Source organism: Molothrus ater, chromosome 11, assembly GCF_012460135.2.
Source record: "Molothrus ater isolate BHLD 08-10-18 breed brown headed cowbird chromosome 11, BPBGC_Mater_1.1, whole genome shotgun sequence".
Taxonomy (NCBI): Eukaryota; Metazoa; Chordata; class Aves; order Passeriformes; family Icteridae; genus Molothrus; species Molothrus ater.
In genome coordinates this window covers 1-70,191 of record NC_050488.2, presented here as the reverse complement: position 1 = coordinate 70,191, position 70,191 = coordinate 1, and the positions used below count along the sequence as shown (strand labels likewise).

The following is a 70,191-nucleotide window of genomic DNA, read 5'->3' as shown; positions in this document are numbered from 1 at the left end:
GGGGGCTTTGGCTGCACTTCTGGACACGCCATGCCCGGCACAGCGGGAAGGGATCCATGGCAGCCTGGCTGTCCCGCTGCTGCTTCCACGCCCTGCAGGGCTGTTTCCCAGCCTGGCCTGGCTGCAGCTTCTCCCCAGCCTCCTCAGGAAGGCATTGGGCATCAGCTCACAGGCAGCCCAAACTGCACCATGGGCCATACATGCCCTGAGATCCCCTGCAATTGCCTGGACCATGGGGAGATCAGGAATGACAGTAGTTTGTAGAAGGGAGTACCCTGGCCAATCCCAAAAGTTTTTATGATTTCCTGCTCCTTATCTATCAGTTTGACCAGTATTGCATCCTGAAGATGCCACCTCCCAGAAAGGGGAACATCTCCATCTAATCCAGCTGTCCCTTTTTCTTTCTGCAGAGATGAACCGAAAGGCTGTGCTGAAAGCAGCACTTCCTGGAGGAAGCAGTGGCTCATTGTCAGCCTCTGCTGCAGAAAGGGAGGCGATGCCAGGCACAGTCCCAGGAGGTAATTGCTGTGCCTCTGGGCCTGAGCCCTGCTGAGGCTTGAGCTGCCATCTTGGCTGTGCATCAGTGCCGGCCCTCCAGGGATGTTAGACAGGCCCTGCAAAGAAAGTGGAGAGTGACCAGGAGCCAGCCCAGAGCTCCCCAGGCCCCTGTGCAGCTTTGGCCTTGTCCATTCACATCTGGCTCCCACAGCCTTACCCGACCCCCTTGCAGTGCCCAGCTCCCAAAGGCTGAGGGGGATCCCAGCACACCATGGAAATGGGTCTGATGTGTGCTCCCTTCTAGATGAGAGTGCTGGGATGGCTTGGGCAGCAGCTGGGATGGAAGGTGGTTTGGAACCCTTGGCAGCTTCTGCAGCTAAGTTCTCAGAGAAAAATCATTGACAACCTGGCAGGAACCAGGTGACAGAAGCTTCTCTGGCTCTTGAGTTACAGGAGTGTCTGCAGGGAGAGTCTTCCCAGGTCCTTTGGTGGATGTTGCACACAAGCCCAGCTCTGATGGCAGGGGTGAGTAGTGTGTCCCTGCTGACCCCACGGGCTGAGCCCTGCTTCTGTGGGATTTATTCCTGGTAAAATGGAAATACTTTCCCTTAAGGTCCTCTGAGAGGGAAGAAAAAACCTACAAAACAGAATAAGTCCCTGGAGGAATCCAAACAACTGGACCAAATCCTGATTGACCTGGAGAGGCGCCGTGGTGGGTGCATTTCCCTCAGCCTTGTCCCGGGGCTCAGCAGCCGGGGGCTTTGGCTGCACATCTGGACACGCCGTGCCCCAAACAGCGGGAAGGGATCCATGGCAGCCTGGCTGCCCCGCTGCTGCTTCCACGCCCTGCAGGGCTGTTTCCCAGCCTGGCCTGGCTGAAGCTTCTCCCCAGCCTCTGCAGGAAGGCATTGGGCATCAGCTGACAGGCAGACCAAACAGCACCACGGGCTTGAGATCCCCTGGGATTTCCCGGTTTCTGGGTAGATGCAGAGAGGCAGCTGTTTGCAGGAGGAAGGGCCCTCGAGCAGCTCCAAAATCCTGGACATTTTCCGTGTCCTTATCCATGCCTTTGACAAGTATTGCCTTGAGCAGAAGGGCACAGCATAGAGGAATTATGGCATGCAGGCTCAGGGCTTCGGGTACTGAGCAGTCCTGTGCCAAGGGGCAGCAAGGTGCCTGCAGGCCCCAGCTCGGGGGGAAACAGGGAGCGAGAACATCCTGGCCGTATCCACCGTGCTGCCAGCTCAGCAGTGCAGCACAGCACGGGCTCACGCTCCCCATTGCTCCCACAGGTGCAGCCGGCACCTCAACACCTGCTGATAACACCCGGAGAATTTTCTGCTGGGGAACAGCTTGTTTGATCAAGTTGATGGCCCTTGTGGCTGATGCAGCACTTTGCCTGTTAATTTGCTGTGCAGGAATCTTGTATTGCTGGAAGAGAAAATGGTGAGTGTTTTGCAGATCTCTACCTCAAATAGCCTCTTTTAATGGCTGCTCTTCGGCAGAGAACATTCCCAGTGAGGCTGCTGTGGAGTTGTTGCCGGTCCATGGTTGTCCAAAGAACTCTGCTGAGGGTTCTGCTGCTGCCCAGAGCTTTCATTGGCCTCTTAATTGCTGGGCCTTGTCCTGGGGGGCCCGCTGGGGCTGCAGCCAGTGCTGGCTCCCACTGAGGCAGTCTGGCCCAGAGCAGCCCCAGGGGCACAGGGCAAAGGCAGAGCAACGTGGGGAGGAGACAGAGCAGGGACGAGATTGCCCTTGAAAGGCAGAGGCGCTCTGGGGCCCGCTCCTGGCCAGGGAGCCTGCCCAGAGCCGTCCCCTGCTGGCCGGGGCCTTGAGGGACAGCTGTGCAGCTGGGCCAAGCTGCGCCAGCAGCTCCAGCCGTGCTGGGGAGCCTTGCCAGCTCTGGGCCCTGCTGTGCACGAGGCTCCCTGTGTGCCACTGGCAGCTGGGGCCTCAGCCACCTCCTCTCTCCACAGGTGCAGCCATGCATCTTCAGAAGAGGAGCCTAAAAACTCGTACAAAGACAACTTGACCCATTATCCCAGCTCTGCAATTCTGCCTCTATCTGCTGTGCCGTGGCTGCAGCACCTTCACGAGTCATTCCCAAAATCCACGCCTCCAAAAGGAGACCCTTTGCCCCTAAGGCCCCTGATCCTGTTCCCGATCCAGGAGTGAAGGTGGGCAGCCCCTGTCTTCCAGGGCAGGGCTTCCCCACATTTCATGTTTCAATAAAGAAATGGAGTTGTCACAGCTCTGTCCAGGTGGTAGCATCAGCAAAGCCCACCCGGCAGCAGCACAGGCTGAGCTCCATGCCCAGGAGCAGCCGTGGATGGCCACGGTGTGGACAGGTAGGAGGCAGGCAGGGGCTGCTGTGAGCAGCGGCGGGGCCCCGAGGGCTGGGGGAGCCCATGCTGAGCGTGCCTGGGCTGAGGGCACATTTCCTTCCCTGGGGTCATCTGGGCCTGGAGCTCATGAGACACACAGGGATATTTTGGGGTCCCTGCTGAGGGGTGCAGGGATCCCTCAGGAAGCACAAAGGAGTATTGATGGTCTCTCCTAAGGTGTGTAGGGATCCCTCATGAGGTGTGCAGCGGGGTTCCATTTGAGGGGGTGTTTTACTCTTCTCAGCACAGCAAAGGGTCACTTGGCCGAGGTTTTGCAAAGCTGGCACAAAGCCTCTTGCAAAGCCTTGGGCCTGGTCTGTGGGCACAGTGGGCGGGCGGAGCCCATCCCCTGGGGCCAGGCCGGGCTGCTCAGGCCGGGCCGGGCTGGGCCAGGCTCGGCCCCGGCAGGGAAGGGCCGAGGCCCTGGGCTCTGATGAGGCTGCTGAGCTCCGCCCTGGCCCTGTGCTGCAGCCCAGCACATTTACAGCCAGGGCCGTGCCCTGGCCCACAGGAGGCACCCGGGGCTGCAACTGAGGCCACGCCTTCTCCCACTCAAGGGGGCTGGCTCTGTTCTGTTATAAATAAGAAGCTTGACTAGGCCAATATTCCAGCAGCAATCAATTTATTAATTATTATGGTAAAGTATGAGCAATACAGCACTGGGTACTGTGGGGGAAGTTTTCCCTCCCACTGCACACCAATAGTTGAGGCTTACAGGTATTTATAGGGATACTCAATAAGCTTTCTCAGCAGTTTCTATTCCAATTTATACTCATCAGGAGTCTCTAGTCCCAAGTTTTATGTCACAATTCTATTGTGATTTAGTTTTTCTCAGGATGTATCCCAAAAAGGAGTATCCCCAGATGGTGGTGGTCTGCTTTCCAAAAGAAGAAAGACGAATCCCATCTGGTGAGGTCCAGCTCTCCAGATGCAGGTCCACCTTTTAATTACAAGGACTATAAATCTCATAACAGTGATGTCCAACTTCCTAAAATGCCCAGGCCAGCAGGCGAGCACCGCCAGCAGATCAGGGGGCACTACTCTTTGAAGCCGTGCTTCAGAGCAGCACCTAAGGAGAGCACCCTGCACCGTAGCAGCTGTGCTTCCTTGTGATCAGATGTGGCTGCTTCTAGCTGTGTCCGGCAGGAAATAGAGGACTCTTCAGCTGGGGCAAGTCTGGGTTTAATGTAGATCCCAGGGAATCCAGCAACAGAAGAGTGCCGAGGGAGGGGCAAAAGTAACTTATAAAGGGAAGGGGATGTGGAGGAGGAGCAAGTCCTTGGACGAATGGGGTTACAACAGGGAGTGGGATGATACAGACTGACATAAGAAACCAACCTCTAGGAACAAATCAAGGGAGGGGCCACGGCCCCAAGGCCAATCACCCTGCGCCCTGACCAGAAGGTTCTGGAGAAAGAGGAGGGGGCGCAGAGTGACTGGCAGGGCACCAAGGAGGAGTTCAAAGAAAAGATACATTGGTTGCTGTGGCAAGCGGGGAGGGAACTAGAAAGAGATACAGTGGTTACTAAGCAACTAGGGATAATGGGCAGAATGAGGGAGGGGAGAAGAACCAGGGCAGAACCATTAAAACATAGAGGGAACAGAGCAAACCAACATAATACAATGTAGGGGGAACAGAACAGAACAATTGAACACAACACTACATATCCCCGTTTTCTGTTTAAAAAGGAAAAATAAAGGAACGTCTGAAAAGTCTGAAGTTTAAAATGAGGTGAGTTGCTCTTGGTTATAAAATTCTGAACTAGAGTAGAGGTCTCCGAACCAGGGGAGGCTCAACGAAGATGGAGCTGGTTGATCTTCTTCAGCATCTAGCTCGTCGTCAGACTGCCCATCATTTGATTGTTCATCAGTTGGGGCCTCCATCTGGTTGATACTTGAGGGGTAAACAACTTAACTAACAGTCTCTTGATTAATCTCCAAATAATAGAAAAGGCAATTGAAACTATCAACACAATTAATATGACAAGAATTACTGTTTTCAAAATCGATCCCACCCAACCAGAAAGGCCCCAACCACTGAAAATGTCCCCCAGTCAGTCTGACGTCTCCTGCTTGATGTTACGGATCGTATCTTGCATTTTCTGGATGGTCTTCCTCGCGTCCTCGGCCTTTGAAGATAAATTGAGGCAGCAGAGGCCTTCGAACTCCTCACATTGATGGTGATGCAGGAGGAGCAGGAAATCAGTCGCCGCTCTGTTTTGAAGTGTCGCGTTCCTTGTAATCTCCTCGCCTGATAGGAGGTCCGATAGAGCGGCTGATGTAAAATTTGCTTGTTTAGCCACCCAACACTCCGGCGGGCCAATTCACCTAGAGAATTGGCTACTGACACCCAAGGCAAAAACAAGGTGACTGCCACTATTTTTGGCTTGGACCAATGAATAATTTTGGAGTCACACCCTGAGTCAAGGTCTTTGATATCTCTTTTAGTACGGGCCGAATGCAGTGTGACATTTCTCATTTTCCAATTGTTAATTTGGGTTTGGTTGGGGGTAAACAGCAACAGACGCCCAAAGGTACAGGGACCTCCAATAAGGCGAGAGGGGATGCCTGCCCATGCTTGGTCTCCGCAAATTAAAAACATACCTCGGGGTAGGGACAAGGGCTTGCCTCCAAGGGTGGACACAGTGTTTATGTGGATGATTGTTTCGCACCACAGACCAGCCCATGTATTCTTTTCTGAATTGTCTCACCACTTGGAAGCGCTTGTCCCCTGGGACTGGGGTAAACACAAATTGAAAACAAAATGAAGCATTGGCGGAGCCGAGTAATTCAACGGGTTCGGAATCTAGGGATGGTAGGCTTTTGATTCCGTCCCTCCAACATACATGAGGATCAAAACCAGGGGAGGTGATTTTCTTAGAAATTAAGGGAGCGAAGGAGGCGATAAAGGAGGAAGGGAACTCATTCGGAGGGGCAGGGATCCCCACAAGGCAAGACGACATCGGATCCTCTGCTGCTGCAGTGTTAAGACAGATATGATCCTGGCCGAGGGCTTGAGCGAGGGTCCGGCAGACGTTTGCTTTTGGCTGGAGAACGATCCATGGGTCTGTCGGTTGGAACAGGGACCACAGTGCAGCCACCAGGATGATAGTGAGGGCTTGAGTGGGAGCCATCCGGTTGGGGTCACTACAATCAAAGAGAACGAAATTAAGAAAACGAACATAAGACTGGTTCTGCCCTAGAGGAGGTCAAAATCTAGGGAAAATGGTTTGCGCCTCCTCCTCCAGCAAGCCTCTTCAACTTGTGCCACTACCCCGACCTTTTCTACCTCTTGGAACGGAAGGGCCGGACCCACTTCGACGGTATCCACCTGAGTCCCGAGGGAGCGGACACGCAAGCGTATCCCCTCCCCCAGGTGACCAGGTCGAATGGCCCTTCTGTCTTCCAGGTCTCCGGACCCTTAACCAGGACCGGAGGCCTGGCTTTCAGGTGCAGCTGATCATGATGCCCAAAGTGCCTGGCTATGGAGGGATTTAAGTTGTCAAACGAGCACTTCAGGAAATTGATGGTAAAAAGGGCTTTGGACAACTGGACGTGAGGGGACTCCACCTTCACAGCCATTCGCTGTTTTCTAGAATTCTTTTCAGGCTCTGGTGGGTCCTCTCAACCACGGCTTGGCCTGTTGGGGAATAGGGGATGCCGGTTTTGTGCTCAATTCCCTATTGCTGCAGGAAGCTCCTGAGCTCCCTGGATTTGTACGCTGGGCCATTGTCTGTTTTGAGAACCTTGGGATGCCCAGGACAGCAAATGCCTGAACCAAATGCTTTTCAACATCCACGGCCCTTTCACCTGTGTGTGCAGAAGCATAGACACCAGCGGAGAAAGTATCCAGAGATGTGAACAAAACTCAGCCGGCCAAAGGATGGGACATGGGTCATGTCCACCTGCCACACCTCACAGCTGGACAACCCCCAGGGACTGGTGCCAGAGCTAACGGATGGTAACTGATGAGCTTGGCACTGGGGACATGTAGCCACAATCGCCTTGGCCTGTTCACGCGTGAGGTGGAACTGCCGAACAAGGCCAGGGGCGTTTTGGTGGAACTGCTGGTCGCTGATCTTAGCCTGGCTGAACGCATCTGGGAGTGGGGCCATCTGAACTGGAGCGGCTAAGGCGTCGGCTCTCCGATTGCCTTCTGCGATGAACCCCCGCAGGTCGGTGTGTGACCTGACACGCATCACATAGAAGGGTTGCTCTCGGTGGGAGACCAGTGTAACTAATCTGGAGAGCAAATTAAACAGGGAGATGTTGGACATCTCCTGGAGAACTGCATCCTCTGCTGTGGACACTACACCTGCTACGATGAATCTGTGACTAAATGGTTCAGCAGAGAACTTCTCAAATGCCCTGACAACTACGTCTAACTCAGCTACTTGAGGTGAACCCTCAACTTTGGTAACTTCAGCCTCCCACCGCTGAGTTTGAGGATCCTTCCAAGTCATTACTGACTTGTGGGATGCTCCAGACAGGTCTGTGAAAACAGCGCATTTAAAGGAGTTCTGCTCTGAACTCTTTTCATTGACAATTTGCATTCCTGATTAAATAATTTGTGGGCCGGCCCATTAACTGCAATTTGGCCGGTGTAACTATCCAGAGTGAATTGTAGCATTTTGTTTTCCTGGAGCAGTTAATTGAAAATTTTCATTTTAAATTGGCCCAATTTTAATTTGATAGGAATGTGAATGCATGCAAAGTCACAACCTGCAAGCTCCGTGATCTGCGATCTTGCCTTGCGGATCACTTCAGCTACCAGCTCCTGTGGCTGTGTAATTCTTTTGGACTGGTGGTGACTGAGAAAAACCCACTCTATAATCAAGAGGGAGTCTCCCGAGTCCTGGTCCTTTCCCTTCGATGGTTTGTCCCATTGGAAAATCATGCCATGGAGGTGTGGCAGCTTTCCCAGAATGATAAACTTAAAAGGCAGGCCCGGCTGATACCAGTGGGCCTCCCTGGCGGAGATGGAATGCTGGATTTTCTCCAATGCTGTCTGTGCCTCTGGGGTAAGCGACCTAGGAGAACTAAGCTCCTCTCCCCCTTTCAATAACTGAAAAGAGGGGCTAGGTTGTTGGTTGGAATACCTAGCCAAGGCCTTACCCTGTTCAAAGACCCACACAGCAGGTGGATATCTGCCAAGGTCTTGATATTAGTTTTCTTATCGCCAAGTTTTGCGGCACAATGGTCCGCTTGGTAATTTCCAGACCCAGGTACTTCCAGGGTGGCATCCTTTGAATTTTATCTTGCTGGAGCTCAAACCCTGCAACTACCAATGCACTGATTGTCAGGTCAAGCACGTGGGCAAGCATGTCATCGTTGGGGCCACAAACGAGGATGTCATCCTGGGTAAATGTTGAATTATTGTATGCTGTGCTGTGTTGAGAAAAGTGGGCACTTTGAGAGATAGGCCCTTTCCCAGTGATTTTGTGTAGTTCTTCCCCCACATTGTAGTAATTTGAGTCTTGGATTGTATAGTGGTGTTTGTGGAGATTTTAAGATTTTCTTTGCAACAAGTGTAGCATTTTACACAGAAGAACTATGGTATGGTGATTTATGTTTAACTGTGGTAAAGCGAATTAAAGGAATTCCAATAATTCCCCCCCCCCCCCCAGCAATTCAAGCCCTGGCTCTAGTGAATTTGAGATAAGAGGTGTGTGTTTGTGTGTCTGTGTTTGTAGGCATATCAGAGTTTTTGCTGGAACGAGCACAGCCTTTTGCAAGGCAGGAAAGTGAGTGTCAGTAGAAACAATGCTTTAATTAGATTATGTAAGTAGGGAACTAGAAAAGACTAAGATTTTGTAAAACAGAGTTTAGATAGAAGAGATGAATGAGTTTATGGGACTTCAGTGGGTAATATAGTAAGTTTAGACTGAGAACAACCTGCCGTAGAGGTTAAGTGATAAACGCCAAAGTGATAAAGGGGATAGCCTGCAGGCAATTCCCATGAGTTTTTGGTGCTTTGAGAGGCTGGCACCTTATATGCAATGTAGAGTTTGTGAGAGGCACTAGTATTATTGTTCTGTGTCTTAAGTGTAAATTAAAGTTTGCTGATCAAGCCAATTCAGAACCTGAGATCTTAAAGCTTATGTGTGAGAATCACATCTGATACCTGCCACCTGGAGGTCTGTGTGTGAAGAAAAACTGAGAAAAGACACTGTGAGGCTTGGGTAGAAACAAGATAGTATAGGGAGAAGGCTACCAGTAGGGGCAGCTCAGAAAATAAAAAGATTTATAATACCTTATTGCAGTTAATGCTGTTTTAAAATGAGAAGGTAAATGAGATAAAGTCCCGTATGCTGATGTGTTTTTTGCTTTAAAAAATCACCCAGAATAGCAGAGTAACTGTGGGTTCAGAGCTCCCTCTGACCTACTAGTGTAGCTCTTAGGAAAAAAAAAAAAACAAAGCAAAGAGAAGGCAAATCAAACGTGTTGTTCAGCATGCAGCGTAAGATAGCAATGTATGAAGTCAGACAAAGATTATCATGCTGAAACACAAAGCAATTACAATTTGCAAATTGAGTACATATGATTCGTTAAAGGCTCCTCCTAAGGTAAGGGAGGAAGGATAAAGACAACCTCCCCAAAAGGGAAGAGGACTCAGGTCCAAAGGTATGCCCACTCACAGCCATCCCCCTCCTGGCCGTTCAATTTCATCCAGAACTAGGAGGTAACAGACCCCTCTGCAAGAGGCAGTGAGACCAGAAGAAAAGAAAAGGATGGAATTTTAGTTGATACAGAGGCCATATATTCAGTTTTAAATAAAGCTTTAGTACCTGTGGAGAATGTTTATGTTGTAGTGTGGGGAACAATTGGCCAGACTGAGAAGGCATACTTTTGCAAACCTTTAAAGTAACATGTGTACTTAGAAGCTTTTGTATATGACCAATTTGCTAAACATTCTCAAATAGAGAGGTTACTCTGGAGGCAAATGATATACAGATGTTAAGCTTAACATTAACAGCAATTGAAATTAAAAAAGACATTAGTAAAGAGATATTAGAATAAGTAAATAAGTATTTTTGGGGGTATAGGCCTCTGCTGTACCAGGGAAGGTGAAAAATGCCCCCCCATAGTAATCAAGCTTAAAGAAAGAAGTCAACCAGTGAGAATTAAGTAGTATCCCCTCAAAAAGAAGATAGGGAAGAAATCAGCCCAATAATTGATAGTACTAGATTGAGAGCTGTCCATAAGATAACAAAGAATTTATACCCTGTAGTAGCAAATCCATACACTTTCCTAACTTGTTTAACACCTGAGCTAACCTGTTTTAGACCTGAGAGATGCCTTCTTTTGCCTCCACGAAGCCAGCCAGAAAATTTCTGCAATCAAATGAGAAAGCCCTAAAAGCAGTGCAAAACCCTGCTCACATGGCCCATGTGCCTGAAGGCTTCAAAATATTTCCCCACTCCGATTAGAGAACAACTTGCAAAGATCCAGAGTCCTGGGAAGCTCCACAGGAAGAAGGGAGGCTGTTGCAGTACATGGATGATCTTCTAGTAGCCACTCGGATGAGAGAAGCATGACTGGCCTGGACAGTAGGCCTTTTGAATTTCCTAAGATTCCAAAGATACAGAGTATCAGAGAAAAAGGCACAGGCAGTGAAAGAGCAAGTCATCTACCTGGGTTACGAGGTGAGTGCTGGGCAACGGACTTTAGGGCAGGCTCGCAAGGAAGCCATATACCAAACCCCAAAACCCCAGACAATAAAGGAACTCCGAACCTTCTTAGGCATGGCAGGGTGGTGCCGGCTGTGGGTTTATAATTATGCACTGCTCGTCAGACCCCTCTATGCTCTTATTGCCGATAGAAACAGAGATCTCCAGTGGACAAAGGAACGCACACGGGCCTTTCAGCAGCTAAAGAGTGCCCTCATGTCAGCTCCAGCTTTGGGACTTCCAGATGTAAGTGAACCATTCTTTCTGTTTTCCCGTGAAAGACAGGGAATTGCCCTGGGAATATTGGCTCAGGACTTGGGTCCATACCGGAGGGCAGTTGCTGACTTCTCCCAGCAACTAGATGCAACAGCCAAAGGATGGCCAGGTTGCCTCAGGGCTGTAGCAGCAGTCGTGCTGAATATTCCAGAGGCCCGCAAGTTTACCCTGGGACAGAAATGACTGTGCTAGTGTCCCACACAGTGTCCACAGTACTGGAAGTAAAGGGTGGCCTCTGGCTTTCACCACAGAAGTTCCTGAAATACCAGGCCATCATGGTAGAGCAAGATGATGTAGAGATAGTGGTGACTAATATTGTCAACCCAGCTTCTTTTCTCGGTGGAAATCAAGGAGAAGCAGTACACCACAATTGCCTGGAGACCATTGAAGCTACTTACTCCAGATGCCCAGACTTGAAAGACACTCCTCTGGACGATGCAGAGACCGGGTTCACTGAAGGGAGGAGCCACGTTGCCAGTGGAAAGCGACATGCTGGATACACAGTGACTACCTGCAGAGAGGTAATAGAGTCTGGACCCTTACCAACAGGTACCTCTGCACAGAAGGCCGAGATAAATGCACTGACCCATGCCTTAGAAACAGCAAAAGGAAAAGAAAATAAGCATCTATACAGACTCAAGGTGTGCATTCAGAGTCGTGCATGCACATGGAGCCATCTAGAAAGAGAGGGGACTGCTAACCTCACAGAAAAAGAAGAGACAATCCAGCTGCTGGAAGCAGTTCAGCTGCCTGAAAAGGCATATTAAGGCACACCAGAGAGTGAGCTCAGAATTGGTAGAAGGAAATGAGCTAGTGCATGGAGAGGCAAAGAAAGCAGCAAAAAGTGGAGTAATTATGGACAGATTTCCCTCAAAAGTAAGCCAAAATATAATAATACTAATCAAAAGAGACATGCAGCCACAAGGGGTGGGCTGCCATTGAAAGAGAGCCAGTAATCCCTTCCCATTTTTGTGATCACTAGTGAAAGAAAGAAGAGCACCAGAAAACACACTGGGGCCTAACTACTTAAAAGCTTTTATAAAGTGTGGCTCCTTTCCCAGAATGACCAAGGCTGCCAGTGATACAGAGTGCATCAAAATAAAGTGTTGACTTTTAAGTAGTAGTTTCCACAGGCTTTCTGAAATGCATATCTGATTGAAAGAATCAGTGCCAAGAATTTATATGCCACTATTACTCAGGTAAACAAACAGTGAGATCCTTGCCTCCAGACTAACCCCAAAAATACCGCCAGGCCGAAACTCGGTTGTCCTGGGTTGACTATATGGTGCTTTATTCCCAATCGTCTCATTCTGTTTATGTTGAATAATAAGTTTTGCACCTTTAAGAGTGTTCCAGAGAGTGAAGGGGGGGGAGAGAAGAAGCGGAGTTTTTTTCAGACACTGCCCTCACTCCTCCACATTCCTGCTCCTGGACTGTTGTTGTCTGCAGATGGACAGACAGTGGGACAGAGCTCTCTTTTGCTTTTAGTTAGTTTTAGCTAGCTGAGGCAAAGAAGTTCCCTGGACTTTTGGTTTCTTCCCTTTTCCTTGGACCTCTTGAAACCTGCTCTGGACTTCTGGACTGAACACCCAGGGGAGCACCGGCAGCTGCATCTGTGGCCCACCGGGCCGGGCCTGGCCTGCGACATTTCCAGCACTGAGGGACTGATCAGAGCCTGAGTGAGCTGAGCTGCAACCCGGGGAGGGACTTTCTCAGTTTGTCATCTCTTTTGGAGTGGCAAGGGATTTTATTGTTTGATATTGTTTAGGTTTTATTGTTTAATAAACAGGTTTTTTCCACCTTTCTCCAAGGAGGTATTTTCTTCCCGGACCAGTTGGGGGGAGGGGCCGATTGGATCTGCTTTCCTACCGGAGCTCCTTTGGGGGATTCTCTCCCAAATTTGCTCTAAACCTGGACAGTGGTCAAATTAAGAGAGGCCATGGGCCTGGACAGCAGTGGCAAATTAACTTTTCAGAACTCCCAAGGAAAGGGGGGTATCTGTACTTATTAGTATTGACAGATACATTTTCTGGGTAGCCAGAAGCATTCCCCACCAGAACTGTCAAAGCTCGAGAGGTGACCAGGGTATTATTACAAGAAATAATAGCATGCTTCAGAGCTCTAGCCACAATATCCTCAGATAGAGGATCACATTTCATTTCCAAAATAGTGCAACAGTTTACTAGCCACCTGGGCATAGATTCATAGATCGAGAACTTCACACTCCATACCGCCCCCAATCAAGCAGCCAGGTGGAGAAAATTAATCATTTGATTAAGCAGCAGATTGTAAGACTGGGGAAGGAAGTTAATCTACCCTGGCCCCAAGCTCTTCCACTGGCACTATTGCGAATTCAAACTAAAACTCGAGCTAAAGAAAAGCTGAGTCCTTTTGAAATGCTCTATGGAAGACCATATGGAATACAAAAGAGAATGTCCACACACATTGGAGAGATAACACTGGGCACCTACATGGTGGCTTTAAGCAAACAGCTCAGAGAAATTGAGAAACACGTGGCTAGAACTCGGAGCAAAGAGCTAGATAGACCAGTACATAACATACAGCCTGGAGATCATGTACATGTTAAGCCTCTTGCAGAAAAGACTTTGGAACCACAGTGAGAGAGACCACTGCAAGTGCTTCTCACCACCTTCACTGCACTCAAGATCAAGGAGCAGAATGCCTGGATCCATCACTCTCGAGTGAAGAAAGCCCCAGAAGCCCCTTAGAGAGTGTCATCAAGAAACAATGAACTGAGATTAAAACTTACTCAGGCAAAATGAGTATATTGCAGCCAGGGGTAGTTTGTAATTTCATTTACAGAATTGTTTTGTATATAATTATAACTAGAGTCTTAGAATTAGAGAGTACCTCTATTCAAAGCGATGCTGAATGGCTTTGGTCCCAAGCTTTTAATCTGTATACTAAATCCATGAGAGAACTTTCTGAGATAGAAGAGCTAAACCTATCCACTGTAGTAATTCATGAAGATCAGGTGTATGAGGTGCAAGAGTGGCAAGAATGAGAACTGTAGACACTTCAAGAGATCAAGAGAGAAGAAATCAAAAGCGAGTGCTAGGTAGTCAATGGGATGGCTTATGAGAGACCAGATGAAATTAGTGTCTCAACCTCCCCGTATACAGGCACCAAGAAGTTTGTGATAGCCTAAGTGAATCAGACTGTTGGTGTAATTTCACCTTGATACAGCCTGTAGAAGTGACCTGCCTTTAAGCTCGAGATGCTATCAAGCTCTCATTTAAATTTTGAATAGACACTGCACTTTTTACAACAGCAGGACCTTATACAGCCCACACTTGTAATCAAATAGTTCAGACCCAACCCAAACTTGAACCTGAAGTGTATGAAATAGGCCCCTACACAGTGAAGAATGTAAGTGAAAACAACTGTTGTTCAATCCAGAATGGTCTCTCAAACGTGTTGAGTTGCTAATGCAAATTAACATCTCAAAAATCCAACCAGCCGGCTCCTGTTTCCTGAGAACATCCTTTGAGGGCTGGACAACGTGGTTACAAAGACAGGTATACCTCAGGAGCAGAATAAGAAAAGATCTAACTGAGATATTAAGGAAAGGATTGAGAGTTTTAAATGGAATTGATTCAGAAATACTGATGAATAAGCTGGCCACTGCAGCAGGTGGCCTAGCAAAATTGAAGCAGCCTTTACAGCCATCTCTATTGGCATTAGGAACTAGCCAGTGGCAGATTTCAAAAGTACTGCCAAAGTGAGAAAAGACCAGGGACATAGACCACAAGTTAATAGTAGAAGCACTTAGTACAGTTCAAGATAATGTGTCTTTAGCTTTCCATTGTATACAAGCACAGTTATAGATACAGGCAACAGCAGCTCTGATCATACGGGAAGGGGGTGAAGGTAATTTTCCAGCTGAAATACGGAACGTTGTCTGGGATAATGTGATTGATTTTGAAAGGAAGTTTCAATCCTGGTGGACTATGCTAAATGTCACCTATGATCCTGCTTCTAATGTGGCCACTGCCTTTGTGCTTACCATACATAATGCCACCGTTTATGTCATCCACCCCACCATTGCACTAGGATTAAATCATGAAAAAACAGTGCTCTACCCTTCAGAACATGGGGTGTGGGCACGAAAGGTGAATGAAAAGTGTCAAACAGTAAACTTAGAATCCTGCATTACTAGGGAACAACTAGGATTCATTTGTGAAAGCAATACTATTAATGCCCAAGATGTGTGTCTAGACACTGAACAGAGTATTTGCCACTTTGAGATTCATCCAGTCACTGATCAGAAAACTGTGCTCGTATATACTGGTAAAGGTTGTGTGTGCTTGAGAACTGCTTGTGCTGCTGTAAAAATTAATAACAACAATGTTATTTTGTCTAGCAGAAATAATTTAAATTTTTGTATATGTAATGTTGTTAAGATTATCGGGTGTGATTTTTCGTACGTGGCCCCAGTGACATCCCACCAGTTGATTAAAACCAATTACACAATGTAACACAGACTATCACCTACTCCTACTGGGATGGACCTTACATTGGTAAAACAATTATTAAGCACCAAGACCTACTGGAGATCTTGAAGGAAATTCCAGAAAGCAGAGAAAACCTTAATTACTGTCCAACATGATACAAAAGAAATAACCAGAATTCTGCAAAGAATAAAAGAAAATGCAGATCATCACTGGTGGGATGTGATCTTTGGGTGGTCACCAACTGCAATAATCCTTAATAAGTTGTGTCATCCCACTGTAGTTTTGTTAATATTAGTTGGAATAAGTTTAGGGTTATCCATTACATTGCTAATTTGAAATTGGAGAATACTACAGCAAACGGCTGGGTTAACTTCCTTATCAAACATACATGGTAAAGCATTAAAAGACACTTATTGTCGTAGGGATGTGCATTAAGTAAAAGAATTTACTTATTTTCTAGGAAAGGGGGGAAAAGAGACAGAGTAGAAATTTTCCAGAGTAGAAATCCATTTTGATTTAGGTGAAATGTACATCTTTGAGTTAAGTCTGTAGTTTGAAAACATAGCTGTTTAGTCTGACTGCCTGTTCTGGTAAAAAGCCTAGGATCAGAGAAACTGCTTCAGTGAAGGACAGAGATAAGGGGGGGACAGAGAGACAGAGGAACTGCTATGAGAACAGGCCAACCTGACCTAGGAATTCTTTCTGATAAAGATTAACTAGCGGTAAATGTCACACCAAATTTGTAAAAATGAATACTTATGAACCTATTGTGAAATTGGATGCATATGTATTTGAGAGTGGGATAAAAAAGGATCTGGAGTTCCCAGAGGCACGTGTGACTTTTAAGGAGATGAATCTCCACACGCATCCAGCACTGTAATAAACATACCGGCTTTACAACTTTCACAAAGTTGTGGAGTTTCCTTTATCTCCGCAAAACAGGCCCCAGTTGCAGCTGGCACACAGAAACCCTCCTGCACAGCAGGAAATTCCCTCTGTGCTCAAAGTTTGCCTCTGAAGACTGAGAGATGAGCTTGTCAGAAATCCCGGAAAATATCAGGGAAAGGGTTTTAAGTCCGTTGTTGTCACTAGGTAGAAATCTCCAGAGGGAAATGAGCCTCTCCAGTAGGCTGGGTGTCTTGTGATGACTTAGTTCTTCTAAGAGTAAAGATTACCAATTAAATGCAGTTTTATTTTTTATTCGGCAAGTGTAAAAGTGTTCCAAATTTTCAGAATTCTAAAACTACTTTAAAAAATCCTAAACTACAATGGGAAAAGGGAAGAAATATTTGGGGATATTTTTCTACAAAAAATGTTTCTGAATATTTCTAAAATCTTCTGCTGTGTATAAATGGAAAACGAAGACAAAATGGGGTTGCTTTTACTCAGGAGCCCCGTGCCCAGCTGCTGCCTGCCCAGCCCTGGCTGTGCCCAGACAAGCAACTCCGCCAGCACTGGTGGTAGCACAGAGACACCTGAGATGAAGGCTAAAAATGTTTTTGGACTCAGGCCCTTCCCTGGCAGGAGGGCTGCACATCCTGGCCTGGCTGGACACCAGGGCCACCATCATTTGGAACGAAGGATCCTGCTCTGGGTGGTGATACCAACAAGCGGTCCCTAGCAATGAGCTGGTAATGCAGCCGTGGAAGGGACAATGGACACGGGCACGGAGATGCAAGATGACAGGTCCAGTTCCCCCTGGCTGAGTTATTTGGCCCATCTTGTGAAGCGACAGAGACGCTCCTGTGGAGAGAGGAGGTGGCTGAGGCCCCAGCTGCCAGAGGCACACAGGGAGCCTCGTGCACAGCAGGGCCCAGAGCTGGCAAGGCTCCCCAGCACGGCTGGAGCTGCTGGCGCAGCTTGGCCCAGCTGCACAGCTGTCCCTCAAGGCCCCGGCCAGCAGGGGACGGCTCTGGGCAGGCTCCCTGGCCAGGAGCGGGCCCCAGAGCGCCTCTGCCTTTCAAGGGCAATCTCGTCCCTGCTCTTTCTCCTCCCCACCGTGCATTGCCTCTGCCCTGTGCTGTCAGGGCTGCTCTGGGTCAGGCAGCCTCAGTGGGAGCCAGCACTGGCTGCAGCCCCAGCGGGCCCCCCAGAACAAGGCCCAGCAATTAGGAGGCCAATGAAAGCTCTGGGCAGCAGCAGAACCCTCAGCAGAGTTCTTTTGACAACCATGGACTGGCAACAAATCCACAACAGCCTCTCTGGGAATGTTTCCTGTCTACATTATTAGACTTTTAAAAGAAGCTGTTTGAGGGAAAGATGAACAAAACACTCACCTTTTTCTCTTCCAATAAGTCCAAATTCGGACACAGCATAAGATGAAGATAAGCTCCAAAATAAGCAGGCCTGCCATTAACCCTAGCCAGCAGCCTGTTCCCTTACAGAAACCCCTTCCAAGGCCCTTCTGGGAATCAGGAACATGTGCTGTGGTTGCATCTGCACCTGTGGGAGCAAAGGGGAGCGTGAGCCTGTGCTGTGCTGCACTGCTGAGCGGGCAGCACGGTGCATGCGGGCAGGACCTTCTCCGATTCCCCCAGAGCTGGGGCCTGCAGGCACCTTGCCGCCCCTTGGCACAGGCTGTGCCACCCAACAAAGCCCAGCAGGCCGGGAGGGGAGCCCGGGGGCAGCACCGCTGCTTGGGCAGTCGCTGCTTGGAGGGACACGGGCCAAACCCATCCCTGAGCAGCCAGTGCCAGCCCTGGCCCTCCCTGCCCCGTGGCAGCTCCCCCAGCCCCAGGGCACAGAGTCAGGCCCTGTCAGGACCCAGTGCAGCCCCTGCCCAGTCGGGAGCCAAGGCTGGCTCTGGCCCTGGGCTCGCGGCAGGGCTCCCGCTCGGGGCTGCTCCTGTGCCTTGGGCCTCTGGGCACTCAGGGCCGGCTCCGGAGCAGCTGCAGCGGGAGGGACGTTGGTGCACGAGTCCCCTTTCCCCGGGGCTGTGAACGAGCTCCAGAGGCCTCCAAGCCTCCAGAGGCGCCTCCAGCTTTGGCTGCTGCTGGGCCGTGCAAGGGCAGGCCCTGGCGGAAGAACTGCTGCCACACAGCCCTGCCAAGGGCTGAGAATGGCACAGCAATTACCTCCTGTACCTGTGCCCATGTCTGGCATCTCCTTTCCTGCAGCAGGGGCTGCCAATCGGCCTCTGCTTCCTTGGGGAAACACCTCCTTCTGTCCTCCCTTTTGCTCCATCACTTGTGAAAGGAAAAAGGACAGCTGGATCAGATGGAACAATTCCTGATTTCTTTTGGTGGCATCTTCAGGACATCATGCTTATCAAAAATGTGGATAAGATTCAAAATCCATCTGGCCTTTTGGGGCTGGGCCAGGACCCATCCTCCTCCACATAGCTGCCAGGCCTGAGCTGAAGGTGTGAGGGGATCGCGCAGGCCGAGGGAACACACGTGCATGGCTCTGTCCTGGCACCTGCAGCCATGCCCCCCTGGCCGAGCTTTGGGCTCTGAGCTGGCAGCTCTCAAAGGGAGAAAGGCCTTGACCTACCCTCACCATGTCCCAGAGGCTCAATCCTGAACGTGGGTTGGGAATTCAGATCACCTTCACCCACAGGTTCAGCTGCAAAGAAAGGCAGGACAGAAGAGCTCCCTTGGCACTGCAGCAGATCCTGAGGCTGCAGGCAAGGCTCAGCCCTGGGGCACAGCCCCGGGGCTCGGCCCCTTCCCTCTCTGCTCTTCTCTGTGGCTGCACAGAGCACACAGAAGGACACACTGCCATTGCCCACGGGAGGAAGATGGACAGCTAAATGCTCCTTCCTCCTACTGACAGCAATCCTGTGGGATCCTTCAGGGATTCAGAAGGGAGTAGGGAAAGGTTTCCAGAACTGATCAACCTTCAGAGGAACTTAAATGAAATGCCACATGAGTGAGCTCTTGCCACATAGACACTGATTATTCTGTCAGGAAGGGTACATTGAGAACTTGTCTCCAGCATCTGGCAAGGTCTTCAAACCACCATTTACCAGCATTTCCAAATAATCCAAGTCATGATCCCAATTGAGAAGGGAGCACAGATCCTACAGAACCATTTCCATGGTGTGCTGGGATCCCCTTCTGCCTTGGGGTATTGGGAACTGCAAGGGGGTGGGTAAGGCTGTGGGAGCCTGTGGCTCCTGATCATTCTCCAGACACTTTGCAGTCCCTGTGCAACATCCCTGGAGGGGGCAGCTGGAGCAGCCCAGAGCCCTGGGGCTCTCTCACTGCCACACAGGAAACCCTCACTAAATGCTTGGGGAAATCTGCAGTGCCACAGCTATTGCTCCCAATCTCTGTCCCTCCCTCCTGCTTGCCCACCTGCCCACTGGAACAGCTCCCACAGCCAAGGGCACATAGCCAGACCCTCTCAGGACCCACTGGAGCCTTGCTCTCCCCCTCTGCCCTTTCCCCACCATGGGCACCCCGTGCAGCCGCTCCCAGGTTTTGGGACGTGTCTCCCACGGCAGGAGCCCAGCAGGACAGCTCAGTACCCGAGTGCCCTGAGCCTGCTCAGGATAATTCCTCTGGGCTGTGCCCGTCTTGTCCGGGCTGTGCCCGCAGTGCCAAGCAGCAGAGAGGGCAGCTCAAGCCTCAGCAGGGCTCAGGCCCAGAGGCGCAGCAATTACCTCCTGGGACTGGGCCTGGCATCGCCTCCCTTCCAGCAGGAAATGCTTCCTTCCATAGAGCCCCTCTGTCCATCCCTTGAGAAAGGAAGAGGCTCAGTGGGATCAGATGGAATTATTGCACATCCAGGACGTGGCCTTTCAGGAGGCAATACTTGTCCACGACATGGATAAGGATCAGGGAAATCCTGATCCCCCAAGCCCTTGGGGCTGCCTGTGGCCCTCCCTCCTCCAAGCAGCCACACCTCAGGATGTGCCTGGGGACCAGGAAATTGCAGGGGATCCCTGGTGCAGTTTGGGCTGCCTGTGAGCTGATGCCCAATGCCTTCCTGCAGAGGCTGGGGAGAAGCTGCAGCCAGGCCAGGCTGGGAAACAGCCCCACAGGGCATGGAAGGAGCAGCGGGGCAGCCAGGCTGCCATGGATCCCTTCCCGCTGTTTGGGGCACGGCGTGTCCAGATGTGCAGCCAAAGGCCCCGGCTGCTGAGCCCCAGGACAAGGCTGAGGGAAATGCTCTCACCATTCCCTTTCTGCAGTTCCGTCACCATTTGTTTCAGGATGTTCTTTGGCTCATGGGGTTTCTTGTGTCCTGGGGCTTTGTTCTTCCCTCTCAGAGGACCTTAACAGAAAGTGGTTCCCTTTCCCATGAATAGATGCCACAAAAGCAGGACTCAGCCTGTGGGGTCAGCAGGGACACACTGCTCACCCCTGCGATGGGAGCCAGGCATCTGTGTAGGAATCAGTAAAGGGACAGGAAAAGTCCTCCCTGCAGACACATCTGTAACACAACAGCCACAGAAGCTTCTGTTACCAGGTTCCTGCCAGGTTGTCAACAATTATTCCGTGGTGGGACAGTGAGAACATACCTGCAGGAGGCTCCAACGGCTTCAAAACTATATTCAACCAATCTAATGGAGAAGCCTTTGCAGCAAGCTCATCTAGAACAGAGCACAGATGAGAACAATTTCAGGGTGTGCTGGGATCCCCTTCTGCCTCTGGGAAATGAGCACTGCAAGGGGGTCGGGTAAGGCTGTGGGAGCCAGATGTCAATGGACAAGGCCAAAGCTGCACAGGGGCCTGGGGAGCTCTGGGCTGGCTCCTGGCCACTCTCCACCCTCTTTCCATGCCCTGTGTGACATCCCTGGTTGGGGGAGCTGACGTTGCCCAGAACCCTGGGTGCTCTCACTCCCACAGCTGCAACTCTTGCTATAGCACCGGGGAAAACTGCAGCAGGCAGTGCCACAGCTATCCCCCTGTCCCTCTGACCCTCCTGCCCTTTCTCCCCCCTTGCCTACCTTCTTCTATCTCTGCATCCCTCTTTGCCCTGGCACAAATCCCCCCACCCAAGGGCACATAGCCAGATCCTCTCAGGACCCACTGGAGCCTTGATCTCCCCCTCTGCCCTTTCCCCACCGTGGGCACCCCGTGCAGCCGCTCCCAGGTTTTGGGACGTGTCTCCCATGGCGGGAGCCCAGCAGGACAGCTCAGTACCCGAGTGCCCTGAGCCCGATCGGGATAATTCCTCTGGGCTGTGCCCGTCTTGTCCAGGCTGTGCCCGCAGTTCCAAGCAGCAGAGAGGGCAGCTCAAGCCTCAGCAGGGCTCAGGCCCAGAGGCACAGCAATTACCTCCTGGGACTGGGCCTGGCATCGCCTCCCTTCTTGCAGCAGATGCTGTCAATGAGCCACTGCTTCCTCTGGGAAATACTTCCTTCTGCACAGCCTCTCTTTCCATCTCTGCAGAAAGGAAAAGGGGCAGCTGGATCAGGTGGGGCTGATCCCCGCTGGGGATGTGGCAGCTTCACGAGTCAATGCTTGTCAAAGACATGGTTAAGAATCAGGAAATCCCTATCAACATTTTGGGTAGGCCAGGGCCCTCGGTACTCCAAACAGCTGCCCCTTCTGATTTGCCTGCGGACAGGGAAACCGCAGGGGATCTGAGGCCCGTGCTGAAGTTTGGACTCCCTGTGAGCTGATGCCCAATGCCTTCCTGCAGAGGCTGGGGAGAAGCTGCAGCCAGGCCAGGCTGGGAAACAGCCCTGCAGGGCGTGGAAGCAGCAGCGGGGCAGCCAGGCTGCCATGGATCCCTTCCTGCTGTGCCGGGCATGGCGTGTCCAGAAGTGCAGCCAAAGCCCCTGGCTGCTGAGGCCCAGGGGAAAGCTGAGGGAATGCACCCACCACGCTGGCTGTCCACATCACTCCATTTTTGTTCCAGATGTTGGGATTCCTTCAGGGACTTACTACCTCCTCCAGGTTTGTTCTTCCTTCTCAGGGAACCTTAAGAGAAATATTTCCATTTCCCATGAATGGATCTCACAAAAGCAGGGCTCAGCCTGTGGGGTCAGCAGGGACACACTACTCACCCCTGCGATGGGAGACTGGCTTCTCTGTCGGAATCAGCAAAGGAGCAGGAAAAGTCCTCCCTGCAGACACCCCTGTAACTCAACAGCCACAGAAGCTTCTGCCATCTCTGCTCAGCTGCACGGGCACCATTGAGCCGCAGGAGCGGTGAGGGGATCGCGCAGGACGAGGGCACACACGTGCATGGCTCTGTCCTGGCACCTGCAGCCATGCCCCCCTGGCCCAGCTTAGGGCTCTGAGCTGGCAGCTCTCAAAGGGAGAAAGGCCTTGACCTACCCTCACCATCTCCCAGAGGCTCAGTCCTGGACGTGGGTTGGGAAGCTGCACCACCTTCACCAACAGGTTCAGCTGCAAAGAAAGGCAGGACAAAACAGCTCCTGTGGTACTGCAGGAGATCCTGAGGCTGCAGACAAGGCTCAGCCCCAGAGCACAGCTCTGGGTCTGGCCCCTTCCCTCTCTGCTCTTCTCCATGGCTGCAGAGAGCACACGGAAGGACACACTGGCATTGCACAAGGGAGGAGGAGGGACAGCTAAATGCTCCTTCCTCCCACTGACAGCGATCCTGTGGGATCACTCGGGGCTTCAAAAGGGAGCAGAGCAAGATTTTCAGAATTCTTCAGTCCTGACTTAACCTTAAGGAAAATGGCAGATGAGTGAGCTCTTGCCACTTGGACACTGATTATTATGTCAATAAAAAGGGAAATTCCGAACTTGCCTCCAGAATTCTTCAAGACATTCAAAGTATCATTCAACAAGACTTCCAAATCATCAAAGTCATGATCCAAATCTAGAAGGGAGCAAAGACCCAAGCTATTACCATGATGCGCTGGCATCCCCTTCTGCCTCTGGGAAATGGGCCCTGCAAGGGGGTTGGGAAGGCCATGGGAGCCAGATGTGAATGGACAAGGCCAAAGCCTCCACAGAGGCCTGGGGAGCTCTGGGCTGGCTCCTGGCCACTCTCCACCCTCTTTGCAGGCCCTGTGACACATCCCTGGAGAGGAAACAGGGCCAGCCCCAGGCCCATGGGGGCTCTCTCCCTCCCCCAGATGAAAACCCTCCCTAAAGGCCTGGGGAAAACCATCCCCAGCGCTTCCCGGGGAGCAGGGAGCGCTGTCCCGGCAAAGGGGAGCCAGGCTGCCGGCTCACCTGCTCCCCGCGCTTGCAGCGGAGCAGCCTGGGCAGCCCTGGCAGGCAGGGCCACGGCCAGGAGGAGCAGGAGGAAGAGGCGCAGAGCAAGGGCCATGGTGCCTTGCCCTCTGCCAGTCCCGCAGCTCTTGCTGCCACCGCTGTCCTGACACCGCTGTTCCAATGCCAGCACCACTGCTGCCACCGCCGCTGCTGCCGCAACAGTTGTGCTCAAGGACTGACTGCTCGCTCCTCGTGCTGCTGTGCAACCACGGGGCTCTGGCACCTCTGTGACCTCAGAGCCAACTGTGACCTCAGCCTGCTGTGACCCCTGAGCCTTCTGTGACCTCATGGCCTCAGCTGTTTCCCAAGAGTGTACCCCCATCTGAACAAATGTGACTGACCTGATATTTTGCTTCATCAAAGAGCCACTTCTCAGTAAAACCTTTGTTTTGCCTGCTGGCATTGCTGGTCAGTCTATGTCCCTGGAGATGCTCTTGATGGCTTCCCTCTTTTCCTGGGCATGCCACTGGAGGAGCTCCAGGCCCAGATGAGGCCAGGGAAGGAAATGTGCCCTCAGCCCAGGCATGCTCAGCATGGGCTCCCCCAGCCCTCGGGGCCCCACCGCTGCTCACAGCAGCCCCTGCCTGGCTCCTGCCTGCCCACACCGTGGCCATCCACGGCTGCTCCTGGGCATGGAGCTCATCCTGTGCTGCTGCCAGGGGGGCTTTGCTGCTGCTACCACCAGGACACTGGGCTGACAGCTCCATCTCTTTATTGCAACAGAAGAGCTGGCAATGCTCTGGAATGGAGATGGGAGGTGGCAGAGGGAAGCACCTTCAGTGTCATTTGGAGGACAGGTCAGATGATTTTGGGAGGAGTGGGACGTGGTGGACTCAGCTGGGTATGGAAGGTGCTGAACTGGTTTTAGGGTCAGGGCACAGGTTAGGATGGACTGGGAGGGGGTGGAGTCATATTGAAGATCTCACTGGGGAGCGGAGGAGGCTCAGGGATTCCTGCAGGGATTGGAGGTGTCACTGGGATTTCCACAGGCTGTTTCCTCCTAGATGGCAGCTGTTCTGTGGTTGTCCTCTGAGGGATTCTGATGGAGCTACCCAGGTTCTCATCACTGCTCGAGGAGCTGTTCAAGTTGTCTGGGTGTGAGCTCCTGCCACTGTCCTTCAGCTGCTTTCCAGAGGTGCAGCAGCGCTCCTGTGGAGAGAGGAGGTGGCTGAGGCCCCAGCTGCCAGTGGCACACAGGGAGCCTCGTGCACAGCAGGGCCCAGAGCTGGCAAGGCTCCCCAGCACAGCTGGAGCTGCTGGCGCAGCTTGGCCCAGCTGCACAGCTGTCCCTCAAGGCCCCGGCCAGCAGGGGACGGCTCTGGGCAGGCTCCCTGGCCAGGAGCGGGCCCCAGAGCGCCTCTGCCTTTCAAGGGCAATCTCGTCCCTGCTCTTTCTCCTCCCCACCGTGCTTTGCCTCTGCCCTGTGCCCCTGGGGCTGCTCTGGGCCAGGCAGCCTCAGTGGGAGCCAGCACTGGCTGCAGCCCCAGCGGGCCCCCCAGGACAAGGCCCAGCAATTAAGAGGCCAATGAAAGCTCTGGGCAGCAGCAGAACCCTCAGCAGAGTTCTCTGGACAATCACAGACTGGCAACAACTCCACTGCAGCTTCTCTGGGAACATTTTCTGTCTACAACATTAGACTTTTAAAAGAAGCTGTTTGAAGGAAAGATGAACAAAACACTCACCCTTTTCTCTTCCAGTACGTCCAAATTTGGACACAGCATAAGATGAAGATAAGCTCCAAAACAAGCAGGCCCTCAATTAATCCTATCCAGCAGCCTCTTCCGTTATAGAAACCCTTTCCAGGGCCCTTCTGGGAATCAGGAACATGTGTGGTGGGGCCGGCTGCACCTGTGGGAGCAATGGGGAGCGTGAGCCCGTGCTGAGCTGCACTGCTGAGCTGGCAGCACGGTGCATGCAGGCAGGACGTTCTCCCTTTCTCCCAGAGCTGGGGCCTGCAGGCACCTTGCCGCCCCTTGGCACAGGCTGTGCCACCCAACAAAGCCCAGCAGGCCAGGAGGGGAGCCTGGGGGCAGCACCGCTGCTTGGGCAGTCGCTGCTTGGAGGGACACGGGCCAAACCCATCCCTGAGCAGCCAGTGCCAGCCCTGGCCCTCCCTGCCCCGTGACAGCTCCCCCAGCCCCAGGGCACAGAGTCAGGCCCTGTCAGGACACACTGGAGCGATCACCTCCTGTGCCAGTGCCTGGAACTGCCTGCCCTCCTGCAGTAGAGCCACTCCTTCTTCCTGGAACAGCCACCTTCTGTACAGACTTTTGGTTCATCGCTTAAGAAAGAAAAGCCACAGCTGCATCAGATGGGACTGTTCCCCATCGCTGGCCAGGGGCTATGTAGAAATTATGAACAGGACGGGACTGCTAGCAATGTGTCTTGAGCTGTTTTATTTTCCAGCATCAGCCTCATTACATGGTTATGACAATGGGAAGATGCCATCATTGCATATTCCAGGCTGCTGAGAAAGAACTTAATGTTACAACTTATGTGCTCCAGCAATTTATATACAGACATGAATGGATGGGGCTACTGTGACAAGTGTCTTGAGCTCTTTATTTTTCAGCATCAGTCTCATTACATGGTTATGGCAATGGAGTGGTGCTAACAGCTCACTGTTCAGGCAGCAGGCCAAAAAATCTTAGTGTTACAACATACAATATAGCCGTCTTAGCCAATTCCATAGAGCAAAAGCATTCTGACAAGTAGTTCTATCTAATCATCTTAAACACACGTAGCTTTGGTTAAAACAATGGTTGCTTATTCTCGAATACAATGCTTGTTTATAAGAGACAACTCATAGAGTGCCATTCATAAACTTAACCTTCTTAATATCCATTAGATAAACTTTTTGCAACTTAGAAAGCCAAACTACACACCTCTTTTGTTCTATTTCTCATGTCTTCTCTACAGCTTAGATATTTTTTCTGCTCTTTTAGCACTGTTGACAATTCCACTGTATCTGAGGCCTGTCTTTTTATCACCTTCCTGAAACCCTCTGATTTTATGGATTCCCACAAACTTACTTTAAAAGCTTTTTGACCAATCACACAAAGCAAAAGCTGACAGTAGTTCCATCCAGCCACTATAAGCACACGTACCTTTGGTTAAAACAATACTTGCTTATTTCAAATGCAATACCCACTTGTAAGCCTGAAAACACAATGAACAGAGCTCCATTATGATGCTTAGAACTTCATACTATTTCGTTAGATATACTTTTCAGCATCTTAGGGAGTTATTCTAGACAAGCGTTAATACACAAACCATTGTTCTATTTGTCCTTACTTTTCTACTTTACATAATTTTTCTGCTGAACAATCTTATGGCTACTGCTTAGCTCTAATCACAGTTCTGCTGTCTCTGAGGCCTGCCTTTTGCAGCTTTCCCAAAACCTTCGAATTTAGTGGATTTCCGCTTTCCTCATCAGGGAGGTGCCACCTTCAGAAGCTAATACTGGTGAAAATCATGGACAAGGATCAGGAAATCGGATGAGCTTTTGGGATTGGCCAGTCCCCTCCCTTCTCCAAACCGCCACCACTCCTGATCTACCCAGAGAAAATTGCAGGGGATCTCAGGCCCATGGTGCAGTTTGGGCTCTCTGTCAGCTGATGCCCAATGCCTTCCTGCAGAGGCCTGGGAGAAGCTGCAGCCAGGCCAGGCTGGGAAACAGCCCTGCAGGGCGTGGAAGCAGCAGTGGGGCAGCCAGGCTGCCATGGATCCCTTCCCGCTGTTTGGGGCACGGCGTGTCCAGATGTGCAGCCAAAGCCCCCGGCTGCTGAGCCCCAGGACAAGGCTGAGGGAAATGCACCCACCACGGCGCCTCTCCAGGTCACTCAGCATCCTGTCCATGGGTTTGGCTGCCTCCAAAGATTTCTTGTCTTCTGTGACTTCCTTCTAGGTGTGCTAGTCTGTCTGAATTTTCCCTCATCTGCCTCATGATCGTCATTTGGGACCACTGAAGAGAAGACCCCCCCCTTGTCTAGCGGTGTAGGAGAAAGTCACATGCCAAAGGCCCTGAGACCTGAGAGCACAGTGCTAAGTTATTGTTTTGACAGGTGGTGTTTGCTGTATGCTACACTGAGCCCAAAGAAGGGGGCACCGTGCCCTTTTTGCAACAATAGCTTTGGAAGCTCTCCCACCTCTTGGCCTGGCTGGACTTCTCCTGAGTTTCAGGTGGTCCCCCCACAGAAGACCCTCACCTGTTTTACAACCACCGTGACAGACAGACTGAGATGTAAGAAGCCTCTCCATCAAGGACTGAGACATGAAACTCCTATGTGAAAAGTCCCCTCTCCTCCTTCCAAGGACTGGGACAGAAACCCCCAGTCTCGGGGAGGTGTGTGGGGGAGGAAAGCTGACCAAAGCAAGATGTTTGCCTGCAGGTTGTGACCACTGGACCACGAAAACAATGGTTCTCGTTTAGTGCTGAGAACATGGACTACCTGTTACATCTTCTCCTTATTGTATTTGTTCCCCCCCGCCTCACAATTTTCAATAGAATTATCATAATAAAAACCTCTGAGTTAGCTAGAGATTCCCCAAAGTAACAGGCGGATCCTTGACTGCACTGGACCAAAGGACTTTGTCTCTAGGTTTGGTAGCTATATATCCTCCTCTTTCTCTCTCTTTTTTCTCTCTCTTTCTCTATATTTTTCTCTCCCTTAACCCCTCTATCGCATTTTGCTGCGGTCACTCAATAAAGGTGCATTTGTTTTGATTACTACTGCAAACCCCCTGTGCCATGTCGGTTTTTTGCACCCTGAGATCAAATCCACGAACCATTACAAACCCCGTTTGTAAGGATGGATTGTGACATTTAAATTGGCGTCACGGACAGGATTCTGGTAGGTAGAGGAGTTTGCAGGTGTTGTGCAGTCTGTATCAGGGGAGAGTTCCTCTCACTCTGCAAGGGGTGTGATTCAAATTTCCCGCAAACTGCACACGCCTAGGTAAAGGCAACCCCCCATACTCAGTTGAGGGCTCTGTATCTGCAATTTCACAAAAGAGCTCTCGGTGCAAAAGGGGGAGGCTGTTCTGTTGTGTTTGTCTGTATCTGCACTGTCTGGGAAGGTAGGGGCAACTTGATGTAATAAATAAGGGCCTCCCAGGCAGATTAGTCCCTTCATCTACCCAGGGAAGTGAGGAAAAACAGAGCAAGAGCTGTGTGGTTGTTTAAATCAGTATTTCCCTGTCGTAGGTTTTGTTTCCCTCACAAAATAACTGTTTTGTGTGTGTGTGAGTGTGTATCTGGACTGTCGGGGAAGGAAGAGACACTCCTGAAGTAACCAAGTAGAGCCTCCCAGGCAGATTCTGTCTCTTAACTACCCAGGGAAGTGAAGGGGAACACAGGAAAGGCTGTGTCATTTGTGTAACTTAAATTTGCAAGTAATTCCCTGGCGTAGCTTTGGTCCCTTCACAAAATGACTAAAAAACTCAGTGTAAAACGTAAAGATGAATTTTATGCTCTGCTTGCTGAATACAATGCCACACCTTCTCCAGGAGGAGAAGAATGGGCAAACTGCAATTGGTTTAACTTAGAAAATGTTATTGATAGAATATCTTCTTTGCAACATGAAACAAAATTCAAACTGGGCACAAATAAAACCATCCTCTGCTCAGTCTTGGGAGCTTGCCTCACAGCAGCCATAGAAACTCACTTGAAGCGAAAAAGTGAGGAAAATGCTGTAATAGACTCCCTCCAAAACCTAGTTGAAGTTTTGCAAAAACAGTTAAAAGAAGAAAGAAATGTAAATAATTTGTTATGGGCTGCCTTGAGAGAGGAACATGTTAAAAATTCACATAATGCTGACTCCTCAAAAGAGGCAGAGGAGAAGGAAACTCCTCACATTAATCAAAATTACTCTCCAACGGAATCAACTCTGATGAAAAATTGCAGGAAACACTCCTGTAATAGCATAAAACCTCTAATTAAAACAGAATGCAACTATATCAATAATGAAGATCTTGACCGACACAAAACCACTAAAGAAATCCCGTACACTGCTACTGAATTAACAAAACTTGCAAAGCAGTACGGGCTTCTCCCCCACAAATCTGAAACAGAACACATATGTCAAGTGTCTCTCACCAGGGAGATCAGATTCTTTTGTCAGAACAAGAAGCCGGTGGGTGCTGGGGACACGGGGTGTTCTTAACAACGGGAGACAGATGCATCCCATGGTCCCTGACTCAGCACACAGCTCACTGGGCAGAGTGGCTTAACCCCTTGGAAAGGAGAGATCCTTTGGTCAGTATCCCCAACCAACTCCGGGAAAACATTCACAAAGCCAGCTGCCTGCAAACAATCCATGAAAAGAAATTAATTCCTGGTTTTGAGTCATCAAGCAATCGCCTGTAAAGCCTGAAATTATGACCCCTTCAATTCAAGGGCTTCCAAGAACACTTAAACCTACAGCAATTTTCCTTCAGAAAACCACAGTAGCTATGTCTCCTATAGAAAGACCAGATAAACTTCTTAGTAACCAGAATGACCCTTTTGTTCCCCTTTATGACTTGCTGAGAAAAAGAATAAAATGGGATTGGACTTCTTCTCAGGAGGAAACATTGCAATTGCTGATTTTTGAAGTGACAGCACACCAACCACTGGACCCCATCCATCCTACAGATCTCTTTCAGATGGAGTGGGGATTTGCCTCCTCAGGACTATCAGTACACATTTGGCAGCAGGGTCCTGAGGGTCTGACAAAGCCTGTTGGTTTTTATTCCTGTGGCTTCAAAGATGCTGAAAAAAGGTACATTACCTGGGAAGGGGGGGCTGTTTGTGGTTGGCTTGGCTTTCAGGGAGGTGGAGGAGAACTTGGCCATGCAAGAAACTGGGAGCTTGGGTAGCAGCCAAAATAAACCTGCCTCTGTGACTAAAGCAACCCCTCCTCTCTCCCGCACTTCTGCTAACAGAGAGGGAGAAGATGCTCAGGTTGAGGAACTGTTACCTGTTTGGAGTATTTTCCAAAGTGAGAGACAAAATTATTTTCTTGTCTGTATTAAGACCAAGTCCTATGCTATGTTTATATTTGGGTTGGTCCAGGCCAATGCTTTTAAAAGAGCTACAGGAGATAATACTGTTAAAGCAATGCAGGGATTGTTTGGGATTTTCCTAAAACCACAGGAAATTCAATCTGATAATGTTTCTCACTTTACTGTCAAAAGTGTGCAGGATTGGGCAAAAGGTGAAAAGATTAAATGGACTTCTCACACCTCTTACTATAGATGGGGGGTAAATGGGTGTTCCAAAATCACTGCTTTTTGCCCAACAGCTCCAAGCATAATTCCTTCACTACAGGGACCAGATGATTTCAAGAACCCAGCACATTACCCTGGACAACCTGTTTTGGTGGACACCCTGCTCCTGTAGGGGAAGTACCACTTGTGTTCAAAACCTCTCTGCAATTCCATGGTTCTAACTTTTTCTGCCTCTTCGTGGCAGAGTCTGTTGTGTTTACTTTTACAGAAGAACTCCAAGGGACTTGAAGACCTGATCAACCACGGTAACACTAGTGAGGGACAACAGAAATAATGTTTTCCCTTCCCTTTATGGTAACACCAGGTGATGATATTACACATAACATGTAAATCAACTGAACTTGAATAAATTGGCTGCCACAACTAGAGATCTGACCAAATTACAGCAACCACTGCAGTCATTCTTATTGGCTTTTGTGAACACACCAGTGGCTGCTATCAAACATATTACCAAATTAGGAGAGAATAAATGTAAATGATCACAAATTGATAATTGATGCACTTGGTGCTACACAAAACAATGTTTCTTTGGCTCTCAGCTGTATCCAAGCACAACTGTAGGTGCAGTCAGTTGCTGCCTCAATTATAAGAGAAGGTGAAGAAGGCACTTTTCCCACTGAAATTCGGAAAATAATTTGGGACAGTGCCACTGACTTTGAAAGAGAATTCCAATCCTGGTGGAACCTAGTGAATTTTACCTATGACCCCATTTCAAATACAACCACAGTTTTTGTGTTAACCATACACAATGCCTCAGATCATTTGATTTTCCCTGTTATAACATTAAGACTGAATTATGACGGAGCTGTTCTCTGTCTTTCTGAACATAGAGAATGGGCCCATCAAATTAGTAAGAAATGGCAAAATGTTAATTTAGAACCTTATATTGCCCAAGAACAACAAGGGTTCATCTGTGAAAGCGATGCAAAAATAGCTCAAGATATTTGTTTAGACACAGAGCAAAATATCTGTCATTTTGAAATTTGTCCGAACGAGACTTCTGAAACAGTTCTTATATACAGAGGCAATAGATGTGCATGCTTTAGAACCATTTCTGATTTTGTATTCATAGAAAATGTTGTCATAGATACTAAAAATCATTCAAATTTTTGTGCTTGTAACTTTACTAAGATTACAGGAGGTGATTTCTCTTATAAAGCTCCAGTTACCTCTCACTACCTCTCACTACCTATTGCAATCTAACTACACACTGATTCACAAACTGATGCCTACTCATTTTGGGATGAATCTCACTTTGGTAAGACAACTGCTGCTCCATCGAGACTTAGTTGAAATCCTTGAGAAGATTAAGAAAAACGAACAGAAAACCCTGGTGACTGTTCATCATAATGTGAGACAGATACACCATGTCATGGAAAGAGTGCAGAAAGATGCTGAGCACAAGTGGTGGGATACTCTTTTTGGATGGTCACCTACTGCTACGAGTGTCTTGAACAGTGTGTGTCATCCAATTGTTACCTTTTTGATTCTAATTCTGATTGATTTTATTTTATCAGCAGTCCTATTCGTTATGAATTAGAGAATGATGAAATGGCTGATAAGATTGATGTCTATAGTTAATGCATACAACTTGGCTGATGTCCTATGCACTGTGGACATCCCCAAGCCATTTGACACAAAGCAATTATGAATTAAGCATATGTGTTTTAGAGTAATCCTGGATTTTCATTTGTGATTTTGTGAAAATTATTTTCAACTTTTAGTGAATTATTTGAGAAATTTTTTTTTAAATTAATACTTATATTATGCTTTGTTTATTGCTTTTGCTTTTGATTATCAGTGATTTGTTTCAACCATTTGAAAATTGTTACAAAATAATACTATTTTAATTATTAACCATTTGAAAACTGTTATAAAATAATACTGTTGTAATCAATATTAAATTATGTTTGTTTATTGTCTCCCTTTTCCCCTCTTTTTCCTATCCTTTTTTTCCTCCTTTTTCCCTCCGTCTCTTTTCTCTCTCTGTCATTCTGTCTCTACCTTTCAGGGTTATACTACCAACGTACGGCCAGCAATGAAGACCTCTCAGCAACACTCCAGAGCCCTGCTGATGAAGATCCCTTCAAGACAATCATGAGTCATGGGGTTGTGTGAGAGTCTGTCTGAATTTTCCCTGATCTGCCTCACGATCGTCATTTGAGGACCACTGAAGAGAAGACCCCCCCCTTGTCTAGCGGTGTAGGAGAAAGTCACATGCCAAAGGCCCTGAGACCTGAGAGCACAGTGCTAAGTTATTGTTTTGACAGGTGGTGTTTGCTGTATGCTACACTGAGCCCAAAGAAGGGGGCACCGTGCCCTTTTTGCAACAATAGCTTTGGAAGCTCTCCCACCTCTTGGCCTGGCTGGACTTCTCCTGAGTTTCAGGTGGTCCCCCCACAGAAGACCCTCACCTGTTTTACAACCACCGTGACAGACAGACTGAGATGTAAGAAGCCTCTCCATCAAGGACTGAGACATGAAACTCCTATGTGAAAAGTCCCCTCTCCTCCTTCCAAGGACTGGGACAGAAACCCCCAGTCTCGGGGAGGTGTGTGGGGGAGGAAAGCTGACCAAAGCAAGATGTTTGCCTGCAGGTTGTGACCACTGGACCACGAAAACAATGGTTCTCGTTTAGTGCTGAGAACATGGACTACCTGTTACATCTTCTCCTTATTGTATTTGTTCCCCCCCGCCTCACAATTTTCAATAGAATTATCATAATAAAAACCTCTGAGTTAGCTAGAGATTCCCCAAAGTAACAGGCGGATCCTTGACTGCACTGGACCAAAGGACTTTGTCTCTAGGTTTGGTAGCTATATATCCTCCTCTTTCTCTCTCTTTTTTCTCTCTCTCTCTCTATATTTTTCTCTCCCTTAACCCCTCTATCGCATTTTACTGCGGTCACTCAATAAAGATGCATTTGTTTTGATTACTACTGCAAACCCCCTGTGCCATGTCGGTTTTTTGCTTCCTGAGATCAAATCCACGAACCATGACGAGCCCCGTTCGTAAGGACAGATCGTGACACTAAGCTCTTAGAGGACCTTAAAGCAAGGTAGTTCTCTTCATGAGACTGGTTCAGATAAGACCGTTGGGGCCAGATGTGAATGGATAAGGCCAAAGCTGCACAGGGGCCTGGAGAGCTCTGGGCTGGCTCCTGACCACTCTCCACCCTCTTTGCAGGCCCTGTGACACATCCCTGGAGAGGAAACAGGGCCAGCCCCAGGCCCATGGGGGCTCTCTCCCTCCCCCAGATGAAAACCCTCCCTAAAGGCCTGGGGAAAACCATCCCCAGCGCTTCCCGGGGAGCAGGGAGCGCTGTCCCGGCAAAGGGGAGCCAGGCTGCCGGCTGACCTGCTCCCCGCGCTTGCAGCGGAGCAGCCTGGGCAGCCCTGGCAGGCAGGGCCACGGCCAAGAGGAGCAGGAGGAAGAGGCGCAGAGCAAGGGCCATGGTGCCTTGCCCTCTGCCAGTCCCGCAGCTCTTGCTGCCACCGCTGTCCTGACACCGTTGTCCCAATGTCCACAAGAGTGCTTAAGGACTGAAGCCTGGACATTGTGATGCTGTAGAACCACAGGGCTCTGTGACCCCAGAGCCTCCTTTGACCTCACAATCCTGCTGTGACCCCAGAGCTTGCTATGACCTCACAATCCTGCTGTGACCTCATGGCTGGAATTTTCCTTCTTGGGGAGGGAGCTCGTCTTGCCTGGTAGTTATGTCCAAGGGCTGGGCCTTCCTCCCCAAGTTGAGCTCACTGCTCTGTGTTCTGGGCACTGGCACAGGAGATCACATCCAAGGATTTCTGAGCTCCTCAGGCACTGTCAGCCACAGCCCAGGATGCTGAGGAGTGAGTGATCTCTGGCTGGAGACAAGTGCCACATTCCCTCCTGTCAGCAGCTTCCCAGCTGGAAGTTTGGCACCTTGGAGAGGCCATGGCTAACACAGGCCTTTGGTTTCATAGGAAAGGTGAAGCCTTTACTTCACCATTTGCTCTTCATGTGCAATTTAAGGCTCTGCTTCCTCTTGTCATCCTCAAAGGACACAGTCAATAAAACAGGGGGAAAAGCCACCCAACTTCTTCAATGCTTGGATATGCCCAAGGAAACCTTGAGGAGCACAGGGTGGGTCTGTGCTGCCTGACCAAGCCAGAGGCCTTCCATGATGGAGAGGCTGCCTCAGTGACGCAGTGCCAGAGTTCTTCAGCCTGGGCTGCTCCCAGCACTGTCACAAGGAGGGGGCGGCCCCCAAAAAGCCACACAATTTGGGGTGCGGCTGTAGGGCACAACTGCTCTATGGCACAGGTGGAATGCATCGAGGGTAGGGACAAGGAACAAGGAGAGGTCTTCTGTATGACTCCCAAAGGTGTTTATGCCCAGGAAGGTCAGGGACAGAAAGACACAAGTCCAGGCTCTAGAAGGGGTTTTACAACAAGGGGAGGTTCAAGGGGAGAGTACAGAACTTGAACCAATTGGGAGAAACCTGGGGAGAAGCATAAGGCAGGGAATACAATGTTTAAACCAATTGGGAATTACAGGGGAGGGGAACAGTTTAAACCAACCAATGAGACCTTGTGGGATACAAAAATGACAGGAAAGTTTTTGTAGAAAGGGGCAGGTATGAGGAGGGACTGACATTGTTCCTCCTAGGAGGAGGAACAGGGAACGTTCAGGAACAAAGGGCAGGTCTTTGGAAAGATGGAAAACCAGGGCAAAACCAACAAGAGAGGTGCAAAGGAACAATCCATTAAGGATAAAATATGCTATAACAATACAAAAGATGGGGGGGGGGGGATTATAGAACTGACTATTGAAACTGAATTGCAATTGAAAACACAATAGAAACACACTGCAACACCCCAGTGTGGTAGTCTGTTATTTTACAGTTTGTTCTTCTGTAGTGAGTTTTAAATATTCCTTGTTATAAGTTTGTAATGGTTCATTCCTTGTATCCCATTTGGTTTCTCTGATGGTTCAGTCCTGAGTTGTTTACCTGCCAAGTGTATGTCAATCCCCCTATCTATCAAAGACAGCACAGCCTTTTGTTCTGGTGTGTACCCTATTGTTCATCCCTTCCTCGAAGCAAGATTGGATTTCAAGGTTTGCTCCTTCCCCTTGTTGGTTTCTATTGGATAGAATAGATATTGCCCTGCACTCCTGCCCTAATGCCTTCCCCTTGGTAAAAAGTTGTGTCCTCCCATTATTGCCTCTCTTCCTAAACTGAAGAGGTCCCTGGGGAGGATACAATCTTTAGCCAATTGGGACAAACTGAGGGTGGAACACAAGGAGGGAATACAATGTTTAAACCAATAGAGGATTACAAGGGAGGAGGAAAACTTAAACAAGCCAATAGGGTTTTGAAGGATACCAAATGGATAGGGAAGTTTCTAGAGAAAGGGGCAGGCTTCGGGAGGGATTGACATTCAATGGGAGGCGGAACAGGGAACAAAAGGGCAGGTCTTTGGGGAGATGGACAACTAGGGCAAAACCAACAACACAGGGGGGAAAGGAGCAACCTATTGGTAATAAAATATAGTATAACAATACTAAATAAGGGGGCGTTTTCAAACTGACTACTAGGACTGCATCACAATCAAAAACACGCAATGCAACAGGGAACTCTCAGTCAGGGCTCTGTTGAGCACTTCTAAATCCTTTCCTGGCAGAAATTGACAGGCAAACTCGCCCTTATCACAAGCAAACAGTGTTCCCCAACAGCAATCCATTCTGAGCTCCTGTGAAAAATGCATATTTTATAATTGGTTTCTAACAAATAACAAAATGAATATTATATGTGTTAGGTTAGAAACTTATGCTGTATTAATTTTCTTTAGTAGTGTGTTAAATATAGGTTTCGCTTACGACAGAATATTAGAAGACGAACTATGCTATTTAAGATACTTGTTTTAAAGAAAGGACTTGCATTGAGAGAGCAGCCACAGAACACCGAAATCTTTCAGAGAAAAAGAATTTATTGCTCTCCTATCAGAAGAAACTAACTTCTTCCTGCCTTGCTCAGCCCTCACGAAGCTGGTTAGGATTAAGAGGGAGAAGTTGACGATGACCAGACAGAATCCTGTGTTTGAATGGAATTTATGCATCATGTATGAGATGTATGAATATGCAACAGGTTATTGTTTTTAAGGGTTAATCTTCCGTTAACGTGTGTCCTTTTTCGGGCTTATGCTGCCAAGAAAATAGGTACCCAGCTGTCCGTAATTCTTTGTCGGTATTTTCTCCTATTGTCCTAGTCCAAATTGTCCAAAATATTTTTCAGTCTAATGATATTGCTATTTTTATAACTCTTTAATTACTAATAAACTTTTAAAATATTAAAAACATGTGATTGCCATTTTTCGCACCCCTTCTGGGAATCAGGAACACATGTGGTGGGGCCGGCTGCACCTGCGGGAGCAATGGGGAGCATGAGCCCGTGCTGTGCTGCACTGCTGAGCTGGCAGCACGGTGCATGCGGTCAGGACGTTCTCCCTTTCCCCCAGAGCTGGGGCCTGCAGGCACCTTGCCGCCCCTGGGCACAGGCTGTGCCACCCAACAAAGCCCAGCAGGCCGGGAGGGGAGCCCGGGGGCAGCGCAGCTGCTTGGGCAGTCACTGCTTGGAGGGACACGGACCAAACCCATCCCTGAGCAGCCAGTGGCAGCCCTGGCCCTCCCTGCCCCGTGACAGCTCCCCCAGCCCCAGGGAACTGGCTGACAAAATGTCTACAGCCAGCAAAGACATTGTCCCAGTGATTGTGTGATGCTCTTCTCCCCTGCCGTAGGTCCCAGAAACATCCCTCACACTTCTGTAAATGCCCACACATGGGCTGACCAGCCCCTATGCTTTTCCAGTCTGCTCTCAGAAATTTTGCAACAAATCCACCAGTAAATTCCAGGTTACCTCTGTGAATTGCACACTATAGTTTCCCCCATTTTTTCCCAATACCTGGAAGTTCCTGTATATAGTAATGGTCTTGAGGATCTCTGATTCTTTTCAGCAATTCTTTTGTATTGAGACAGATGAAACAGCCTTATTGGTTTTAGTTTTGGCAGGTCTGGTGTTTTTCTTAGCATGATGGTTTACTTATTATCTACATGTAAACATTTTTATTTATGTTTTTTTTGTTCCCCAATTATTTTGACAATCTGTCGTTCACTTCTTAGTCAATGTTCCATATATGAACAATTTTGACTCTCTTTTTATAGGAATAGAAAGATCTCAGAAAGCTGTCTTTTTAACTTTGATGACACTCTTTCTCCCCCTTCCCAGCTTTTACAGTGATCCTTTTTGAAACATCCCTGAGGATAAGTAGAGTTACTTGGGAAATACTTGGCTTAACCTGGGAATGGATTATTACTTTTAGTGCTATAAACCTATATTGCTTCAAGCTTCACAGCCACAGTCCTGATTTGTGGCTCAAGGCATGGACGCCTGTCTGAATTAAAACAATGTTTGTGAGGCAGCTGAAGAGCTTAGACCTCAGAGACTGAAATTCCTGGGAGGAGGAGGAGGAGGAAGAAAGGGTAAAATCATGTTTCAAAGGCTGTTTTTTCACTTCTAGTATGCCAGAAGTATGGTAGACTACACATGTCTCTTCAAGTGTCATTTAATTCCAGAACAACTCTCTACAGTGCCAGACACCAGGACAAATTACTCAAAACTTTGCCTCCCAATGCATCAGCGTTAATTCTAGGTAGAGGTCGGCCTTATTTACAATCCAATTAGCAAATCCACAAAGCAATCTTGCCACTGTGTGAATGGCAAGAAGAATTTGCTTGTGAACAGATGAATATGTCCCACTCAACCATGAAAAAAATTTGCCTTGACTTGGAAGCAAGTAGACAAGGAGCAATGCAGTATTTGGGTTTCATCCGGTGATAAATGGGGCAAGAAGCATTAACAACTTGCCTGTTTTACAGAACACAAGTACTGATACAGCCAAAAATACACCCACATGAAGGGATCTTCAGGACATTCCTTTATTTCTTAACCAGGAATGGGCAGCCAAATGCTGGCATTTATCTGAACTGGAAGCTGTGTTCCTCTCCTCCTTCTCCAAGAGCACACTGTCTGTTATTTGCAGACTTCACTGCCCAGCCATTGAGTCCTCTCAGAGCCAATTGCTAAATGACACAACTACCAAAATACAGGTGCCACATCATCACCCCAGCACTAATCCAGCACTGCTTTGATGGTGCACAGGAGCACAGAATGGCTTGGTTTGGAAGGGACATTTAAAGACCATCTAGTCCAATGCCCTGCAGTGAGCAGGGACACCTTTAAGTAGGTCAGGTTGTTCAGAGCATGAGCTTGAATGTCTGCAGGGATGGATGTCCACCTCTCTGGGCAACCTGTGCCAGGCTTTCAAAACCTCCAGTGAAAAAAATGGGTTTCTTTTGTCTGGTCTGAATCAACCGTCTTTTAGATTAAAACCATTCCTCCTCGGTCTGCTCACAGAAGGTTCTATTAAAGTTCTGTCCCATCTCTTTTACAAGCCCCCTTAAGGTCCTAAAGGCAGCAATCAGGTCTCCCTGGAGTCTGCTCTCTGCCAGGCTGAACACCGCCCGCTCTCCCAGCCTGTCTCCAAAGCAGAAGGGCTCCAGCCCTCAGAGCATTTTGTCCCTCCTCTGGACCAGATCCAACAGGACCATGTCCTTCCTGTGTGGGGAATCCAGGGCTGGATGCAGTACTCTGTCGTGGTAGAGACAGAGACAAAACAAAGCAACACGCTCTGTTTCCAGAAGGCTTCAAACCCTGTTTTTTTTTTGTGCCAGACTCTGATGCAGGAAAGCCGGAGATGCCAGACATGGGCACAGGTACAGGAGGTAATTGCTGTGCCATTCTCAGCCCTTGGCAGGGCTGTGTGGCAGCAGCTCTTCCCCCAGGGCCTGCCCTTGCACGGCACAGAAGCAGCCAAAGCTGGAGGTGCCTCTGGAGGCTTGGAGGCCTCTGGAGCTCGTTCACAGCCCCGGGGAAAGGGGACTCGTGCACCAACGTCCCTCCCGCTGCAGCTGCTCCGGAGCCGGCCCTGAGTGCCCAGAGGCCCAAGGCACAGGAGCAGCCCCGAGCGGGAGCCCTGCCATGAGCCCAGGGCCAGTGCCAGCCTTGGCTCCCGACTGGGCAGGGGCTGCACTGGGTCCTGACAGGGCCTGACTCTGTGCCCTGGGGCTGGGGGAGCTGTCACGGGGCAGGGAGGGCCAGGGCTGCCACTGGCTGCTCAGGGATGGGTTTGGCCCGTGTCCCTCCAAGCAGGGACTGCCCAAGCAGCGGTGCTGCCCCCGGGCTCCCCTCCTGGCCTGCTGGGCTTTGTTGGGTAGCACAGCCTGTGCCAAGGGGCGGCAAGGTGCCTGCAGGCCCCAGCTCTGGGGGAAAGGGAGAAGGTCCTGCCCACATGCACCGTGCTGCCAGCTCAGCAGTGCAGCACAGCACGGGCTCACCCTCCCCATTGCTCCCACAGAAGTGCTTGGCAAGTCAGACACAAACGCCCAGAATCCACAGAACACCCCAAGAATTATCTGCCCCCAGGATGTGCGCAGGTCCTGCATGATTGGCACGGTAGTGACACTGTTCACTGTGCCAATTTCCATGGTGCTGTGCTTTGTTGGGTTCCAGTGGTGGAAGGGAAAGAAACGGTAAGTTGTTGCTGATCTCTACAGACCAGCATCTTTAAAGGCTGCACTTAGTCAGAGAACATTCAGGGAACAGTGAGTCTCTTGTGGATTTGTGGCCAGTCCATGGTTGTCCAGAGAACTCTGTTGAGGGTTCTGCTGCTGCCCAGAGCTTTCATTGGCCTCCTAATTGCTGGGCTTTGTCCTGGGGGGCCCGCTGGGGCTGCAGCCAGTGCTGGCTCCCACTGAGGCTGCCTGGCCCAGAGAAGCACCAGGGGCACAGGGCAGAGGCACAGCAAGGTTGGGAGGAGAAAGAGCAGGGATGAGATTGCCCTTGGAAGGCAGAGGCGCTCTAGGGCCCGCTCCTGGCCAGGGAGCCTGCCCAGAGCCGTCCCCTGCTGGCCGGGGCCTTGAGGGGCAGCTGTGCAGCTGGGCCAAGCTGTGCCAGCAGCTCCAGCCGTGCTGGGGAGCCTTGCCAGCTCTGGGCCCTGCTGTGCACGAGGCTCCCTGTGTGCCACTGGCAGCTGGGGCCTCAGCCACCTCCTCTCTCCACAGTCGCGCTGCTGCCGCTCCAGCATCCCGGCCGAGAAGGCGTGCCTCTCCCTCGCCCCCAGAGAGCCCAGAGACCGTCGGCTTTGACAGCTCTCACGCGAGGCCTCGGCAGCAGCAGTTGCCCAAGAAAGCAGAGCACCAGCCCTCCGTGCCTCCCCCACGGCCCCCCAGCCCGGCCGTGAAGCGGAAGCCTTCCGAGATCCCCCCACCTCCTCCCCTCCCGAGCCCGCCGCCCTGGTCCAGCTAGGACTGCAACTGGGCCAGCCACACAGGGCTTGGGCCACCAACAGCTTGGGCACCTGCTCTGCTCTACAATTAGAACGTGTTACCTATGGGCCACAGCCAGAGTCAGTTTTCATACTCTTGGGCCTTCAACAGGAAGGGCTGAAGATTCTTCCCATGCCCTTTCTCATCCTTTACCGCTTCGATTTTCATACAGTTGGGAGCTGGTTGCATCTCTTCAAGACTTTATCAGCACTGCATGCTTTAGCTTACCTGTCAGGGAAAAAAAAATAAAAAAAATTCTTCAGTTTAGATTTCATTTTTAGTGTGGTTTGGCCTCTCACATTTTGAGCAATTAATTTTCCATAGTACTTCTTCCCTTTTCCTTACTATCCATAAAAAGTTCATCTGGACATAAAAATCACCAGAATTACTGAGATTTACCTCAAAGCCCAGAGGGGAATCTAGCACAGAATATTCTCCCTGTGTACTGCACAACAAGAAATATTCAGAGGAAAATACAGTGGCAGCCGAGGCTCGTGGACCTCCCAGAATACTGAGCCTGCAGAGGAGGCAGACAGCCCTGGCAGTGGCTGAGGGGACTTTTCCTCATAGACTCCTCTGAAAATGTGTCACTCTAGGAGGGGAAAGCCTTTAAACCTGTGCCTTACCTTCCTCCTGTGCTAAAATGGAATGCTCCTCCTGAGCTACAAACAATTCTCCATTCCTCAACAAAGCTACTCATGTTCTTGACTTCTCTTAAAGAGCAAAAGCAAATGTGCTCATCAGAAATTTCTCATCAAAGCCTGTTTGCAGAGAAACCCCACCATATGTGAGAAAATAGTTCTTAGCATCAGTTCACTCAAAAGAAAGGCAACCCTGAACTGAGCAGCGCTTTAAATCAACTTGAATTCTCTTTCCTCACCTATCAGTTGGATTTGCTCCTTTTTTGTCCTAGAGAGAACATTAGAACAATTTGCTCTTGACAGGACTCCTTGGATGGCTCCCAAACTGCTGGCTGCTCACCACGCCTTGCCTGGGCTCTCAATGCAGCCTGTTAGCAGCACCTGACTTTGCCACCCTGTTCAGCCCTTGGGCACGGCTGGTGCCACGGTCCCCTCGGGTGCCACAGTCCCCTCCTGGCTCGTGGCATGTCCCTGCTGGTGGAGGAGCCCTGCTCGGTGCTGCTGCCTGTGTTCAGCAACGCCGGTCCTACTCCCCAGCCAAAGAGAGACTAAAGTCACTGCTTTGGGCAGCTCATGTGAACGAGTTTAACGCTTACTCACCTCTATCCCAGACCTCTTAAAACCCACCCAGCAAGACCATAAAGTCACCTCATCTGCAGAGGTGAGTGGGTCTGAGCGAACAGAAGGTCGGCTTTCACGCACATTGGGGTTTTAATTTAGTGGAGGCACTGACTCGGTTCACAAGCCTGATTTGTCAAAGTGGATTGTACGATGTTATTGTGTTGCTTGTGTTAAAGAGAAACCGGAAGGGAGAAATGAGTTAGGAAATGAGAAACACACTTGGGGCGCAGGCTTGGCAGACAAACGGAGCAGGGTGGCACCCGGCCGCTTTGCCGGAATCCCTTTTTGTGCGGGACAAAGGCGGACGCGGCTCCGCTGCGGGGCGAGCCGGGCGCTCGGCGAGCGGCGCTGGAGCGGCGGCGGCCCCGCCCCGCCCGTCCCGCCCCGCCGCGGGCCGGGGCCGAGCGCTCGGCCGGGCGGGAGCTCAGGATGCTCGGGCAGCGCCGCGGGCCGGGCGGGCGCGATGGAGCCGGCTGAGGGCTGGGACCCCTACGGGCGGCCGGCCCGGCGCACGCAGTGGCTGGTCAGCGCCCTCGCCTACCACTACGGGCTGGACCGCGGCGTGGAGAACGAGATCGTCGTGCTGGCCACCGGCCTGGACCAGTACCTGCAGGAGATCTTCCACCACTTGGACTGCGACGGTTCGGGCCGCATCCCCGGCGAGGACTTCCGCACGCTGTGCCAGGTGCTGGGGCTGGAGGAAGCGGCGGAGCCCGAGGAGTGCGCGGGGCTGTGGGACGGGCTCTCGGCCGAGCTCACCTTCCGCCAGTTCCACGCGCGGCTCTGCGGCCACTTCAGCACCCGCGCGGGGCCGCGGCTGCCGCTGGGCCAGGAGAGCGAGCACATCGAGACCCAGATCCGCCTGCGCAGCCCCCGACGCCGACGCCGCACCGACCCCGCCGGCCGCGGAGCCGCGGGCAGCGCCGAGCGGCGGCCGCCGGGGCCCTGCTCCCGAGAGTGCTGCGAGGAGATCGTGGCGCTGGAGCGGGCCGAGGACCGCATCGCCACGCTGGAGGAGGAGAACGGCAGCCTGCGGGAGCTGGTGGAGGACATGCGCGCCGCCCTGCAGAGCAGCGATGCGCGGTGCCTGGCGCTGCAGGTGAGTCCGGGCCGGCCTCTGCACCGGCCTCCCGGGGGCGGCTCGGCTGCCCCGAGTGCTTCAGGAGAGATGCTGCTCCCGGAGAGTCAGTGTTTATAACCCCTCCACTGCCAGACTGAGACCGAAGCTGCTCCTTCATCCTCGGCATTAACTTTTTAGCAAAGCTTAGTTACAGGGAGGCTTTAAGGAGAAATGTATGGCACCGGTGTACCATTAAATATAGCTGTGATGAGCACTCTTGTTAAAAGGGTAGGGGAGTTCACCTTAACAAACCCACGCATACAATGCTGCTGCTTCTACTGCATGTGCAGTCAGCATGTGCTGATACCACATGCTGGATGTGCACCAGTGCAGGGTTTTTCCTGAAGTGAGAAAGAACTTTTGGATTGCCACCTGCACAAGCACAAGCAGTGTCTCAGTCAGAAGTGCCTATAGGAAATATCAGAAGGATGTTTTCCTCAGAGTGTTGTCACGAGAGTTCAGAGTTGGAGCCAGTTCTGCAGGCAGGCTGATGAATAGTCTGGGGCTCCTCTGCACAGCCCCATTAATTCCAGGGCTGGATTCTGCTGGTTCTGCCGTACTGGCCCGAGTGACACACATACACACTTAACAACAGTTCAATTCCTCTGGCATGAAATAGCTTGGAACAGGCAGAGCAGGGAAGGGCAGCATGGACCCATTGTGCTGGCAGGGCTCACCAGGTGTGATTTGATACTAACACAGCACTCCCAGAACTCTGCTCCACCTGTGACACTTCCACCTGCAGTAGATGACTGTTGTCTTCACAATGTCCAGCAAGGCAGGTCAGAGACACTTTTACCATTTTCATCTAAAAAAGGCAAAGGAAATCAGCAGCAAACACAAAGTCACCACTCAGAAGTCCCAGGAAGAATGAAGATGACAAAGAGGAGAGCTCCAGAACACCCCCCCCCCCCCAGCTGCTCCCTGCTCTCTTCCCCTGAACACAACTTCATTGGAAATATCTTTTTCAGCACACTGTCTGACTCCTGAGTACAGACCCATAGTAATGACATGAAAGCTACACAGAAACTTGTGCAATAACATGAGAAGGGTGTAGTTTGAAAATTAAATGCATAGCTAGGTATTAAAAACAACTTTCCAGAGATTGTTTCCTTCTCTCTGTATTTGGCAAAGGTCAAGTAGCTTTAGTTGCTGATCAACTCTATGGGATTGAAAAAAAACCAAACCAACAAAGCACAATCCAGCCACTTTCAGTCTTCATTAAAACCCATCAATTTCTCCCTGCTTTGTGCTCCTGGTCATTACAGGTGGGACTGCGGAAGAGCCATGCCAGCCATACAGGAGAAGGACCCTGCTTCATAGGGAGGAAGAGACCATTAACACAGAAGCACTCCCATACCAAGTGCCTCCAAGATGTCCTGGAGGAAATGGAGCTCATGTGGAGCTCCAGGGATGGGCAGATTGAAGAAGCCATCAGGTTCAGCCAGGAGCTGGAGAAGGAGCTGAAGAGCTCTCAGGAAGCTCTGGTCACCCTGGAAGATTGCAACCGATTCCCCTCCTGAAGAGGGAGCAGGCAGAGATGAGGAGGAAGGTGGAAGAGGCCAGACACGCTGTCCTGAACAGTCTTGGCAAAGTGAAGGAGCTGGAAGTGAGAACTAAGGAGGTGCCACATCTGCAGATACTGAGTGGAAGGCAGAGCCGAGGGAGTGCCTGGGAGGGCACCAATCACCCAGGTGCCCTCACTACCACTCGGGCCTGAAGGAGAATCTTCAGCAGTGTCACAGGAGCTGTTCTGTCCTGCCTTTCTTTGCAGATGAACCTTATGATGAAGATGATTCTGTTGATGAAGATGATCCTGTTGATGAAGATGATCTGGATTCCCAACCCATACCTATTACTGGGCTTCTGGAAGATGGTGAGGGTAGGTCAAGGCCTTTTCCCTGGGAGAGCTGCCAGCTCAGAGCCCAAAACTCGGCCAGGGGGACATGGCTGCGGGTGCCAGGAGAGAGCCATGCACGTGTGTGCCCTCGGCCTGCGCGATGCCCTCACCGCTCCTGCGGCTCAGTGGTGCCTGTGCAGCTGAGCAGAGATGACAGAAGCTTCTGTGGCTGTTGAGTTACAGGGGTGTCTGCAGGGAGGACTTTCCCAGGCCCTTTGGTGGATGTTGCACACAAGCCCAGCTCTGATGGCAGGGGTGAGCAGTGTGTCCCTGCTGACCCCACAGGCTGAGCCCTGCTTTTGTGGCATCCATTCATGGGAAATGGAAATATTTCTCTTAAGGTCCCCTGAGCAAGAAGAACAAACATAGAGGAGACATAAGTCCCTAGAGGCATTAAAACCCATGGACAGGATGCTGAGTGACCTGGAGAGAGGCAAGGTGGGTGCATTTCCCTCAGCCTTGTCCTGGGGCTCAGCAGCCGGGGGCTTTGACTGCACATCTGGACACGCCGTGCCCGGCACAGCGGGAAGGGATCCATGGCAGCCTCGCTGCCCCGCTGCTGCTTCCACGCCCTGCGGGGCTGTTTCCCAGCCTGGCCTGGCTGCAGCTTCTCCCAGCTGCAAGAAAAAGTACTTTTTTTTAATATGTTGTTTGGTAGGTTTGCTAGTTCTTTGTGGGTTTTTTATCTGTCTTTGAAATCAGCCCCTCGAATGTTAATGCACACAAAAAGTTGTTTCTAAAGGGCTGGCATTGCAAAAAACCTGCCAATTTTGTCATGCAAGCCAGAGACAACTCCCCTTGTTCTGCAGCTGGAAGGCTTGGAAATGCGTTCCAGAAACTCATGATAGGACAGAGTCTAATTAGCAAAATTTAATGTCATTGTAATATGTGGTACAAGATAATTCATGCTTATATAAAATATACATGAAAAAAAATTGTGAATAAAGTTGTGCCTGTAACAAAAATCTTTAAAGCCTAAAACAACAGACAGTTAAGATATAGATTGCCACACAAAATTGTGAAACCCCAGATGGCAGCAAGGGTAGAGAGCCTAATTAGCAAGCGAAAGGATGTTGCTAGTATGGAGATGAGCCATTCCCTGGACTATCCAAGAAACACCCAAAAGCAATGAATACTCCATAAGTATCTTCAAACATGATAGCAATCCAGGTACCCCTAACCCAGCATCAGCATTCATCGCTTCCCAGAAAAAGCATTGACCAGCCCTGCACAGAGAAAGGAGACTGCATGCATATGTGAAGCAAGGAAAAGGATAGAGGAACCTCTGCCTCAGGCAGAAAAAAACTGTATAAAACCTGCCCAACGGAGATGACATTCGTGAATGGAGGGGATCCCATGCGATAGAGGTTGGATCAGGGTTCACCCATCACTGATCTCGGTCTTGACGCTGTCCCTTTGATTGTGGCTGAGACCGTATTTCAGTCCCGAAAATAAAAAATTACGTTATTATTATTGATTTGGCCTTTTCATTTATTACCGATACCATCATGAAGTGCAAGATGTAAGTTATCCAATAAAATAATCCGAGTATTTAAATGCCAAGCAGCGGGAAAGGGCTGTGCATTGGAATGACAGGAAACAGACACAGAGGCATGATGGACAAGTTTCCCAGCCCAACCTGACCAGAAGCACTGGGAGCACAAAGGGATAAAGCCAGGAGGCCCAGCAGCTCCTTGCTGAGGGCCCATTTCATGCAAGAGCCAGCCCCGTTGAGTGGGAGAAGGCGCGGCCTCAGTTACAGCCCCGGGTGCCTCCTGTGGGCCAGGGCACGGCCCTGGCTGTAAATGTGTTGGGCTGCAGCACAGGGCCAGGGCGGAGCTCAGCAGCCTCACCAGAGCCCAGGGCCGCGGCCCTTCCCTGCCGGGGCGAGCCTGGCCCAGCCCAGCCCGGCCTGAGCAGCCCGGCCTGGCCCCAGGGGATGGGCTCCGCCCGCCCACTGTGCCCACAGACCAGGCCCAAGGCTTTGCAAGAGGCTTTGTGCCAGCTTTGCAAAACCTCGGCCAAGTGACCCTTTGCTGTGCTGAGAAGAATAAAAAACCCCCTCAAATGGAACCCCGCTGCACAGCTCATGAGGGATCCGTGCACACCTTAGGAGAGGCCAGCAATACTCCTTTGTGTTTCATGAGGGATCCCTGCACCCCTCATCAGGAACCTCAAAATATCCCTGTGTGTCTCATGAGCTCCAGGCCCAGATGACCCCAGGGAAGGAAATGTGCCCTCAGCCCAGGCACGCTCAGCATGGGCTCCCCCAGCCCTCGGGGCCCCGCCGCTGCTCACAGCAGCCCCTGCCTGCCTCCTGCCTGCCCACACCGTGGCCATCCACGGCTGCTCCTGGGCATGGAGCTCAGCCTGTGCTGCTGCTGGGTGGGCTTTGCTGATGCTACCACCCAGACACAGCTGTTGACAACTCCAGTTCTTTATTGAAAAATAAAATGTGAGCCAAGCCCTGCCCTGACAGACAGGGGCAGCCCAGCTTCACTCCTGGCCAGGGAACAGGACCAGGGGGCTCAGGGGAAGAGGGTCTCGTTTAGGAGGGGGGGGTTTTGGGAAGGCCTCGTAACGGTGCTGCAGCCACGGCAGGGCAGATAAAGGCAGACGTGGATAGCTGGAATAACTGGTAGGGAGCACTTTGTCTGAGTTTTTAGGCTCCTCTTCTGAAGATGCAGAGCTGCACCTGTGGAGAGAGGAGGTGGCTGAGGCCCCAGCTGCCAGTGGCACACAGGGAGCCTCGTGCACAGCAGGGTCCAGAGCTGGCAAGGCTCCCCAGCACGGCTGGAGCTGCTGGCGCAGCTTGGCCCAGCTGCACAGCTGTCCCTCAAGGCCCCGGCCAGAAGGGGATGGCTCTGGGCAGGCTCCCTGGCCAGGAGCGGGCCCCAGAGCGCCTCTGCCTTCCAAGGGCAATCTCGTCCCTGCTCTTTCTCCTCCCCAACTTGCTTTGCCTCTGCCCTGTGCCCCTGGTGCTTCTCTGGGCCAGGCAGCCTCAGTGGGAGCCAGCACTGGCTGCAGCCCCAGCGGGCCCCCCAGGACAAGGCCCAGCAATTAAGAGGCCAATGAAAGCACTGGGCAGCAGCAGAACCCTCAGCAGAGTTCTTTGGACAACCATGGACTGGCCACAACTCCACAGCAGCCTCACTGGGAATGTTCCCTGCCTATGAGCAGCCTTTAAAGGAAGCTGTTTGAGGTAGAGAATCACAAAACCCTCACCATTTTCTCTTCCAGCAATACCAGATTCCTGCACAGCAAATCACCAGGCAAAGTGCTGCACCAGCCACAATGGCCGTCAACTTAATCAAACAAGCTCTTTCCCAGCAGAAAACTCTTCTCCAGATGTTATCAGTACGTGTTGAGGTCCCAGCTGCATCTGTGGGAGCAATGGGAAGCGTGAGCCCGTGCTGTGCTGCACTGCTGAGCTGGCAGCACGGTGGATACGGCCAGGATGTTCTCGCTCCCTCTCTCCCCCAGAGATGGGGCCTGCAGGCACCTTGCTGCCCCTTGGCACAGGACTGCTCAGTACCTTAACCCCTGAGCCTGCATGCCAGAATTCCTCTGTGCTGTGCCCTTCTGCTCAAGGCAATACTTGTTTAAGACATGGAAAAGGACAAGGAAAATGCCCAGGGTTTTGGAGCTGCTCGAGGACCCTTCCTCCTGCAAACAGCTGCCTCTCTGCATCTACCCAGAGACTGGGAAATCCCAGGGGATCTCAGGCCCGTGGTGCAGTTTGGGCTGCCTGTCAGCTGCTGCCCAATGCCTTCCTGCAGAGGCTGGGGAGAAGCTGCAGCCAGGCCAGGCTGGGAAACAGCCCTGCAGGGCGTGGAAGCAGCAGCGGGGCAGCCAGGCTGCCATGGATCCCTTCCCGCTGTGCCGGGCACGGCGTGTCCAGATGTGCAGCCAAAGCCTCCGGCTGCTGAGCCCCAGGACAAGGCTGAGGGAAATGCACCCACCACGCTGGCTGTCCACATCACTCCATTTTTGTTCCAGATGTTGGGTTTCTTTCAGGGACTTACTACCTCCTCCAGGTTTCTTCTTCTTTCTCAGGGGACCTTAAGAGAAATATTTCCATTTCCCATGAATGGATGCCATAAAAGCAGAGCTCAGCCCGTGGGGTCAGCAGGGACACACTACTCACCCCTGCGATGGGAGCTGGGCTTGCGTGCAACATCCACCAAAGGGCCTGGGAAAGTCCTCCCTGCAGACACCCCTGTAACTCAACAGCCACAGAAGCTTCTGTCATCTCTGCTCAGCTGCACAGGCACCACTGAGCCGCAGGAGCGGTGAGGGCATCGCGCAGGGCGAGGGCACACACGTGCATGGCTCTGTCCTGGCACCTGCAGCGATGCCCCCCTGGCCGAGCTTTGGGCTCTGAGCTGGCAGCTCTCCCAGGGGAAAGGCCTTGACCTACCCTCACCATCTTCCAGAAGCCCAGTAATAGGTATGGGTTGGGAATCCAGATCATCTTTATCAACAGGATCATCTTCATCAACAGAATCATCTTCATCATAAGGTTCATCTGCAAAGAAAGGCAGGACAGAACAGCTCCTGTGACACTGCTGAAGATTCTCCTTCAGGCCTGAGTGGTAGTGAGGGCGCCTGGGTGATTGGTGCCCTCCAAGGCACTCCCTCAGCTCTGCCCTCCACTCAGGAGCAGGGCCAGGGGGACCTCGTGCCTGCAGTGGCCCCACACTGGGATGGAAGGAGCCCCTTGTGGGGCAGTCGGGGCAGAAAGGACTCCCTGGAGATGCCTCAGCTCTAAACCCAGCCCCAGGCAGGGCCAGGGCTTGGCAGTGGCAGCAGGAGCAGCTCAGGCTCCCTGGGGCTGGCAAAGGAGCTGAGAAAGGCTCAGCCCTGGGGCTCAGCCCTGGGCCCAGCCCCTTCCTCTCTGCTCTTCTCGGTGGCTGCACAGAGCACACGGAAGGACACACTGCCATTGCACATGGGAGGAGGATGGACAGCTAAATGCTCCTTCCTCCCACTGATGGGCACAAGAGCAGAAATTTGGAGGCCAGGATTTCCAGAATCCATCAAACTTCAGAGGATCTTAAGGGAAATGATGCAGTAATATGACTTGGACAGTGATTACTCTGTTAGGAAAGCGTTGCTGATAGCCTACCTTCACCAAGCTGCAATATCCTTAAGCCGTGCTTTACCAGCCTTTCCAAATGATGCAAGTCACGATCCCAGTCTAGAAAGGAGAACAGATGGGAACGGTTCCATGCTGTGCTGGGATCCCTTTCTATAGGGAACCCAGCACTGAGAGGGGTTCAGGTAATGCTGTGTGCCAGGAATGCCAAGCAGCAGAGAGGGCAGCTCAAGCCTCAGCAGGGCTCAGGCCCAGAGGCACAGCAATTCCCTCCTGGCACTGGGCCTGGCATCGCCTCCCTTCCTGCAGCAGAGGCTGCCAATGAGCCCCTGCTTCCTCTGGGAAACTGAGCCTTCAGCACAGCCTCTCCTTCCATCTCTGCAGAAAGGAAAAGGGACAGCTGGATCAGATGGGGCTGTTCCCCAGTGGGAAAGTGGCATCTTCAGGAGGCAATGCTTGTCATAGTAGTGGATAAGATTCAGGAGGTAGATCAGGTTATTGGGGCTGCTCGAGGGCCCTTCCTCCGCCAAATAGCTGCCCCTCCAGATGTGCTCAGACCGGGAAATTGCAGGAGATCTCAGGCCCATGGTGCTGTTGGGGCTCTCTGTCAGCTGAAGCCCAATGCCTTCCTGCAGAGGCTGGGGAGAAGCTGCAGCCAGGCCAGGCTGGGAAACAGCCCTGCAGGGCATGGAAGCAGCAGCGGAGCAGCCAGGCTGCCATGAATCTCTTCCCGCTGTGCCGGGCACGGCGTGTCCAGATGTGCAGCCAAAGCCTCCGGCTGCTGAGCCCCAGGACAAGGCTGAGGGAAATGCACCCACCACGCTGGCTGTCCACATCACTCCATTTTTGTTCCAGATGTTGGGTTTCTTTCAGGGACTTACTACCTCCTCCAGGTTTCTTCTTCTTTCTCAGGGGACCTTAAGAGAAATATTTCCATTTCCCATGAATGGATGCCACAAAAGCAGAGCTCAGCCCGTGGGGTCAGCAGGGACACACTACTCACCCCTGCGATGGGAGCTGGGCTTGCGTGCAACATCCACCAAAGGGCCTGGGAAAGTCCTCCCTGCAGACACCCCTGTAACTCAACAGCCACAGAAGCTTCTGTCATCTCTGCTCAGCTGCACAGGCACCACTGAGCCGCAGGAGCGGTGAGGGCATCGCGCAGGGCGAGGGCACACACGTGCATGGCTCTGTCCTGGCACCTGCAGCGATGCCCCCCTGGCCGAGCTTTGGGCTCTGAGCTGGCAGCTCTCCCAGGGGAAAGGCCTTGACCTACCCTCACCATCTTCCAGAAGCCCAGTAATAGGTATGGGTTGGGAATCCAGATCATCTTTATCAACAGGATCATCTTCATCAACAGAATCATCTTCATCATAAGGTTCATCTGCAAAGAAAGGCAGGACAGAACAGCTCCTGTGACACTGCTGAAGATTCTCCTTCAGGCCTGAGTGGTAGTGAGGGCGCCTGGGTGATTGGTGCCCTCCAAGGCACTCCCTCAGCTCTGCCCTCCACTCAGGAGCAGGGCCAGGGGGACCTCGTGCCTGCAGTGGCCCCACACTGGGATGGAAGGAGCCCCTTGTGGGGCAGTCGGGGCAGAAAGGACTCCCTGGAGCTGCCTCAGCTCTAAACCCAGCCCCAGGCAGGGCCAGGGCTTGGCAGTGGCAGCAGGAGCAGCTCAGGCTCCCTGGGGCTGGCAAAGGAGCTGAGAAAGGCTCAGCCCTGGGGCTCAGCCCTGGGCCCAGCCCCTTCCTCTCTGCTCTTCTCGGTGGCTGCACAGAGCACACGGAAGGACACACTGCCATTGCACATGGGAGGAGGATGGACAGCTAAATGCTCCTTCCTCCCACTGATGGGCACAAGAGCAGAAATTTGGAGGCCAGGATTTCCAGAATCCATCAAACTTCAGAGGATCTTAAGGGAAATGATGCAGTAATATGACTTGGACAGTGATTACTCTGTTAGGAAAGCGTTGCTGATAGCCTACCTTCACCAAGCTGCAATATCCTTAAGCCGTGCTTTACCAGCCTTTCCAAATGATGCAAGTCACGATCCCAGTCTAGAAAGGAGAACAGATGGGAACGGTTCCATGCTGTGCTGGGATCCCTTTCTATAGGGAACCCAGCACTGAGAGGGGTTCAGGTAATGCTGTGTGCCAGGAATGCCAAGCAGCAGAGAGGGCAGCTCAAGCCTCAGCAGGGCTCAGGCCCAGAGGCACAGCAATTCCCTCCTGGCACTGGGCCTGGCATCGCCTCCCTTCCTGCAGCAGAGGCTGCCAATGAGCCCCTGCTTCCTCTGGGAAACTGAGCCTTCAGCACAGCCTCTCCTTCCATCTCTGCAGAAAGGAAAAGGGACAGCTGGATCAGATGGGGCTGTTCCCCAGTGGGAAAGTGGCATCTTCAGGAGGCAATGCTTGTCATAGTAGTGGATAAGATTCAGGAGGTAGATCAGGTTATTGGGGCTGCTCGAGGGCCCTTCCTCCGCCAAATAGCTGCCCCTCCAGATGTGCTCAGACCGGGAAATTGCAGGAGATCTCAGGCCCATGGTGCTGTTGGGGCTCTCTGTCAGCTGAAGCCCAATGCCTTCCTGCAGAGGCTGGGGAGAAGCTGCAGCCAGGCCAGGCTGGGAAACAGCCCTGCAGGGCATGGAAGCAGCAGCGGAGCAGCCAGGCTGCCATGAATCTCTTCCCGCTGTGCCGGGCACGGCGTGTCCAGATGTGCAGCCAAAGCCTCCGGCTGCTGAGCCCCAGGACAAGGCTGAGGGAAATGCACCCACCACGCTGGCTGTCCACATCACTCCATTTTTGTTCCAGATGTTGGGTTTCTTTCAGGGACTTACTACCTCCTCCAGGTTTCTTCTTCTTTCTCAGGGGACCTTAAGAGAAATATTTCCATTTCCCATGAATGGATGCCACAAAAGCAGAGCTCAGCCCGTGGGGTCAGCAGGGACACACTACTCACCCCTGCGATGGGAGCTGGGCTTGCGTGCAACATCCACCAAAGGGCCTGGGAAAGTCCTCCCTGCAGACACCCCTGTAACTCAACAGCCACAGAAGCTTCTGTCATCTCTGCTCAGCTGCACAGGCACCACTGAGCCGCAGGAGCGGTGAGGGCATCGCGCAGGGCGAGGGCACACACGTGCATGGCTCTGTCCTGGCACCTGCAGCGATGCCCCCCTGGCCGAGCTTTGGGCTCTGAGCTGGCAGCTCTCCCAGGGGAAAGGCCTTGACCTACCCTCACCATCTTCCAGAAGCCCAGTAATAGGTATGGGTTGGGAATCCAGATCATCTTTATCAACAGGATCATCTTCATCAACAGAATCATCTTCATCATAAGGTTCATCTGCAAAGAAAGGCAGGACAGAACAGCTCCTGTGACACTGCTGAAGATTCTCCTTCAGGCCTGAGTGGTAGTGAGGGCGCCTGGGTGATTGGTGCCCTCCAAGGCACTCCCTCAGCTCTGCCCTCCACTCAGGAGCAGGGCCAGGGGGACCTCGTGCCTGCAGTGGCCCCACACTGGGATGGAAGGAGCCCCTTGTGGGGCAGTCGGGGCAGAAAGGACTCCCTGGAGCTGCCTCAGCTCTAAACCCAGCCCCAGGCAGGGCCAGGGCTTGGCAGTGGCAGCAGGAGCAGCTCAGGCTCCCTGGGGCTGGCAAAGGAGCTGAGAAAGGCTCAGCCCTGGGGCTCAGCCCTGGGCCCAGCCCCTTCCTCTCTGCTCTTCTCGGTGGCTGCACAGAGCACACGGAAGGACACACTGCCATTGCACATGGGAGGAGGATGGACAGCTAAATGCTCCTTCCTCCCACTGATGGGCACAAGAGCAGAAATTTGGAGGCCAGGATTTCCAGAATCCATCAAACTTCAGAGGATCTTAAGGGAAATGATGCAGTAATATGACTTGGACAGTGATTACTCTGTTAGGAAAGCGTTGCTGATAGCCTACCTTCACCAAGCTGCAATATCCTTAAGCCGTGCTTTACCAGCCTTTCCAAATGATGCAAGTCACGATCCCAGTCTAGAAAGGAGAACAGATGGGAACGGTTCCATGCTGTGCTGGGATCCCTTTCTATAGGGAACCCAGCACTGAGAGGGGTTCAGGTAATGCTGTGTGCCAGGAATGCCAAGCAGCAGAGAGGGCAGCTCAAGCCTCAGCAGGGCTCAGGCCCAGAGGCACAGCAATTCCCTCCTGGCACTGGGCCTGGCATCGCCTCCCTTCCTGCAGCAGAGGCTGCCAATGAGCCCCTGCTTCCTCTGGGAAACTGAGCCTTCAGCACAGCCTCTCCTTCCATCTCTGCAGAAAGGAAAAGGGACAGCTGGATCAGATGGGGCTGTTCCCCAGTGGGAAAGTGGCATCTTCAGGAGGCAATGCTTGTCATAGTAGTGGATAAGATTCAGGAGGTAGATCAGGTTATTGGGGCTGCTCGAGGGCCCTTCCTCCGCCAAATAGCTGCCCCTCCAGATGTGCTCAGACCGGGAAATTGCAGGAGATCTCAGGCCCATGGTGCTGTTGGGGCTCTCTGTCAGCTGAAGCCCAATGCCTTCCTGCAGAGGCTGGGGAGAAGCTGCAGCCAGGCCAGGCTGGGAAACAGCCCTGCAGGGCATGGAAGCAGCAGCGGAGCAGCCAGGCTGCCATGAATCTCTTCCCGCTGTGCCGGGCACGGCGTGTCCAGATGTGCAGCCAAAGCCCCCGGCTGCTGAGCCCCAGGACAAGGCTAAGGGAAATGCACCCACCATGGTGTCTCTCCAGGTAACTCAGGATCCTGTCCAGGGGTTTGGATGCCTCTAGAGACTTACTGTCTCCTCCAGGCTTGTTCCTCCCTCTTGGAGGACCTTGAGAGAAGTGTTTGCATGTCAGAAGAGTGGATCCCAGAGAAGCAGGGCTCAGCCTGTGAGGTCAGCAGGGACACACTACTCACCCCTGCGATGGGAGCTGGGCTTGTGAGGAGCAACCAGGAAAGGAGCCTGAAAAGGCCTCCCTGCAGACACTCCTGTAACACAACAGCCACAGAAACTTCTGTCACCTCGTTCCTGCCAGGTTGTCAATGATTATTCTGTGAGGGCAACATTGACAACATACCTGCAGGAGGCTTAAGGGACTGCAAATCTTCATTGAGCCAAGCTGCTGGAAAAACCTTCCTAGCAAGATCATCTAGAAGGAAGAAAACACCAAAACCCATTTCCATGGTGTGCTGCGATCCCCTTCTGACTCAGGGAACTGGGCCCTGCAAGGGGGTTGGGTAAGGCCATGGGAGCCAGATGTGAATGGACAAGGCCAAAGCTGCACAGGGGCCAGGGGAGCTCTGGGCTGGCTCCTGGTCACTCTCTACCCTCGTTGTAGGCCCTGTGACACATCCCTGGAGAGGAAACAGGGCCAGCCCAGGGCCCATGGGGGCTCTCTCCCTCCCCCAGAGGAAACTCTCCCTAAAGGCCTGGGGAAAACCATCCCCAGCACTTCCTGGGGAGCAGGGAGCGCTGTCCCGGGAAAGGGGAGCCAGGCTGCCGGCTCACCTGCTCCCCGCGCTTGCAGCGGAGCAGCCTGGGCAGCCCTGGCAGGCAGGGCCACGGCCAGGAGGAGCAGGAGGAAGAGGCGCAGAGCAAGGGCCATGGTGCCTTGCCCTCTGCCAGTCCCGCAGCTCTTGCTGCCACCGCTGTCCTGACACCACTGTTCCAATGCCAGCACCACTGCTGCCACCGCCGCTGCTGCCGCAACAGCTGTGCACAAGGACTGACTGCTCGCTCCTCGTGCTGCTGTGCAACCACGGGGCTCTGGCACCTCTGTGACCTCACAGCCTGCTGTGACCTCATGGCTGGGGCAGGATTTTTTGGAATGGATCTCAAGAGGTGCCCTTCCAGTGAGGAGAGGATGTCCCTCCGTGTACCTATTTGCAATCTAGTATTTATTTATTCACAAGAAGTGAATCATACGATATTGGACAAGTGAGACTTTTCGTGGTTCTACATAGAACAGCAATGTCAAGTCCAAAATTCAACTCATGTTGGTGATTCCCACTATTGCAGGCAGCAGCAGCCCTGCCACGCTGACATCGAGTCCCTGCTGTGCACTGTGCTGCCCCTTGGTCCATATTTAAAATGTGAAGACCTTGATTCCAAAACTTACAAAAATAATGCAACACAGGACATCAGGGCAGCTGCAGGCTTTAGGGGGCACCCAAACCCACTGCACATCATATGGGTGTCCTCAGCTGTGGGATCTCAGCACATCGTTCCTGATGTCCAGAGATGCCAGGAGAACCCTTGGGGGTCTCGAAAATCCTAGAATGTTGCCAGAAGTGTCTGGTGGCTTGATTTTGATCCATCCACAGAAATAACAAGAGTTTGAGGACAAGAGAATCACTTCAGAGTAAAAGGTGTAAAAGAGACACATTTAGAAAGTGAAATATAGACTTTAAGGTTTTTGGTACAGGGGGGTTATGGAGACAAGATGGAGGGATCAGGGCGTGTCTCGTCCTTCTTCTTTCTTCTTCTTGTCCTCCATCTCCTGTGGTGATGTTGGCACTTGGGGATTGGTTTATGGTGAAGGTGCACTTGCTAACATGGGTGAAAAGCATTGGGAAATAAAGGTAAATATTATGTACGTAGATATTAGTATAAAAAGACATGACCGCCCCGTGGGTGGTCAGAGAGTGCCTGTGACTGCTTGCAGATCAGACCTCTGTTGGGCAGACAGAAAATTTTGTAGATAAGAAATAATAAACAACCTGAAGACCGAAAAGCTGAAGAGTCCAGACTCGTCCTTTAAAACGCGTGCCACCCAAGAACCACCCTACCCGTGTCGGGGCAGAGACAGACAGCCGAACCCGACACTCAGCCACCCTAAAATCCCCCTGTGTGCCTCACAAGAGACCCCCGAGCCCTGCTCAATTTGCAGACGCCCCTGCACACCTTTGGACATCCATTAAATTCCCTGCACAACTTCTTGGTGTCCCCAGTCCCCTGCACAGCACAGAGGTGACCCAAGGCCCCTGCATGCCTTTAGAGGGATGCAAATATAACACTCAGGGAGCAGCAACAGTGCTGAGCTATCTTCTGAGTGCGTGTGTTCACCATGTGTCCCTGGGTGAACAGATGAGGCCTGGGGAGCCAAATCCCCACTCTGCTCATAAGAGATCCTGGGCTGCCACAGGCCCAGTCTCTGACGGGCTCTGAGCTCATCCCTCTGGCTATGAAGGAATTCCTTCAGAGCCCAGCCTCTTTCCATTGCTCTCAAGGCAAGCACCTACTGATGGCTTCCCTCTTTTCCTGGGCATGCCACTGGAGGAGCTCCAGGCCCAGATGATGCCAGGGAAGGAAATGTGCCCTCAGCCCAGGCACGCTCAGCATGGGCTCCCCCAGCCCTCGAGGCCCCACCGCTGCTCACAGCAGCCCCTGCCTGGCTCCTGCCTGCCCACACCGTGGCCATCCACGGCTGCTCCTGGCCATGGAGCTCAGCCTGTGCTGCTGCTGGGTGGGCTTTGCTGCTGCTACCACCCGGACACTGGGCTGACAGCTCCATCTCTTTTCTGCAACACAAGAGCTGATTCGGGAAGTGCTGCAGTGCCGATTTCTTCAGCCCGACTGGCTGCCAACACCTACACCCAGAGTGGGCTGCCCCCAGCAAACTGTCAGCTCTGGGGTTTGCTGTAGGGCACAGCTGCTTGACAGCACGGGTGGACTGCCTTGGGGGTAGGGACAAGGAACAGGGAGACGTATTCTGTAGGTTTAGTCCCTGCAGAGTCAGCGACACAAAGACACTCAATTAAAGGCATACACCGATTCCTAAACTGAAGAGGTCCCTGGGGAGGATACAATCTTTAGCCAATTGGGACAAACTGAGGGTGGAACACAAGGCGGGGAATACAATGTTTAAACCAATAGAGGATTACAAGGGAGGAGGAAAACTTAAACAAGCCAATAGGGTTTTGAAGGATACCAAATGGATAGGGAAGTTTCTAGAGAAATGGACAACTAGGGCAAAACCAACAACACAGGGGGGTTAGGAGCAACCCATTGCTAATAAAATATGCTATAACAATACTAAATAAGGGGGAGTTATCAAACTGACTATTAGGACCAAAACACAGTCAAAAACATGCAATGCAACAGGGAAGCTTGCAGTCAGGGCTCTTTTGAGCACTTCCAAATCTTTTCCTGGCATCAGTAGAAGGCCAAACTTGCCCTTATCACAAGCAAACAGTGTTCCCCAACAGCAATCCATTCTGAGCTCCTCTGAAAAATGCGTATTTTATGATTGGCTTTTTGCAAATATAGTTGCCACAGGACACCGAAATCTTTCACCAAGAAAGAATTTATTGCTCTCCTATCAGAAGAAACTAACTTCTTCCTGCCTTGCTCAGCCCTCACGAAGCTGGTTAGGATTAAGAGGGAGAAGTTGACGATGACCAGACAGAATCCTGTGTTTGAATCGAATTTATGCACCATGTATGAGATGTATGAATATGCAATTGATTATTGTTTTTAAGGGTTAATCTTCCGTTAACATATGTTCTTTTTCGGGCTCATGCTGTCCAGAAAATAGGTACCCAGATGACCGTAAGTCTTTCTTTCTATTGTCTCCTATTCTCCTAATCCAAATTGTCCAAAATTTTTATCACTCTAATGATATTGCTATTTTTATAACCATGGTATCACTATTTAAATATTTAAAATATGAAAAACAAATGATTGCCATTTTTCGCACCCCTCTGGGAATCAGGACCGTGCTGTGGTTCCAGCTGCACCTGTGGGAGCAAAGGGGAGTGTGAGCCTGTGCTGTGCTGCACTGCTGAGCGGGCAGCACGGTGCATGCGGGCAGGACCTTCTCCCTTTCCCCCAGAGCTGGGGCCTGCAGGCACCTTGCCACCCCTTGGCACAGGCTGTGCCACCCAACAAAGCCCAGCAGGCCGGGAGGGGAGCCCGGGGGCAGCACCGCTGCTTGGGCAGTCGCTGCTTGGAGGGACACGGGCCAAACCCATCCCTGAGCAGCCAGTGCCAGCCCTGGCCCTCCCTGGCCCGTGACAGCTCCCCCAGCCCCAGGGCACAGAGTCAGGCCCCGTCAGGACCCAGTGCAGCCCCTGCCCAGTCGGGAGCCAAGGCTGGCTCTGGCCCTGGGCTCGCAGCAGGGCTCCCGCTCGGGGCTGCTCCTGTGCCTTGGGCCTCTGGGCACTCAGGGCCGGCTCCGGAGCAGCTGCAGCGGGAGGGACGTTGGTGCACGAGTCCCCTTTCCCCGGGGCTGTGAACGAGCTCCAGAGGCCTCCAAGCCTCCAGAGGCACCTGGAGCTTTGGCTGCTGCCGGGCCGTGCAAGGGCAGGCCCTGGGGGAAGAGCTGCTGCCACAGAGCCCTGCCAAGGGCTGAGAATGGCACAGCAATTACCTCCTGTACCTGTGCCCATGTCTGGCATCTCCAGCTTTCCTGCATCAGAGTCTGGCACAAAGCCATTGCTTCCTTTAGGATATGGCCCCATCTGCATGGATTTTTGCTCCATCGCTTGAGAAAGGAAAAAGGACAGCTGGATCAAATGGAAACACTCCAGGATGTGGCAGCTTCAGGAGACAATACTTGTCAAGTCATAGATAAGGATCAGGAAAATGGCCAGGTTATAGGGGCTGGGCCAGGGCCCTCCCTCACCGAAAAAGCCCCTACACCTGATCTGCCTAGAGACTAAAAAATCCCAGGGGATCTCAGGGTGTGCATGTCCTGTGGTGCAGTTTGGGCTCCCTGTGAGCTGATGCCCAATGCCATCCTGCAGAGGCTGGGGAGAAGCTGCAGCCAGGCCAGGCTGAGAAACAGCCCTGCAGGGTGTGGAAGCAGCAGCGGGGCAGCCAGGCTGCCATGGATCCCTTCCCGCTGTGCCCTGTGTCAGGGGCCCTTGTCGAAAGCCTGCAGCACAATGAAGGTGAGGGCTGTCGCGCGCCGGCTGAGGTGGGATCCCGGGGCGCGGGTCGCGCCTGGCAGCCCTGGGCGCACCACCGGCCCGTCTCGCCCGCCGCCCCCTCGCGGGGCCAGGCAGGTGGAGCGTGAGCATCCATGCTGGGACCCGAAAGATGGTGAACTATGCCTGGGCAGGGCGAAGCCAGAGGAAACTCCGGTGGAGGTCCGTAGCGGCCCTGACGTGCAAATCGGTCGTCCCACCCAGGTCTGCTGGTGAAATCAATGACTAATCGACTAAGCCACCTCCTCTCTTCAGAGGAGCGCCTCTGCAGCTTCACAAGACTGGCCAAATAACTCAGGCAGGGGGAACTGGACCTGTCCTCTCTAATCTCCGTGCCCGTGTCCATTGTCCCTTCCAAGGCTGCATTATCAGCTTACTGGTGGGGAGATGCTGCTGCCACCACCACCCAGAGCAGGGCCCTCTGTCCCCAGTTGCGCCAGGAGGTGCCACCCTCCTGCCAGGGAAGGGCCTGAGCCCAGCAACATCTTTGGCCTTCAGCTCAGGTGTATGACAGCTACCACCAGAGCTGGCGGAGCTGCTTGTCGGGGCACAGCCACAGCTGGGCAGGCAGCAGCCAGACATGGGGCTTCTAAGAAAAAGCAGGCTCATTTTGTCCTCGCTTTACATTTACACACCATAGAAATTTTTAGAAATATTCAAAAACATTTTTTGAAGAAAAGAATCTGCAAATATTTCGTCCCTTTTCCCATTGTAGTTTAGATTTCTCAAAGTAGGTTTAGAATTCTGAAAAATTTAGAACAATTTTAAACATTTAGAAAAAAACATAAAACTGCGTTTAATTGGTAATCTTTACTCTTAGAAGAACTAAGTCATCACAAGACACCCAGCCTACTGGAGAGGCTCTTTTCCCTCGGGAGATTTTTACCTAGAGACAACAACAAACGTAAAAAACTGGTCCGGGCCCCCAGGGTCCGCGGCGATGTCGGCTACCCACCCAACCGGTCTTGAAACACAGACCAAGGAGTCTAGCACGTGCGCCAGTCAGGGGCCCTTGTCGAAAGCCTGCAGCACAATGAAGGTGAGGGCTGTCGCGCGCCGGCTGAGGTGGGATCCCGGGGCGCGGGTCGCGCCTGGCAGCCCTGGGCGCACCACCGGCCCGTCTCGCCCGCCGACCCCTGGCGGGGCCGGGCAGGTGGAGCGTGAGCGTCCGTGCTGGGACCCGAAAGATGGTGAACTATGCCTGGGCAGGGCAAAGCCAGAGGAAACTCTGGTGGAGGTCCGTAGCGGCCCTGACGTGCAAATCGGTCGTCCCACCCAGGTCTGGGGGCGAAAGACTCATCAAACCACCTAGTAGCTGGTTCCCTCCAAACTTTCCCTCAGGATAGCTGGCACTCGGCAATGGGCCTTTAGGGAGGGTTTCCTCTGGGGGAGGGAGAGAGCCTCCTGGGGCCCTGGGCAGTCCCTGTTTCCTCTCCAGGGATGTGTCACAGGGCCTGCAAAGAGGGTGGAGAGTGACCAGGAGCCAGCCCAGAGCTTCCCAGGCCCCTGTGCAGTTTGGCCTTGTCCATTCACACCTGGCTCCCATGGCCTTACGCAACCCCCTTGCAGTGCCCAGTTCCCATAGGCAGAGGGGGATCGCAGCACACCATGGAAAAGTTCTGATCTTTGCTCTCTTCTAGACTGGGACCAGAACATGGCTTATATGGAAAAGCTGTTGAATGACAGTATGAAGAATCCAGGGCATGGTGGAGGCAAGTTCTCTGTGTACTTTTCCTGCCAGAATAATCAGTGTCCATGTGGCAAGGGCTCACTCATGAGGCCTGTCCCTTAACATAATCTCAGGGTTTGGAAATCTTGCCCTGCTCCCTTCTGTGATCCCACAGCATCACTGTCAGTGGGAGGAAGGAGCATTTACCTGTCCATCCTCCTCCCGTGTGCAATGGCAGTGTGTCCTTCCGTGTGCTCTGTGCAGCCACCGAGAAGAGCAGAGAGGGAAAGGGCCGGGCCCAGGGCTGTGCCCCGGGGCTGAGCCTTTCTCAGCTCCTTTGCCAGCCCCAGGGAGCCTGAGCTGCTCCTGCTGCCACTGCCAAGCTCTGGCCCTGCCTGGGGCTGGGTTTAGAGCTGAGGCAGCTCCAGGGAGTCCTTTCTGCCCCGACTGCCCCACAAGGGGCTCCTTCCATCCCAGTGTGGGGCCACTGCAGGCACGAGGCCCCCCTGGCCCTGCTCCTGAGTGGAAGGCAGAGCTGAGGGAGTGCCTTGGAGGGCACCAATCACCCAGGTGCCCTCACTACCACTCGGGCCTGAAGGAGAATCTTCAGCAGTGTCACAGGAGCTGTTCTGTCCTGCCTTTCTTTGCAGATGAACCTTATGATGAAGATGATTCTGTTGATGAAGATGATCCTGTTGATAAAGATGATCTGGATTCCCAACCCATACCCATTAGTGGGTATCTAGGAGATGGGGAGGGTAGGTCAAGGCCTTTCCCCTGGGAGAGCTGCCAGCTCAGAGCCCAAAGCTGGGCCAGGGGGACATCGCTGCAGGGGCCAGGACAGAGCCATGCACGTGTGTGCCCTCACCCTGCGCGATCCCCTCACCGCTCCTGCGGCTCAGTGGTGCCCGTGCAGCTGAGCAGAGATGGCAGAAGCTTCTGTGGCTGTTGAGTTACAGGGGTGTCTGCAGGGAGGACTTTCCCAGGCCCTTTGGTGGATGTTGCACGCAAGCCCAGCTCCCATCGCAGGGGTGAGTAGTGTGTCCCTGCTGGCCCCACAGGCTGAGCCCTGCTTTTATGGCATCCATTCATGGGAAATGGAAACATTTCTGTTAAGGTCCCCTGAGAAGGAAGGAGAAATCTGGAGGAGCTACTAAGTCCCTGAAGGAATCCCAACATCTGGAACAAAAACGGAGTGATGTGGACAGCCAGCGTGGTGGGTGCATTTCCCTCAGCCTTGTCCTGGGGCTCAGCAGCCGGGGGCTTTGGCTGCACATCTGGACACGCCGTGCCCGGCCCAGTGGGAAGGGATCCATGGCAGCCTGGCTGCCCCGCTGCTGCTTCCACGCCCTGCAGGGCTGTTTCCCAGCCTGGCCTGGCTGCAGCTTCTCCCCAGCCTCTGCAGGAAGGCATTGGGCAGCAGCTGACAGGCAGCCCAAACTGCACCACGGGCCTGAGATCCCCTGGGATTTCCCGGTCTCTGGGTAGATGCAGAGAGGCAGCTGTTTGCAGGAGGAAGGGTCCTCGAGCAGCTCCAAAACCCTGGGCATTTTCCTTGTCCTTTTCCATGTCTTTGACAAGTATTGCCTTGAGCAGAAGGGCACAGCACAGAGGAATTCTGGCATGCAGGCTCAGGGGTTCAGGTACTGAGCAGTCCTGTGCCAAGGGGCAGCAAGGTGCCTGCAGGCCCCAGCTCAGGGGGAGAGAGGGAGTGAGAACGTCCTGGCCGTATCCACCGTGCTGCCAGCTGAGCAGTGCAGCACAGCACGGGCTCACGCTCCCCATTGCTCCCACAGATGCAGTCAGCACCTCAACACGTACTGATAACATCTGGAGAAGAGTTTTCTGCTGGGAAAGAGCTTGTTTGATTAAGTTGATGGCCATTGTGGCTGGTGCAGCACTTTGCCTGGTGATTTGCTGTGCAGGAATCTGGTATTGCTGGAAGAGAAAATGGTGAGGGTTTTGTGATTCTCTACCTTTAACAGCTTCCTTTAAAGGCTGCTCATAGGCAGGGAACATTCCCAGTGAGGCTGCTGTGGAGTTGTGGCCAGTCCATGGTTGTCCAAAGAACTCTGCTGAGGGTTCTGCTGCTGGGGCTGCAGCTGGAAGGCTTGGAAATGTGTTCCAGAAACTCATGATAGGACAGAGTCTAATTAGCACAATTTAATGTCAGCTGCAGGCTTTAGGGGACACCCAAACCCACTGCACATCATATGGGTGTCCTCAGCCACCCTAAAATCCCCCTGTGTGCCTCACGAGAGACCCCCGAGCCCTGCTCAATTTGCAGACGCCCCTGCACACCTTTGGACATCCATTAAATTCCTTGCACAACTTCTTGGTGTCCCCAGTCCCCTGCACAGCACAGAGGTTACCCAAGGCCCCTGCATGCCTTTAGAGGGATGCAAATATAACACTCAGGGAGCAGCAACAGTGCTGAGCCATCTTCTGAGTGTGTGTGTTCACCATGTGTCCCTGGGTGAACAGATGAGGCCTGGGGGGCCAAATCCCCACTCTGCTCATAAGAGATCCTGGGCTGCCACAGGCCCAGTCTCTGACGGGCTCTGAGCTCATCCCTCTGGCTATGAAGGAATTCCTTCAGAGCCCAGCCTCTTTCCATTGCTCTCAAGGCAAGCACCTACTGATGGCTTCCCTCTTTTCTGGGCATGCCACTGGAGGAGCTCCAGGCCAGATGATGCCAGGGAAGGAAATGTGCCCTCAGCCCAGGCACGCTCAGCATGGGCTCCCCAAGCCCTCGAGGCCCCACCGCTGCTCACAGCAGCCCCTGCCTGGCTCCTGCCTGCCCACACCGTGGCCATCCACGGCTGCTCCTGGCCATGGAGCTCAGCCTGTGCTGCTGCTGGGTGGGCTTTGCTGCTGCTACCACCCGGACACTGGGCTTACAGCTCCATCTCTTTACTGCAACACAAGAGCTGATTCGGGAAGTGCTGCAGTGCCGATTTCTTCAGCCCGACTGGCTGCCAACACCTACACCCAGAGTGGGCTGCCCCCAGCAAACTGTCAGCTCTGGGGTTTGCTGTAGGGCACAGCTGCTTGACAGCACGGGTGGACTGCCTTGGGGGTAGGGACAAGGAACAGGGAGACGTATTCTGTAGGTTTAGTCCCTGCAGAGTCAGCGACACAAAGACACTCAATTAAAGGCATACACCGATTCCTAAACTGAAGAGGTCCCTGGGGAGGATACAATCTTTAGCCAATTGGGACAAACTGAGGGTGGAACACAAGGCGGGGAATACAATGTTTAAACCAATAGAGGATTACAAGGGAGGAGGAAAACTTAAACAAGCCAATAGGGTTTTGAAGGATACCAATGGATAGGGAAGTTTCTAGAGAAATGGACAACTAGGGCAAAACCAACAACACAGGGGGGTTAGGAGCAACCCATTGCTAATAAAATATGCTATAACAATACTAAATAAGGGGGAGTTATCAAACTGACTATTAGGACCAAAACACAGTCAAAAACATGCAATGCAACAGGAAGCTTGCAGTCAGGGCTCTTTTGAGCACTTCCAAATCTTTTCCTGGCATCAGTAGAAGGCCAAACTTGCCCTTATCACAAGCAAACAGTGTTCCCCAACAGCAATCCATTCTGAGCTCCTCTGAAAAATGCGTATTTTATGATTGGCTTTTTGCAAATATAGTTGCCACAGGACACCGAAATCTTTCACCAAGAAAGAATTTATTGCTCTCCTATCAGAAGAAACTAACTTCTTCCTGCCTTGCTCAGCCCTCACGAAGCTGGTTAGGATTAAGAGGGAGAAGTTGACGATGACCAGACAGAATCCTGTGTTTGAATCGAATTTATGCACCATGTATGAGATGTATGAATATGCAATTGATTATTGTTTTTAAGGGTTAATCTTCCGTTAACATATGTTCTTTTTCGGGCTCATGCTGTCCAGAAAATAGGTACCCAGATGACCGTAAGTCTTTCTTTCTATTGTCTCCTATTCTCCTAATCCAAATTGTCCAAAATTTTTATCACTCTAATGATATTGCTATTTTTATAACCATGGTATCACTATTTAAATATTTAAAATATGAAAAACAAATGATTGCCATTTTTCGCACCCCTCTGGAATCAGGACCGTGCTGTGGTTCCAGCTGCACCTGTGGGAGCAAAGGGGAGTGTGAGCCTGTGCTGTGCTGCACTGCTGAGCGGGCAGCACGGTGCATGCGGGCAGGACCTTCTCCCTTTCCCCCAGAGCTGGGGCCTGCAGGCACCTTGCCACCCCTTGGCACAGGCTGTGCCACCCAACAAAGCCCAGCAGGCCGGGAGGGGAGCCCGGGGGCAGCACCGCTGCTTGGGCAGTCGCTGCTTGGAGGGACACGGGCCAAACCATCCCTGAGCAGCCAGTGCCAGCCCTGGCCCTCCCTGGCCCGTGACAGCTCCCCCAGCCCCAGGGCACAGAGTCAGGCCCTGTCAGGACCCAGTGCAGCCCCTGCCCAGTCGGGAGCCAAGGCTGGCTCTGGCCCTGGGCTCGCAGCAGGGCTCCCGCTCGGGGCTGCTCCTGTGCCTTGGGCCTCTGGGCACTCAGGGCCGGCTCCGGAGCAGCTGCAGCGGGAGGGACGTTGTGCACGAGTCCCCTTTCCCCGGGGCTGTGAACGAGCTCCAGAGGCCTCCAAGCCTCCAGAGGCACCTGGAGCTTTGGCTGCTGCCGGGCCGTGCAAGGGCAGGCCCTGGGGGAAGAGCTGCTGCCACAGAGCCCTGCCAAGGGCTGAGAATGGCACAGCAATTACCTCCTGTACCTGTGCCCATGTCTGGCATCTCCAGCTTTCCTGCATCAGAGTCTGGCACAAAGCCATTGCTTCCTTTAGGATATGGCCCATCTGCATGGATTTTTGCTCCATCGCTTGAGAAAGGAAAAAGGACAGCTGGATCAAATGGAAACACTCCAGGATGTGGCAGCTTCAGGAGACAATACTTGTCAAGTCATAGATAAGGATCAGGAAAATGGCCAGGTTATAGGGGCTGGCAGGGCCCTCCCTCACCGAAAAAGCCCCTACACCTGATCTGCCTAGAGACTAAAAAATCCCAGGGGATCTCAGGGTGTGCATGTCCTGTGGTGCAGTTTGGGCTCCCTGTGAGCTGATGCCCAATGCCATCCTGCAGAGGCTGGGGAGAAGCTGCAGCCAGGCCAGGCTGAGAAACAGCCCTGCAGGGTGTGGAAGCAGCAGCGGGGCAGCCAGGTGCCATGGATCCCTTCCCGCTGTGCCCTGTGTCAGGGGCCCTTGTCGAAAGCCTGCAGCACAATGAAGGTGAGGGCTGTCGCGCGCCGGCTGAGGTGGGATCCCGGGGGCGCGGGTCGCGCCTGGCAGCCCTGGCGCACCACCGGCCCGTCTCGCCCGCCGCCCCCTCGCGGGCCAGGCAGGTGGAGCGTGAGCATCCATGCTGGGACCCGAAAGATGGTGAACTATGCCTGGGCAGGGCGAAGCCAGAGGAAACTCGGTGGAGGTCCGTAGCGGCCCTGACGTGCAAATCGGTCGTCCCACCCAGGTTGCTGGTGAAATCAATGACTAATCGACTAAGCACACCTCCTCTCTTCAGAGGAGCGCCTCTGCAGCTTCACAAGACTGGCCAAATAACTCAGGCAGGGGAACTGGACCTGTCCTCTCTAATCTCCGTGCCCGTGTCCATTGTCCCTTCCAAGGCTGCATTATCAGCTTACTGGTGGGGAGATGCTGCTGCCACCACCACCCAGAGCAGGGCCCTCTGTCCCCAGTTGCGCCAGGAGGTGCCACCCTCCTGCCAGGGAAAGGGCCTGAGCCCAGCAACATCTTTGGCCTTCAGCTCAGGTGTATGACAGCTACCACCAGAGCTGGCGGAGCTGCTTGTCGGGGCACAGCCACAGCTGGGCAGGCAGCAGCCAGACATGGGGCTTCTAAGAAAAAGCAGGCTCATTTTGTCCTCGCTTTACATTTACACACCATAGAAATTTTTAGAAATATTCAAAAACATTTTTTGAAGAAAAGAATCTGCAAATATTTCGTCCCTTTTCCCATTGTAGTTTAGATTTCTCAAAGTAGGTTTAGAATTCTGAAAAATTTAGAACAATTTTAAACATTTAGAAAAAAACATAAAACTGCGTTTAATTGGTAATCTTTACTCTTAGAAGAACTAAGTCATCACAAGACACCCAGCCTACTGGAGAGGCTCTTTTCCCTCGGGAGATTTTTACCTAGAGACAACAACAAACGTAAAAAACTGGTCCGGGCCCCCAGGGTCCGCGGCGATGTCGGCTACCCACCCAACCGGTCTTGAAACACAGACCAAGGAGTCTAGCACGTGCGCCAGTCAGGGGCCCTTGTCGAAAGCCTGCAGCACAATGAAGGTGAGGGCTGTCGCGCGCCGGCTGAGGTGGGATCCCGGGGCGCGGGTCGCGCCTGGCAGCAGCCTGGCGCACCACCGGCCCGTCTCGCCCGCCGACCCCTGGCGGGGCCGGGCAGGTGGAGCGTGAGCGTCCGTGCTGGGACCCGAAAGATGGTGAACTATGCCTGGGCAGGGCAAAGCCAAAGGAAACTCTGGTGGAGGTCCGTAGCGGCCCTGACGTGCAAATCGGTCGTCCCACCCAGGTCTGGGGGCGAAAGACTCATCGAACCACCTAGTAGCTGGTTCCCTCCAAACTTTCCTCAGGATAGCTGGCACTCGGCAATGGGCCTTTAGGGAGGGTTTCCTCTGGGGGAGGGAGAGAGAGCCTTGGGCCTGGGCAGTCCCTGTTTCCTCTCCAGGGATGTGTCACAGGGCCTGCAAAGAGGGTGGAGAGTGACCAGGAGCCAGCCCAGAGCTTCCCAGGCCCCTGTGCAGTTTGGCCTTGTCCATTCACACCTGGCTCCCATGGCCTTACGCAACCCCCTTGCAGTGCCCAGTTCCCATAGGCAGAGGGGGATCGCAGCACACCATGGAAAAGTTCTGATCTTTGCTCTCTTCTAGACTGGGACCAGAACATGGCTTATATGGAAAAGCTGTTGAATGACAGTATGAAGAATCCAGGGCATGGTGGAGGCAAGTTCTCTGTGTACTTTTCCTGCCAGAATAATCAGTGTCCATGTGGCAAGGGCTCACTCATGAGGCCTGTCCCTTAACATAATCTCAGGGTTTGGAAATCTTGCCCTGCTCCCTTCTGTGATCCCACAGCATCACTGTCAGTGGGAGGAAGGAGCATTTACCTGTCCATCCTCCTCCCGTGTGCAATGGCAGTGTGTCCTTCCGTGTGCTCTGTGCAGCCACCGAGAAGAGCAGAGAGGAAAGGGCCGGCCCAGGGCTGTGCCCCGGGCTGAGCCTTTCTCAGCTCCTTTGCCAGCCCCAGGGAGCCTGAGCTGCTCCTGCTGCCACTGCCAAGCTCTGGGCCCTGCCTGGGGCTGGGTTTAGAGCTGAGGCAGCTCCAGGGAGTCCTTTCTGCCCCGACTGCCCCACAAGGGGCTCCTTCCATCCCAGTGTGGGGCCACTGCAGGCACGAGGCCCCCTGGCCCTGCTCCTGAGTGGAAGGCAGAGCTGAGGGAGTGCCTTGGAGGGCACCAATCACCCAGGTGCCCTCACTACCACTCGGGCCTGAAGGAGAATCTTCAGCAGTGTCACAGGAGCTGTTCTGTCCTGCCTTTCTTTGCAGATGAACCTTATGATGAAGATGATTCTGTGATGAGATGATCCTGTTGATAAAGATGATCTGGATTCCCAACCCATACCCATTAGTGGGTATCTAGGAGATGGGGAGGGTAGGTCAAGGCCTTTTCCCTGGGAGAGCTGCCAGCTCAGAGCCCAAAGCTGGGCCAGGGGGACATCGCTGCAGGGGCCAGGACAGAGCCATGCACGTGTGTGCCTCACCCTGCGCGATCCCCTCACCGCTCCTGCGGCTCAGTGGTGCCCGTGCAGCTGAGCAGAGATGGCAGAAGCTTCTGTGGCTGTGTGAGTTACAGGGGTGTCTGCAGGGAGGACTTTCCAGGCCCTTTGGTGGATGTTGCACGCAAGCCCAGCTCCCATCGCAGGGGTGAGTAGTGTGTCCCTGCTGGCCCCACAGGCTGAGCCTGCTTTTATGGCATCCATTCATGGGAAAGGAAA

General features: G+C 52.3%; 2 protein-coding genes across 2 annotated transcripts; one reads left to right on the top strand and one right to left on the bottom strand.

The window, feature by feature from the left end:
• The first annotated feature begins 42,791 nt into the window (after window positions 1-42,791).
• Window positions 42,792-46,900, top strand: LOC118700304 (EF-hand and coiled-coil domain-containing protein 1-like). Its single transcript, XM_036404700.2, is given in 3 exon segments — window positions 42,792-43,502; window positions 44,792-45,037; window positions 45,040-46,900. Coding segments are annotated over 3 exon segments (1,086 nt in total). The 5' UTR covers window positions 42,792-42,866; the 3' UTR covers window positions 45,244-46,900.
• A 971-nt stretch (window positions 46,901-47,871) lies between these two features.
• On the bottom strand, window positions 47,872-59,998 carry LOC118700308 (uncharacterized). The gene is made up of 8 exons (XM_036404704.2): window positions 59,896-59,998; window positions 53,752-53,859; window positions 51,798-51,905; window positions 49,844-50,011; window positions 49,571-49,642; window positions 49,386-49,484; window positions 48,649-48,805; window positions 47,872-48,118 (listed from the first exon to the last, which is right to left on the bottom strand). Exons 1-8 carry the CDS (start codon window positions 59,996-59,998, stop codon window positions 47,920-47,922), a joined length of 1,014 nt encoding a protein of 337 aa, XP_036260597.1. The 3' UTR covers window positions 47,872-47,919.
• Between the last annotated feature and the right edge of the window lie 10,193 nt (window positions 59,999-70,191).

Coding starts and splice junctions, on each gene's coding strand:
- LOC118700308 (XM_036404704.2), bottom strand. CDS start 59,998: ATGGAGCAAAAATCCATGCAGATGGGGCCATATCCTAAAGGAAGCAAT. Junction 48,806..49,385: donor TGATGTGGACAGCCAGCGTG/GTGGGTGCATTT, acceptor TTGCTCCCACAG/ATGCAGCTGGGACCTCAACA. Junction 48,119..48,648: donor TATTGCTGGAAGAGAAAATG/GTGAGGGTTTTG, acceptor CTCTCTCCACAG/GTGCAGCTCTGCATCTTCAG.